At 34.3% G+C, this 72089-nt stretch overlaps 2 protein-coding genes across 3 annotated transcripts; one reads left to right on the forward strand and one right to left on the reverse strand.

The window, feature by feature from the left end:
- Nucleotides 1-3387: 3387 nt before the first annotated feature.
- Nucleotides 3388-29888, forward strand: LOC124371672 (the record flags this gene model as incomplete). Of its 2 annotated transcripts, none has more annotated exon segments than XM_046830009.1 (5): nt 3388-3556; nt 8477-8645; nt 13726-13867; nt 19406-19578; nt 25602-29888. In XM_046830009.1, coding segments are annotated over 5 exon segments (767 nt in total), but the record flags the coding sequence as incomplete, so codon positions are not given.
- A 2955-nt stretch (nt 29889-32843) lies between these two features.
- LOC124371674 (N(4)-(Beta-N-acetylglucosaminyl)-L-asparaginase-like) lies at nt 32844-59070 on the reverse strand. The gene is made up of 6 exons (XM_046830011.1): nt 58535-59070; nt 55083-55239; nt 51908-52133; nt 46632-46810; nt 42264-42371; nt 32844-33227 (listed from the first exon to the last, which is right to left on the reverse strand). The coding sequence occupies exons 1-6, from the start codon at nt 58713-58715 to the stop codon at nt 33002-33004; spliced, it is 1077 nt and encodes a 358-aa protein (XP_046685967.1). The 5' UTR covers nt 58716-59070; the 3' UTR covers nt 32844-33001.
- Nucleotides 59071-72089: the final 13019 nt, after the last annotated feature.

Raw genomic sequence — 72089 nt, forward strand, 5'->3', positions numbered from 1 at the left:
TGTGACGCGCCGATCGTTCCTCACGAATTCGTCTACTGACCTCAGCAGTTGATCTGTAATGACAGATGGTCTCCCTGAACGCTCATCGTCGTGTGTTCCCCCTCCCCAAGTTGAAATTACGACCACCAGCGCCGTACAGATGACTCTTCCATCACATTGTCTCCATAACACTTCCTTTAATTGGCGATGAATATCACAAGGTCGAACGTTTCTTGCGTTGATAATTTTTCAATTTTTTTTAAACATTATGAACTGCCACAGAAACAACACAGGCAATGCTAGCGTCACGGAACTTGTAACAGAGAAGGCAGACAAGCCACTGAAGCGATCTGACCTTGACTGGCGGCTACTCGCGTCGTCAGTGCCTCACGCGGCGGAAACGGGTACTACTTTCCGGATGGCCCTCGTATGTATACCTCTAAGTACAGTTTAAATTAATATAAAACTCTAGTAGATCTAGGCAATTATTTCACTACATTTCCAATTTTTATACAAGTTTCTATCTCAAGTTCTAAAATCTAAAAAATTAAAATAGTAAGGTATGACTTTCATATTACACCTATATTAGCTCTCTTAAAAAATTAAAATGTTTATATTTAAAGCTAGGCTCTAATTTTTATGGTTTAGAAACAGTACCAAAAATACTAATTTTCATCAAGTTTTTTTTGCATTACACTTTGAATTCCTTTATTTGCCAAAGTTCTTAGTGAATTAATTAAAAAGTGTTTACCTTCTTTGAAACATTTTCTTCGTCGGATGCTGTAATTTAAGTATTTATAATTCCTACAAATTATCTAGGTTCTAACTATTTCAGTCAACAATAATTATGTTATTTAATTAACCTTATTTACAGATGTTCGAACTGTTATCTATTGTTTTTCAAACAGAGTTCTACTCTGTTCACTGAAGTTTTCTACAACCCTTAAGACCTCTTCTCCATTTATTGATTGAGCAGCAGGCCTGATTCATTGAGTTTGAAAATGTTGCTTTGCCAATTCACGATCCTCCAGATTAATCATTATACGAAGGGCTTTGTTTCTGAATGTGAAGAATACTTTTGTAAATTTTGATCACTTGTTGCACCATACAACACAATACCAAAAGATATATGGGAGTGTATATGGGCAAAATAAAACCAATTTTAAAACATCCAACCTACAGAATTTTGAATATGCTCCTTAAAGCATACAAACCCAGAAGATGATTTATTTAGAACTGCATGTGTATGCTCATTCCAAGTTAAGTTTTTGTCTAAAACCATTCCTAAAAATTTAGTACTTTCTAATTGATTAAGTTTTTACTTGTCCAATTTTTGATCTTTGGACTGTCTACCCATTTATTTTGGCGAGTACTGAATTAGACAAAATTTGTCTTTTCAAGATTAAGTAACAAATCTTTGTTGGAGAAATAGTTTTTCTGACTGAGATCAAATCACTTTGTGCTTGATCTTCAATTACCTGCAAAGATTTGTTTGATATAATGAGATTGGAATCATCACCATACAAGCACATTTTAGTTCCCCAACTTTTTACAGTCTGCGGTAAGCCGTTAATCTGGAGCATCTGAGTGGGTAGTTGACTGGTCCACCTCTCCCACCATTTTTGAGGATATTCCTCATCCAGAGTTTGTTGCACTGCTTCAGAGAAGTGTGCTGGTGCTCCATCGTGCATAATCCATATTTCTTGGATAATTCGTTCAGGAATATTCAATAATAAATAAGGCAAGTAATCAATGAGTAAGTAGAACATATTTCTGTCCAATTGCCCTTCAAGAAAGAAAACAATTTGGTTACTAATAATACAACACCAAGTATTGAGGGTCCAGTACCTTTGGTTGTCTACCTCTTGCATCCAGTAGGGATTTTCAAAAGCCCAGAACCTCATGTTACGATTTACTTCTGCATTGCTCCAGAGGTTACTTCGTCTTCGTCACACCGTAAAACCTTGTGAATAAAATATTTATCTTCGTGCATTTCACCATGGACTCACAAACAAAAGTTCATTCTGAGGAGGTTCTCCATGCAGTTCTTCTTGATATAGTGAAATTTTGTATGGGTGCATTTTACTGTCCTTAAGGAGCCTGAGTAGCCTACTACTGATCATTGGCTAATTTCTGCATTGGTAGCCACTACTCTAGATGAGTCTCGTGGATTGAGCTGAACTGTAGCCAAAACATCTGGTGCCTTATCATCTCTTGCAGGTCCAGTGAGGCCCTTTGTTGTGATCCGGTTGTACATTTCTAGTTTCATGGAACACATGACTAGCAAGTCTTTGGAAAACCTTTCATGAATGATGTTCACGGTGCGAGTAATGTTAAGCGTACAGAGCAGCAGCAGGTGGCATTGATGTGTAGTTTGTTATCAAACAAATCCATCACAGTTCACTAATAGATAAATTCTAACCAATATTTAAATTTGATAGAAATTAGCACTTTTAGTATATGGTTACCCTTCTCATTATACAGGAAGTGTTTTCGTAAAGCAAGTGGTAGATACTTTTGAATGCCTTAAGGTAAAGGCAGGAGAACACAACGGTGTACTAAATGCAACAAAATGTCTTGCAAATTAGATATGTTTTGCGCCATATCTCAACCTTACCAAAATAAAGCCAAACTTAAAGTACAACAAGTTTTCGTTTTTAAGAGAGCTAAATTAATAGGTCTGAAGATAAGCATATCTTGTAATTTGAATTTTTTCAGTTTTACAATTTTGAAATATCCTAAACTTGAACAACTTAAAGAAATTGGAAATGTGGTGAAAAGTGACAAATGTCACATATTTTTAGAAAAAGTACTTCTTTGGATTAGAATCTAATACAAATTTAGATTTGGTAACAAGTTTTAACAAAGTAACAGTAAAAAGGCTGTAAAACATGACTTTTTGGACCAAATGATATACAAGAAGCAAAATAAATTTAAACTTTCAAATATTTTGTGAATTAGAGACCTTTAAAATGAGGTATGGCTTGACCTAAATTTAAATTTGAAAATTGTTTACTGGTGGCCACACATGAAATGCCAGGGCAATTTTATTTTTTGCCAGGAAATAATTGTTAAATTTCATATTATAGGTTATTTATAAACCTAATTATTGTGTACCTTTTTTATACTGTTCATAACAACCTATATTTTGACATGCAAACATTAAAATAACAACATGCAATAAACCTCAAATCAAAATATAAATATATAGTATTCTATGAATAAACCAATTACGGCATAAAATATTTTGTAAATTTTGTTATAAAAATAATTGGTCAAACGCTTTTATTTTTTTATGCTTAAACACTTTTTCTTTGTCTGTGATAAGGAAACCTCACTGATAAACTGTCCATAGAGTTTAACATTTGTGTGGCAAAATTCCTATAGAGTTTACTATTTGTGTGGCAGGGGTGCATAACACTGCTGTGGGTGCTGGTCTACAACAGCAGCTTACAGAGTGGATCAAGCGTGAGACCGCGCTGACAGAGGAGCGTGTGCGGCAGTACTCGGAGCAGCAGTACGAGGCGTTGGATCAGTTGCGCACACGAGTCCATAGGGATCATCACATTCTATCCAGGTGACACATTAGTTAATCTGTTGTAGGTGTAATGGTGATAAATATTTTAAACTAACATAAATGCTAAATATACATAAATCGAACAAAATAAATTACTATTGTTTTATATTTAAAAGCAGCTATAGTATCGAATACGTTGCAAATGATGTTTAGTAGGAACAGTTGATATCACAACAAGCAAGTTAAAACATATTGGATGTGAAGAATGAATATAGTTTTACTGTGGAATCAACATTTTTCAGTTTCTTACTTTATTTTCTGTAAGAGAACAAAATTTAATTTTTTTTTTTAATAAGGATAAAAACACAAATACACAATTGTCTGTATTGACATGACAACACTGTTGGAATGACGTGGCGTAAGCCGTTTGTGATAAAAAAGATGTAGATGACTTAGATCTCTAAACATGACCGCATAATATATTTGTAAGGCGGTCACAGGACTTGTGTTAGTGTACAGAATCATGTTTTTACAATGTTTCCTGACTCATAAAAATTAAAACAAGAGTGGCCTATAGATAGCCTACTCATCCTAAAAGAGTTAATAAATTACTGTAGTTTTACAAATATTATTTTGATTATAATTTGTATTTTCTATATATTATTCAGGACATTGTCACGAGTCTGCTGCTTCTATTCGTGGAGCACTAATTGGCAGATTGCAAATTACCGATTGCTAAAATGTGTTTTTACAGTTCTTAGTGTATAAAAAATATTAACTAGCATTAACAGAATATTATTATTTTTAAATATTATTTTACTTGAAGTTGGTATTTTCAATGTGTACATTCATCAACGTCAGCATGTCTGTTGGGTCTATGCATAGACGTTAGCTGCTCTGTGAATATTATGTATATAATTAAAAGTGTATCTTACATTGTTCTAATATAGAGGTTTTATTTTTTCAAATGTTGGTATTATAATTAATACAAATATATATTTATACATTTTTGTGTACAAGGGATGTATTCTGAAATCCCATTTTACGATCTACAATTTCTATCATTTATAAAGTAGAACATAGGGGATGTACGACTTGTATAGTACTCAAATCATATCCTTCGAACTGAACTTCTGCAAATTCAGTTCAAATAGCGAGGCATTCTTAAGTTTGTTTTCCCCCTAAAAAGATGAACAAAGTTCTAAGTTTATTTCAAATGAAAGTTTCTGGTTGTACCGAACTGATCTTGTGTATTGGCAAAATCGTGGTCTCGTACCAAAAACTCATGCACCTGAAACATCTAATCTGCAATGCTACACTGCAGTCCGTCCCATAGAAAGGCTCTGTGGCAATTTGTTTGTTTTCTCTATTTTTCTGAATTGGATTCATATATTTTCCAAACATCACAGAAATGTATTATGAATTATAAGTGATGTTATGTTGACAGGTTGAAAGACTCAGAGATATCAACAAAAAAGCTTAAAATAGGTGGTAGCACCGAATCGTCAAAGAATTTCTTGCATATACTGTTGAGAGAAAAAACTTTGCTAGGCAACCGCAGCTTCGCAGCATATCCTGCAAACACAGCTAGTGACGAATAACTGTCACCATGGAGTAAGGTTTAAATAGAGTATTACAGTTGTTTATAATTGGTTTGAGAATTGACAAGAGAATCAAAAACTTTCAGCCAGGTAAACAGGAAAAAACAGGGAATTAAAAAAAAAACATTTGAGTGCCAATCCTGAGTGAGTGTGCTTATTTACAATGTTGAGCAGTTACAATGCTTGACAAACTTGAATCTCATGGCCAAACTTGAATCTCATGGCATCCGAGGCGTGCCTCTCCAGTGGCTCAGATCATTTCTAAGCCACAGAACTCAAATTGTCCAGATCTCAAACAAATTATCTGAACCAATTCACCTGAGTTATGAGCGGCTCATAAGAAAAAACTTTACGACCTCAAGCTTAGATCATTGAGGCAGTCAGCCAGCGAGAAATTCATCTCTGAATCTGCAAACAAGAATAAAGCCATCTGGACAATAATAGATGCTGAAATAAAAACATTAAAAAACTTAACTGACTCAACATCTTCACTAAAAATAGCCAATGGAACTACTTGCAATTTACACACCATTTCTGAACATTTAAACAACTACTTCATCAATGTCGCCGAAGAAACCCTGATAAAAAATAATCCCCCAAAAAGGTATACACCTATTGATAATACTTTTACTGTTGACGATCATCTCAGGGTCTTCGCTCCAACTACGATGAACGAAATCCGGACAATCATCAGAGCAACTAAATCATCTTCTTCAGCTGGTGTGGATAATATGTCTTCAAGGCTCATGAAATCTTGCGGGGAGGAACTGCTGGTACCTTTGACTGACGTAATAAATAAGTCTCTGGCACAAGGTGTGTTTCCATCTAAAATGAAGACCTCAAAAGTATATCCCCTCCATAAAAAAGGGCGAAAAGATGAAATCAAGAATTACAGGCCTATCTCGTTGGTTTCCACCTTCTCAAAAGTCCTGGAGAGAGTTGTCTTAAGTAGACTCAGAGCTCATCTTCAGCGGAACAACATGAACCTTGAAGGACAGCATGGCTTCGTTCCGGGCCGCTCGACAGCAACAGCTCTTGGAGATATCATTGAATGTATGATTAACGATTTGGATGCTGGGAAAACAATTATTAGTACATCACTTGACTTAAGCAAGGCATTCGACTGCCTTGACCACAAGATGATTCTAGGCAAACTCGAACATCTTGGAGTTGTCGGAATAGCACACTCTTGGTTTAAAAGCTACCTAAGCAGTCGAATGCAGCTTGTGGAGCTGAAAGGAACCGCCAATGGTATTACAACTTTGATCAGATCAAAGCCACTGAATGTTAAGAGAGGAGTCCCCCAGGGCTCGGTCTTGGGTCCAGTGCTGTTTGCCTTGTTCACAGCCGATCTTCCACACCATGTCAGCCGGTATAGCAAGGCCATCATGTTTGCCGATGACACCATGCTCCTGACTAGCGACAAGGCGGCAGAAGCACTGGAAGTGAACAACTTCATTGCTGTGAGCTCAGCACAAGACTACTGCATCAACAACGATCTGGTCTTCAATGAAGAAAAAACTACACAGTTGATTATGGGAAAGCTCAAAAATAAGGTCACTGGTCCTCCTAACATTCAAACCCTAACTTCAACAAAACACTTAGGTATAGTTCTTGATGATGAGCTGTCTTGGAACTACCATGTTGACTCTCTTTGCATGAAGCTGAGCTCTTCAATTTTCGCCTTGAAGCGTATTCGAGCCATTAGCACGGCTGAAGCAACAAGAACATGCTATCATGCCCTCTTCGAGTCTCACCTCAGATATGGTATAATATTCTGGGGTGGGGCAAAGCAAGAAAACTTGAAACGAGTGCTGGTGCTCCAGAAACGAGCTCTTCGATCCATGGCGGGTCTTCAGCCAAGAGAAAGCTGCAGGAACTCCTTTCAAAGCCTTGGAATTTTAACTGCAGTCTCATTATACATCCTAGAGACAGTTGATTTCGCTCTAAAATCACCTCTTCCAAGAAACAGAAATTTTCACAACTACAACACAAGGCACAATAGCAACTTTAATCTTCCCATCCACAGAACTTCTATTTTCTCAAAGAAACCCTCATACGCTGGAGCAAAACTGTACAATATGCTTCCACAGTCAATAAAAGAAGGCACACCCTCCACGTTGAAGAAGAGGCTCCGGCAATGGCTTGCAGACATCCCACTATACAGCATGGAGGAGTTCATCGCTCGCGTAAGACCTGACGTCAGCAGTGCTACTTGACACTACACTACAAAAAATAAATAAATAAATTATAATTATAAAAATGTTGACACCATTCTGTGCTTGAAGCTCATGAATAAAGTTATCTGTATCTGTATCTGTATGGTGTCCCACAGGGCTCAATTCTCAGTCCAATTCTCTTCCTGATCTATGTCAATGATGTAGGTTCATCACTTCTGCACGGAAGACTAGTGCAGTATGGTGATGACACGACTCTCTGTTTCACTAGCAAGTCAAAATTGATTCTGGAACAGCAGAGTTTTGTTGAAATCAACAACTGCGTCCAAAATTTAACAGCCTCAATCTTAAAACAAATTTTGCAAAATCCAATTTTATAAATTTTGCTTTACGATCAGTAGATAGTCATGACGAGCCAGCTGTTATGTTGGCTGACACCATGCTGGAAGAAATATATTGTTCAAAATTCCTGGGAATATACCTAGTTCAACGGTTGACTTGGAACGATCACATCGACCACGTTTGCTCCAAATTGGCCTCAGGCATTTATGTTTTGAGGTCTCTAGCCAAATACTGCCCGAGTCAGGTTCTGATGATGGCGTATTATGGCTTGATTTACCCCCATCTCACTTATGGGCTGGCATTGTGGGGAGCTTGTGCAAACAATCAATTCCTGAGAGTGTTCAAGCTGCAAAAACAAGCAGCATTTATGAACGCTTGCCTTCACGGGCAGGTGTTCATTTCGTCAATAAGTTACCAGATTCAATTAAAAACACTCCAACGCTCAAAGTGTAATAAATTGTTTGAAACGCTTTTTAGTGTCACAAACATTTTATAATGTTGACGAGTTTTTTGCTTATGATTGGGAGACTACCAATTAAAAAGACTGACAAAATTCGTCGCTGGGAGTGGGAATAATTGGAAAATGAATGGATGTAGGTACGTTTGCAAAACTGTATGTTTAAATAAGATTTCTTGTGGTGTGTTTGACAAAAATTTTAACAAGTAAAAAGTAAAAAATTTGACATTTGCCATGCGTTGTATAATGTTTTGGCAATAAAACTCTGATTTGATTTGATTTAAGGGAGGTAGTGCTACATATCTTGTCTAAAGTAACTGTTCCATCTTCTATATGATGTATAGAATGTAAGTTCAAAACCATGATATTACAGGATTTTAAACAAACGCTTTGATACTTGCAGAATTGTAGCCATTAGCACAAAGAAGTCACAGGTAGAAGCTGCTGAAGCGTGGAAGAGAGCGCCACAGATCTCCAATGCCACCAGCCCCAAGCCGACATCCCCACTACAGAGCAAGCCTATACTGCCTGACCCTCCAAGTGCCATCGCCCAACCCAAGAAATCTGCACAGGTATGTTTATAATTTTAACAGTCATTAGCTCTCTGAGTCATGCGTGGATACCTCAAATCAAACAAAAGTGACACAGCCTTCTAGTAACCTCCAGTGTGAACCATTCATACCCTACTTGCCATTATCATTAGATACACTAAGAAACCTGTGAAGGCCAGTCTCTAGTTTTATTAGCCATTAGCACTTGAGTCAACTGTGGATGCTGCCAAATTATACAAGAGTAATACAGCCTTCCATTAACAAATCCAAGCATTCATCTCCAGTGTGGACCATTCATTCTCTACTTACTGCTCTCAGTGCTCCACTAAGAAATCTGTGCAGGTCCAGATCACAGACTAGGTATCTCTAGTTTTAATTAGCACCCAAAGTCAGCAATACTTGTGGCTGTCATTGCCATTGCTCCACTTAGAAATCTGTGCAGGTCAAACTCTAGTTTTATCAGCCATTAGAACTCATAGTCAGCAATATCTGTGGCTATCATTGCCATTGCTTCACTTAGAAATCTGTGCAGGTCAAACTCTAGTTTTACCAGCCATTAGAACTCAGTTAGAACTCAAGAGTCAGAAATACTTGTGGTTATCATTGCCATTGCTCCACTTAGAAATCTGTGCAGGTCATCTCTAGTTTTACCATCCATTTCCAGTCAGAGTCAGCAATGATGCATCCAAATCATACAATAGTGACTCAGCTTTCCAATATCACAAACTCCATGCATTCATCTCCAGTATGAACCATACATCATACCCTACATTTTGTTATTATTGCTATTGCTCCACTAAGAAATCTGTATGTGGTTGGTTTGTAAGGAAGATTGGAAGAATACTAAGGATGAATTATTGTAAACTCTTTATTTCTAAACTAGCATAGAGATCTAGAATTGGTGTAGTGATTTAGCTAAACTTGGTGATAGTTAGGACTCTGATGTTGCCGAAGCACCTTAGTGTACTTTGATCAGAAATCCTTATGGCAAAGAATTGTTACATTCGAACCTTAGGATAAAGATAAGCAAAGGTAATATAATGATCGGAAGCACACCAGTTTTAAATATTTATGGTCCTCTCAATCTTCTCAAAAATTAAATCCTCGTCAAAAGGCAACCCCAAACGTAACTCTTTGACGCTAATGACAGTAAGCCACGTATTTGTACGATTTGGACTTACAAATCCTGTCTTGATGCAGCTTCTGGTTCTGCTACCACTTACGAAGGTGTGCAACGGAGAATCAAAGTTCTTGTTGAGCTCATTGAGCAGTATATTTCATAACAGATTGTACGATGTAGTGGATGTGCTTTGTTATGTTAAGCCTGGTGCTAAGATGTGTAAAGTATTGCAAGGGGTGGTAGGGTAGTTGGTGAAATTGATTTAAGTGACTTTCTCATTAAATTTGCTGAAACTAACGATTTTAAGTTAAGTAACGATGGACTCCTTAACTGCATTGACAGTGTTTTGAGAATGGCAAAGGAAACTAATGCCATATTGGTTAGATTATTATACTGATACGATAATCCACCTTTAATAAATCGTTGAACTTCTTCCGTCCACAATCCAATCCAGAACCTTGTATCCTCGTCTATCCTGAATTATACCAAACTAGCTGTTGGTATCCCATGGCTTCGCAGGCATTTCGTAAGCTTTTGAATAAGCACTTATGGTTCAAGTGAATTATGTTTCCAACGCCAATGTAGAGTTTGTATTATTGCCACGATTAAGAAAATCTGTCAAAATTGTATGTTTATATCCATTGTAATTACAAAGTGGTCTAACACTTAAGCTTTTAAGTTCAACCAGAAATTTATTATAAAGAAAAATACATCATAACCTAGCACCTTCAAATATTGGCATCTATTTAATATACATAACTGTCTTGTAATTGCAGTTTATGATGTGTAGGCACTTTAAAAACTTTTATCTTTTGCAGCGCCACCTGGTGGCGAGTTATATCAATGGGCACAGCATATAAACCTTCTCTGTGGTAAAATACATATACAGGGTGTATATTATGTCTGGAAACACCCAAATATATCCTTTAATAATTTAAATATAAATTTGAAACCTCTTACAATCGTGATAGAGATTGGGCATCTACTTTTTGGAACAATGTTTTGTTATGTCACACCAACGGGGGACGTCCTGCCGAAGGTATCGTGAATATTCTTAATGGAAGCCTATACCTTGTGATACATAATTTTTAAAGGTAATAGCTTACTGAATTGAATGCCACAAACCGCATCTCAAAGGAATTATTCTAAGGAATTATTCTATCAGAAAATAGAGCATTTTTAGTATTGAAAATTTACTGATGTTCAACAATGTAATTTTAACATGGTTCTTGCCACAAAATGTGTTACACTAATTTTTTAGCATTTTTTTAAATGTTTAATTAAATAAAACAAAAATTTCATTTTAAGCTGGTTCTATTAGCACAAATTTGCCAGTTTTTTATTACAGTACAATTATGGAAATACTTATGTTATTGATTTCTTATTACAAATAAAAAATAATGTATGCTGTTAGAAAAGTCTTACAACAAACATTTTACCTGCATTTGGTGTCAAAGCAATTGTTCGAACTGTGTTCCTTCTACGGTTTTGACAATGAGCCAATCTTGTGTAAAATGATTCGACAGAGTTGCCTAACATTTCTTCAGTTATCAAAGCAATCTCCTCTATAATCCTGTTTCTTAGGTCTTCCAAATTATGAGGCTTTCTTCTATAAACATTGGATTTTAAATGACCCCATAGGAAATAATCGATTGGTGACAAATCCGGAGATCTTGGAGGCCATTCGATTTCTCCTCTTCGGCCAATCCATTTATGAGGAAACCTTTAAATCCAAATACTCTCTTACCTGTCTCTCATAATGGGGTGGAGCACCATCCTGCTGAAACCATACATTATCAAAGTATTCTCCTGATGCAATTTGAATAGCTGGGATTATTTCATTTTGGAGCATATTGTAGTAAAGTTCGGCATTTAAATTTCCATTGATGAAAAAGGGTCCAACAATTTTGTTACCTAAAATTCCACACCATACGTTCAGTTTTTGTGGTTGCTGTGAATGGGACTCAGTAATCCAATGTGGGTTTTCACTAGCCCAGTAACGGCAATTGTGCCTGTTAACATTGCCATTTAGGAAAAAGTTGCCTCATCAGAAAATAGTATGTTGGTCAGAAAATCTCTATTGTCATCACATTTGCGCATCACAAGTTCACAAAACTCAACTCTTCTGTCGTAATCATCCTCACTTAACTGTTGGACTAAATGAACTTTAAATGGTTTGTATTTATTAATTTTCAAAATCTTACTCACAGACATAGGTGCATATCATGTTGCTGTGCAGCTTTTCTGAGCGATGTATGTGGGTCTTCAATAAATGTTTGCAAAACATCTAGTGCATGTTCTTCATCTGTTGCAGATTGTATCCTACCCGACTTTGGCCGATTACGTACACTCCCTGTCATTTCAAAACGCTCAATAGTTTTTGATATTGTTGAAACACTTATGGGATTCCTTTCTGGGAAAGTGTCATTAAACAAATTACAAACTTCCCGATAAGATCTTTGACGATCGCCATATCCTCGCATCATCAACAGAGTAATTCGTTCTCTTTCAGACAATTCCATTAAAATGCCAAATAAAAACTGAACTACTGTAATTAGATAACTTGTTGACAGCAATGCTTCAGAGACACTGATTAACTCGACAGGAATGATATGACCTTTGTCCATTTGTAATTCCCAAGCTTAGACCTGTCTAGTGAAAGCTCCATGCTCAACAAACTGAAACCTGTAGACCAGATGATTAATAACACAATAATGTTTCTCATAGGCTTATTTCTCATTCGATTATTTCCTATGGGGTCATTTAAAATCCAATGTTTATAGAAGAAAGCCTCATAATTTGGAAGACCTAAGAAACAGGATTATAGAGGAGATTGCTTTGATAACTGAAGAAATGTTAGGCAACTCTGTCGAATCATTTTACACAAGATTGGCTCATTGTCAAACCGTAGAAGGAACACAGTTCGAACAATTGCTTTGACACCAAATGCAGGTAAAATGTTTGTTGTAAGACTTTTCTAACAACATACATTATTTTTTATTTGTAATAAGAAATCAATAACATAAGTATTTTCCATAATTGTACTGTAATAAAAACTGGCAAATTTGTGCTAATAGAACCAGCTTAAAATGAAATTGTTTGTTTTATTTTAATTGAACATTAAAAAAATGCTAAAAAATTAGTGTAACACATTTTGTGGCAAGAACCATGTTAAAATTACATTGTTGAACATCAGTAAATTTTCAATACTAAAAATGCTCTATTTTCTGATAGAATAATTCCTTTGAGATGCGGTTTGTGGCATTCAATTCAGTAAGCTATTACCTTTAAAATTATGTATCACAAGGTATAGGCTTCCATTAAGAATATTCACGATACCCTCGGCAGGACGTCCCCCGTTGGTGTGACATAACAAAACATTGTTCCAAAAAGTAGATGCCCAATCTCTATCACGATTGTAAGAGGTTTCAAATTTATATTTAAATTATTAAAGGATATATTTGGGTGTTTCCAGACATAATATACACCCTGTATATACCAATTTTCATAATGATCGGTCAAGTAGTTTCTGAGTCTATCAATGTCATATATACAAACACCCTCTTTTATGTATACAGTACATAGATTTGGTTGGCTTTCACTTCAATATGTTGCCAAAAGGATTGTCCAACTTCTTTTAGAATTTATACAACAAAACCTTATTCCTGTTCAGATGGCTTCTCAAGGTTCCTCAACTAATACTCTATCAAAATCTAACACTCGCTTGCCAAAACTAACTAGTCCTTACCTGTCAAAATTTTTTTAGAATACTGCTCCTCCAAAGGTAACTTTTCGCCTCTGTGTTTTTTCCCACGATCATACATAGCTAAATTTCTAAATATTCTTACTTTTTGTCTGTGAGTTCTAGAGAAAGAAGGCCATCCATCTTTGAGGTTTACTATGATTCACTGCCATAGAATATCTATCTATTTCTACTCCGTAGTAGAACAGTTTTTAATTGCAGACAATTTGTGTGTGTAGGTAGCCAACCGACCAAAGAACTTGCCACGGAAGCCATCAGTAGATGCTGAGGGACTATTTGACCTGGATGGAATGGACGGAATAGACGATAATACGACAGAGACCTTCCCGTCAGAAGATGAGGAACTCTCTGACACTGACGGTTAGTTGACATTCCAATCTGTTTTACTAATAAATTGTATAAAAATTTTAAGTCTTCTTGTGAGGTAGACATACTTGAACTGTCATGAGTAATAAATTTAAAACCTTTGCAAAATATTGTGGAATTCCAGACAAATATCAGTTGATTTATGAATCTTAACCCTTTGAGTGCCGCAGCGTCGCTAATTTTGATGTTTCGTATTTCAATAATATTTTAGATAGTACAAGGCTATTTTGGCCAAATAACCAAATAGCTGTATTCAATAAGTTCCAAACTATTGATAAATACAAGTTTTATGTTGATCTGTGAAACATACATGTGTTTGGGTACTTATCAGGAGGCCACTATTTATGGATGAGTTTTCCTTATCGGGGACAAAATAAATTACAGTATTAAAAGAACAGACTTTCTTTTTGAAATTAAAAAGTTATTACGACAATTAACCCTAGAACTGTTAATCGACATAATTATGTCGGTTAATGCCGCATTTGTGGTGTTAACCATCAAAAATTTTGTCGATCAAACATTCCCTCGTATAATTACTTTTTATAAATATACTCCGGTAACGTATATATATAATTCATGCACCATTGGATTCGGGAAGAAAAATGCTAAGGAACAGATGAGTTTTATTCCTCTTTGTATTATGGTTATGACGTAGCAAGCTTGTTATTTTGAACGTAAAAGAAAACGCGACGCCGTTTGTTGTGACCGCCATATTGCCGCTGCCGTTCTGTATCACTTTCGTGCCGAGCTGTGGATATTTCTAAGTTTTAATAGTTTTAACGCGTGTTTTAGTGTCGTATTTAATGTGTAGTGTGTTGTTTGATGTCGTAGTAGTGTAAACATATATATTTTAGAATAAATCAATTTCTATTTATTGAAATATGTTTGAGAAATTACCGGCTTTGTGTAGGCTATGGCAAAATGACTTGGCTAAAATTCATTTCACATAGTTTGTTATTGTTTTCACTTACTAAAACGTTATTTATAGCACTCTTTTAGCTTTGAATTAACTATTTATTTTTGGTAAATAGATAGTTTTCACAATAAAATATATATTTCCTGTAATTTCTTTGGTTATATATAATAACTGTTTGGGTTATTCTATATTTTTTCAATATCTTTAGTTATATTTATAGTTTTCTAACTACATAATATTTCCTATTACTTATAAACCATAAATTTATAAATTTTGATATAGTACAAGCTTTAGAAACTATTTTATATTTTGCTGAATGAAAATTTTTCGCAAAGTTTTTGAATAATGGCAAAATTTAACTTTTTTTACTTTTCAAAAAATAATTTATGGTAATTATTTCATTACTACTGTATATTCTATTTTATTCTAAGTAATAAAATATGCAAAATAACATGTATTCATAGATAAATGTATTAGCAAAACTTGTTTTAACCAAAGTCTTACGTGTACACCCGATTTTCAGAATTTATACGCATCGCTGCTTTTTGTTCTATAGCTTTATGATGCTTTCATAAATGTGTATAATGTTTATGTTTTTCTGAAACTAGATAAAATTTGACACAGAATGGCTATCTCACTTATAAATATTTCTCACTATAACTTCATTTGCTAGGTATGGTCCCCCCCAAATTTAAGAAATATTTTTCGTAAATTTTATATTTGATTAAAAAAAGTGTTTATTAGAAAATTTTTGATGGTTAATTTTACAATATAGTGCAATTCTACGTTTAATTCTGAACACAAAAATATATACTCTTATTTATATTGCTTTTATTTTATATTTTTAATAATTTTTTTAAAAAAACCTTGCGCGAAGCTCCAAAACAGCCCGACACTACAGGATGAAATGACCGCCAGTTCTAGGGTTAATGAAAACAAAAACTAAAGAACTACATTTTATTATTCAAAAGTGACAGGTGATTCGTAACGTCTAGGCCTACTTGAAGGGTCACTTGTATAGGCCTATTTGCAGGTGATTTGGTGATAGGAAGTATGATTTATCGAGTATTTTTTTATTCACTATGGAAGAAGGAATGTATAATGAAGCTTTATTTTGGTCCCCGATAAGGAAGACTCGTCCAAAAATAGTGGGCTGCAATAATACCAAAGTACCTATGCGATGGTTTTGTCTTCCAGTCAAGACGTAGCGGATGAGTACCGTGTTGCGTAACGGCCTTTCTTGTTGTATATGTGCCGATGACCAAGCATTTGAGTAAATACAATCTAAAATAGTAACTTATACAATATTTTACCGCATTTCTTTATAAAAGTAATGTGATTTGAGTTGTGTCCAAGCGAAAAACTAGACTTTTCAGTGTAATTATAACAGGGTTATTTTGGTTTTTACAAAATTGCTAACACCCTAAAAAAAAAGAAATGTAAACAAGTACTTGTCTCTACATTTACTAATCATATTTATTTGTGTCATCTTGATGTTTTATTTGTTGTATTGTGAAAACTACACTATTACTTTCTCATTTCTAAACTCTGACAGATGAAGTACAATTTGTAAAATGTTTGTAGCAAGCATCATTTTGTTTATACATATAATGCCATGTTTATTTTTATTGTAGAATCACATATTATGCATGGATTTTATTTAGAATTTTATGGCCTTTATCATGGTATAAAGAAATAAAATCTTAAAAATACCATATACACTGAAATTAGGTTCAAACTTAACTTCTTATAAAAAAAAGTAAAACACATTTGTAAAAACTGAAATGTTTGTATATTTTTATAAAACAAATTTAGTTTGTAACAATGTGTATCATATTGTCCATTTAATTATAAAAAAACAAAATTATGAAAATCTGTTGAATAGTTATTTTACAACAGCTTTTTTCCCAAAAGCTTACAGATATGCAAAATACAGCCCGGCACTTTATGCATATATGACTTTGGGAAAACGCCAACGGCACTCAAAGGGTTAATCCTTTGCACTCATAAAGCCTTACTAACCTCTTGCTCAGGTCAAATGATATCTCAGCTCACAATTGGCTAGTGGAACCATGTATGTCATTTTCACTTGTATTTCAATGGCAGTAGTTGACCTTTCAACTTTTAACCTTCTAACTGGCCGTTTAATAAATTCTGTACTGGCAAGCCCATTTTGGCCAATTGCAAGGATTCTTATAAACTGTTATAAAATGAACATTCTTTATGCAAAGGTAAAAATTATAATTTTTTTTTACCAAAATATGTAGAATTTTAATATGTAACTGGAAAAAGTATTAGAATTCATATAAAGAATTGTCTTGCAAAAACTACTATCTGAGCAATTTTAGCACAAAATGACAGATATCGAGTTTACTGGGCGTGTACCAACATTTTTTGGAAAAAACTAAATATATAAAAGACGCAGGACATCATACAGTAAAAAAATATGAAACGCTGTAAAAATATACTATGTACATGTTATATTAACATAAATAAAGAAAAGTAACAAATTGACCAAAAATGCAATTGATTTTTGATGTGTCAATATAAAATATTGCTTTACATACAAACACAACAAATGTTATATCTTACTAATAAAGTTTTATGTTCCATTAGGTAAATGCAAATTTGCAAGTTTCAGCAACATGGAAATTAAAAAAAGTAAACTCCACAAACGTATAAAAATTATGGTCATAATTTTTTTTATTTATGTTGGTCAAAAAACTACATTTATATAGAAAGAGCTGCTCCTTTCAGTGATGTAAATTTGATTTTCACAAAACAAAACTTCCCCTTTATGAAGCTTGGAAATATAGGTAGGCTCTTACCGTTTTGCAACTATGCTGTTGGAGCTAATGTCCAGAAAAGTTTTCTTCATGTACTAAGTAGTGTGTAATTTGAATATGATTTTATCTAATTTAAAAATATTTTTGTTTCCAACAAAAATACAATTACTCTCAAGTAGATCTGTAATACCGACAGAATGCAAACTTATTTCAAAATTTTGATGTTTATTATTGTTGACTTCAAGTTCAGGGCTGATGGTATGTTACAGTTGCAACTTGAAGTAAACTAACTTAATTCATAAAATGTGAATTACATTTTTCACCAACATATACAGTATTCTCAGCTTCTTTACCATTGATATCTAATGTGATTGTTTCCTGTTTCATTGTATTTCTACCCACTCCTGCTTTTATAATAGTCCAAGTGGCTTTATACAACTTGTAATTTGTTCTCCTATCTATAGTTAAAATTTTTTTCTTATATTAAAATAAAGCTTAAAATTCAAATCAGTACTAGTTTTTGTCAATGTAGGCTATGCATATCTTTTTCCTTCACCGGAAATTTGTATTCTTCTTGCTATACAATTTCTTATGGCTAATTACATCACACATCACAGATATTTTGAAAAAAATGTTGTTCATTTGTTCTTATAAATATTTGAAATATGTTGGAGTTTTCCTAATGATAGTATTAAAGATGGTTTCATTTCAAGGTTACGATGTGTGTGATTAACTAAGGTAGCATTAATTTGTAAAATTATATTTTAGAAATGACTTGCAATATTTTTTTAAATTGTTTACAGCATTAAAGAATTATTATTATTATTACTACCACTACAAACTTACTTATTACTTTAAACTTTAGGTAACCTCTTAAAAAGCGTACTCCTCATTACTGTACATAGCCACCTTTTAAATAATTACTACTGTAATGCAGTAAATAGTGCCAATCAAAATCAAATTTAAAAGAATACTTACAACACGTTGTAGCCTTGAAATGAAACCATCTTTAATACTATCATTAAGGAAGTAGTTGATAATTTTTATTATTAGCTAGAAAACAGCTGTTAATGATCCGAAGACCAACAAATAACAAACGATTAGGACTTGTACTTTAAAATATACTTTCAACATGTAAGAAAGCATAATCAATCACCAACTAAAATTAATGTAATTATTTTATTTCTCAACCAATTTTAACAAATTTGGTATTTTTATTTTTTTTGTTACATTTGCATTAAATAATTATTCTAGCAATTTATACGTGGGATTGACAGTTTTTGGGATATGCAATGTTTGAAAAATGTTAAATGTTTTGAAATGGAAAGTGATACTAGTTATTTAGTTTTTTTAAACGTTTCCTTTAATTAGCCTAATATAACTGCCAAGTTTTGTGTTATTTTCTCCAACAGCTTCTGAGATACGATATTTTAATAAAAAAAAAAAAACACATACAGACAGATAGACACTAAATGAAGCGAAATAGGACATGTGTTCATATAAACTTTTTTGCTTTTTTCGTCTACTATTATATCGTGAAATTGTGCCAACCACTTGTGAAACACCCTGTATATTTTGTTGTTATCTTAATATAATTAATTTGATGGCATTTCAACAGCAAATTTGTATTTTTACTTGACACTATTCTTGTACCTGATGTGCATTTCACGAATAAAGACTTTTTGAATCTTGAACAAATGTGGCCATATCATTCACTATTCATAGTATCTGGTTGTTTGAAAAGTTTCAATTTTGGCCTCACATAGAGTGAGATCACTACTTTGAATATGTAGCATCTATCTTCTCTTATTCCCATAGTATTGTTGGTAGATGAAGGAGGAGTTACAAGAACTGTGTGTGTGACAGATTCTGGGAGCCATGACGAAGGAATCCACATACCGCGCCATGTGACCACAGTGTATGCCAAGTCCCTGCCTGTCAATGTGCCTACATTCATGAACCAGCTCGGATCGGAAGACTCTCCAAACCAACAGGACTACGGGGTCAGTATACATCTCTGTCATGAAAATTATACCAAATAGGAAACAATTTTAAGTGTTATTTTGTATTTTTGTTTTTATTTTTTTGTTAAAATGGTTGTTTTTTGTTTTTTTGTAATCTCTATGTTGGAAAGTTCATAATTTTTTGTTCCTTTTACCATGGTTATGAAAGCCCTGCCTTACAACCTTACAAACATTTATAAATGTACTAGCAGTTACCCAGGGTTTCATACGCAATTTTCAAAGGCCATAGCTTTCTTACTGAAAGCATTTACGATGTAATATGATGGAGCCCTACAATTTTTTTAAACAAATAGATGTATCAGGTACATATTATTTCAGTATCCTTAGTTCAGAAGTTAAAATTGTAAATACAATTTTGACTGGTTCTATTTTAGGTTTTATTGTATGAATAAATACACACATATAAGTCTCGAAAACCTAATTTGGTCAAAAAGTGTCCGTCTGTTTACATTTAGTTTCTATCTAATGTATTCCATAGAAGACCTTGAAAGCAAAATACACAGTCTGTCACAAACTGTTGGCCTGGGTCATAAAACTTCCCTAACTCTAGCTCTAGAAATTGAATTATGAGATAACCGGGAGAGCCAGCAAAACTCTGTACAGTAGTACTGGCAACTTGCATCACATGAAGAGGTTTTACATGTGGTTTCTTCCCTAAAATCAACAACTTCTACTGGGATTGATGGTATCAGTTCTAATGGTAAAATGTTGCATTAATCTAAACTAAAAGCATCAAAACTGTATCCTCTCCATAAACAGGAAGTAAGCTGGAAAAAAAAAAACTACAGACCCATATCCTTAGTTCCGACTATTTCTAAATTAATGATTGAAAAACCAGAGTTGGTTAGGCTCAAATATAATTTAAACTTCAACATCTTACCTGCAAATCAACACGAGTTCTTATCTGGAAAATCAACCACAAGTGTACTTATAGATTTAATTGAACAGATAATTAACAACCTTGAAGAAAGAAAAACTGTTACAAGTAAGTGTCCTTCATGATCTCAGCAAAGCCTTTGACTCTTTGAATTGCAGTTTGATAAAGATCAAATCCCTGGGATTTGAGGAAAGTGCACTGTTGTGGTTTCAAAGCTATTTTACAGGGAGGAAGCAAATAGTTACAATAAAACAAATACAAAATGGGACTAAATAAAATAATTGTAAAATAAAAACCATAAATGGTCAGAAGAGGTGTCCCTCAAGGTACTGTATTGGGCCCAGTTTTGTTTGTACTATTCACTTGAGATCTTCAAAACTACATTGAAAATTGATCTTATCCTATCATGTATGCTGATGATACTGTCTTGTTAACTGCCACTAACTCCACTGAGCTCTTGGGCATTAACACCTACATCATAGTGAGCACTGTACAGTAGTATTATGATAATACTGATCTTGATTTTAATTCCTTCAAGATATAACTTTTAGCAAGAAGGCTAAAAGATTAAATTACTTAGCCTCCAGATCAAAAAAGCGTTGAAACAACCAAGCATCTGGGTGTAATATTGAATGAACGCTTGAAAGCTTTACATTGACAAGCTATGTTCTAAACTCTATTCTGTTATTCTTGTATTAAAAATAATACAAATTGTAAGCACACCAACAGCAACAAAAATAGCGTATATGCCCTCTTTCAATCTCATATTCGTTGTGGGATAACCGTCTGGGGAAGCTCTTCAATTGATAATCTCGATAGTGTCCTTGTTACACAAAAGCACACTGTGCGGGTCCTGTGTGGCCTTTAACTTTGAGGTGGCTGTAGAGAGGCTTTAAGAGGACTTTTCAACATACTTCCAGAAAACTAAAAATTATGACCAAAACCTTAAAAAGATGACTACCCATCTGGCTCGGAGATAAATCAGTCTACACCATTGAAGGTTGAAAATTGCAAGAAACACTTACATTTTAAAGAAAAAATGTCATGTATTTTAACTAAAATTGTTGATAAGTCAAAATATGTATTCTTCATATCTAGATTATCTTGTAATTATCTACATCTATTATTTCTTTGATGAAAATTAATTAAGATTTCTGATTTCTAATATACTATGACTGTCATCTACGTTTTCTGGTACACATTTCAAAGCTAAGTACTTGCCAATACAAGTGAAATCTTGACTGAACATGTTAAATTGGTTTTATAATCAATTAAGTATTTCCATGTATTCCTTATGGAAAATGTTGGAAAAATCTAATTCTGAACCCTCAAAAAATTAAGTATTTCAGAACAGAATTTTGTTCTGTTATGTGAATTCAAAACTGAAGTAATATCACGGTAGTGACAAAATATATTGACAATGGTTAGAATATTTTTTTCGTGGATTGATATGCTACTCGGTCAGAAACTCCTTCAATATCCATACAGACGCTGACTAGGGCTTCCTTTTCTTTGAAGGTGGCCCCACTGCTTTCCACCAAGCTGTGGAGATTGGTGGTAGTTGACTTACCTACATGTTGATATAGACTGAGTGGGTGAACTTGTAAGGTTTCATACATTATATGTCTATCAATGATTTTTTCCATAGTTTTTACCATGAAGAAGGTTAGGCCTATAGGTCTGTACAAGTTGGGTTGAGACGGATCCCTGTCCTTTTTCTGCACAAACACCACAAGTGCCATCCTCCAGTTCTTTGGAATAAATCCTAGGCCACAGCTGCTTCTAAACAGAATTAATAAAGTGTTCAGTAGAATATCCAGCCCTTCTTGGAAATGTTCTGTGTACATTCTATGTATTGTGTTCTCAATGTTTAGTGTTTAACTGTTTATAGTTGTTGAAGGTTTTTAGTTCTTCTGCTACCCATGGAACAAGACAATATGTGTACTTCAGAAGTAGACTTGGACAGTGATATTGAGGTATCAAAGATACTCAAAGACTGACACAAAAGTAAATTATAAAAAGTAAATGAATGCCCATTGTATGTAATGTAAATAGTTTATTTTAATTATAATTTTAATAATAAACAATTTAATGTAACAAACAGTTTTTTCTCATCTACCAGACAGATAATTCAGGAGCTTGTCATAAAATCATCAAAAGTGAAAAAATGTAAATGAATTTTGATTGTTTTGTTTTGCTTTATAATTAAGGAATCCAATAAAAACTGTTTTTCCTATGTAAAAAACCGTGTGTGCTGTTTTCAATAAAAAATAATTGTAACAGATAAATTAATAGAGTATCGACTGTTGCTTTTGATTTTTTTTTTCTTACTAAAACAATTATTGTAGATATATACTAAAAAAAATACAAAAATATTTGGAGAAAGCAAATAACACTATTGTAGAGTAACCAAATAGACTGTCTTGAAAAATGTACTAATTTATTTGTATCTAAACACATTCTATTAGTATTTTAAGACACGCAAGCATTTTTGCCAAAATCAGTTAAAACATTCAGTCCTAGGAGAGTCTAGGTTAATTGCTTCCTCAGTGGGGTTAAGTGGCTTGAAGGCTGTTATTGCCCATTTAATCCTTCCAAATGTAAAGATTCTTTTTGACTGTTGTCCTGAATTTGTCAACCTCCTGACCAGTTCTCTCCCCCGCTAGAGAATAAAGATCCTCATTTTTAGTCAAGAGACTGCCTTGAAAGTGCGTCTCCAACAACAGTTCTACAGTCTCCTTCTTGTTCACCATAAGACCTCCATTGACCTTTACTAAGGACCTTATTGGGTTAGAGTGATCAATTTGAAGAGTTTTATGAAGCCTGGCAGCCTCTGGTTAATGTTTTTTGCAAGTGTCTCCAGGTTCTTCTTTTATTTTTTCTACTTTTCTTATGTTCGTTTTAGGGTATATTGGTAAATGGATCCAGTCATCAGTCCTTTTTGCCCATTTTAGTAGTTTTTTGGGTTTTGTTTTTTAAGTGTTTCTAACATCATAGTCCACTAAGGCACATCTTTCTTTAGCTGCTTTTGTCTGAAGAGGTAGTTTTTCTCACAGGCCTTTCTGATGGCTTGCTGTACTAATTGAGCCAACCTTTCTATATTAATGTTTTTGAGTCCTTTAGATAAGGTTTATATTCAGAAACTTCTTTTATTACTCTAGTCGTAAAAAGTGGGACTAGACCCTCTATTTTCTAGAACAAATCTTTACTAAATTGCAGAAGTTCTTCACACCTCTTGGGTTAATATTGATGCTGCCCCAGTAGGTGTGGTGTGCGTTGCAGTCACAGCCGAGGATGAGGGCTACACCTCTTTCTCCGCAGTACTGCAGTAGCCTTTGTATTTCCACTGGTGTACAGTGTGTTGAAGGGTTTGGGAAGTGCTGAGGCTATAATTACCTCTTCATCCCCCTTGTTGTGAGGCTACATTTACTGCCACCACCACCAGATCTTTGCTAGTTAGATCTGTAACAGAAAAAGCTAATATGTCTTAAAAGTAACACACGTGCTCTTGGGTTTTCAATTAATCGATCATATATGATATTACCTACCTGAGTTGTTAGTCACATGATGTAATCTCTGTTGATTCAAGGTTCCTGGATTAGGGCAATATCTAGGCCTGTTGTGATAAACCTCCTACTCAAGATGTCTGGTGTGTACTTGGTATGGTGTATATTTAACTGAATGTGGCAAATACTTGCACCTTTTTATACTACCTTCCCCTGGTGGTCCAACCCTGGCCATCTTCTTGAAGTGGTTTGGGGACAGTGCCCCCCTTTTCTACCCCTGGCCGAAATCGATGGTCCTTCTTCAGGAAGAGAGAGCCAAGTTGATGTTTCCTTCTGCACTGCCCTCAGAGTAGACCTCTTTGTTAAGGTATTTGCAGAATCCTCTGATACTTGCGGTCTCTTCCACTTCCATCTCTTCAGCGGTGTTCTTTTCTTTTGGTGACGGTCCCAGTCTTTCCTGAGATCTCCCCTACCTTTTTGGGGTCCTCAGTGTTCTAAGTGTTTTGCTTAGTCTTAGCTGGATTTTTCCAATCTGGTAGCTGATCCATGACCCTTCCTTCTCAAGTTTGTTTGCTTAGACACAATTGACTGCCAGGGTAAGCAACACTGACTTACCCTAATCACTTCTACGCAGAATATTCCATTTATCCAATGATTAGGTCTTTATTTTGTGCTTTTAAGACCTTTATTATCTTATCTGTAGATTAATTTGTATTGTTTGAAAGTAGGCAGTTGCGATTCTTGCACAAGGAATATCTCCCTCTGGTACAATCCTCAGACTGGTTCCCTCCTGCGGCTTTAGGGTTTCTTGTTTTCCTTTCAACCATTCAGCTGTATTATTAGTTTCACATGTGAAAATCAGGACCCCTTGTTTCCTGTTGACCCCATAGAAGCTTGGAGAATTTAGACCTCCCCTGTTCTTCCACAATCACTTCCCGGATGAATTTCTGAATTGCTTCCATTTGTTCGGCAGAGAGTAGGTTTTTCCGGAAAGTCGGAATGTAGTATTCCCACCCTTATACCCTCTGCGGCTTGTTTATATGACAATTGTGGTTAAGTGAACTATTTGCACATCAAAGATCAGGATGGCTGTGTGGTCTAAGGCACTACTGTTGGATGCGGGAGTTGGCCTTGGAGTCGTGGGTTTGATTACCGCACCTGATATTAGGGATTTTGTGGTCTGATGTACACTTATGAGAATCTATGATCTGTGGTGCTTGCTGGAGGACATACCTTAAATTAACGGTTTGGGTAGAAGTAGATGGGATCAGTATATTCTTGTATAAATGTAACAGATCCAAAACACCTGTTTTGCGTTTTTTATTACAATAAAAAAAACTACTCAATTTGTGTTATTTTATGCTTTTTAAGAAATTTATTATTAAATAACAATAATAATAATAGCTTTTAAGAGTAAAATACCATTTAAATCTTCTTGACGTTTTAGGAAAATTGACCAGCATTAAAAATCCTCTAGGTTAAGTTGTTACTGTCCTTAAAATTCCTGATATCCTTGGTAAATGTATCTTATCTTTTGTATATTTAAAACGTGAGTTTGTATTTACCGAATTATGTAAACACTGATTCCAAGTTGTGTAATGAATATGATGTCTGTTCAGGACTCTGAGGATCCCATGGACATAGCTGCTAGCATCAAAGCCCTTGCGAAAAGTGTACACGGAGACGCAGTGTTCGGAGATCTGCCACGGCCCAGATTCAGCTCCCAGATCTGACGTACCATTGCTCAACTTTCCTCATACTTTGTTTTTTTATTTTTTCTATAAGTGATAACACAGAAAGACAGTAGTAGCAAGCCTTAGTGTTCAGAGCTTCTATTTTACTTGAGGTCGCTATTTTCTTACTGTAAGACGAGTGAAGGGAGTTGTTTGGTCCGACGGTTGTCAGTGTTAAATGTGGTCGGAAGGTTGGCGCTGCTCAGGTGCCGAAATGGGTTAAAGGTGAATTCTTGCCTTTGTCTATAACACGTTTATATTGCACTGGATCTTTGTCTTTATAATAATTGTGTACAAGTGTAGGCTTAAATGGAATGTTAGCAGCCGGCAATAACGGTCTAACGTAATACTTGTGCTTTTCTTGACTAAGTAATCTCACAAGTACCATGTAAAAGAGTATATTTTCTGGTATTATGACGGAATCAATTGTTTTTTTACTGTTTGCATTATATCCTTGTTTTTACTGTCATTGTAGTCCAGGAGCAGAGATCTGTATTTTTTAATGACACATGCTTTCTTTTCTTTGGAAAAATCTATACAACCAGTTTCCCTGAGGAAGAAATCAATCATCAGCCGCGCTAGTTTTGGTGAAGGTCAAAATGGGAGAGCATCTAAAGGGTTTAAAATATAAAACTTTTTTCAGACCATATTTTTATTAACAACACACGTCCGCCAAAAATGTAATTAAATCTAGTTACGTGATGGTGACATTATTTATTTATTTGTCTAATGGTTGTTTTAAGTGTGTGAAGCTAAGAAAAATGTGATTTAAGAAAATATTATCATTTATATTTTTTAACCCTTTTAATACCCTCATATATAAACATTCGCCAAAACTAGTGTGGCTGGTAATCAACACTCTCCGGTTGTGTGTTTATAAATACAAATTGGCTCTCAGCTCTGAGATTATTGTCTTGTGGATAACTAATTGCTTGTCAATTTGTTATTGCACTACAGAACAAATATACAAGTTTTCATTTGGTGGCCATTTTACTCAAGAATATTCATTCAAACTAGTGCAAAATGACTAGCAGCAAGTTAATATGTAGATTTTTAAATTTATAAGACATAAGACAGTATAATATGTTGTGATAAAATAAATCATTCAGAGCTTTTAACATATACGTTATTATTTCATCCGATAACATAACTTTCTACAGCACTTGAGTTACATATTCTTCTGTCAAATAACGCAAATTTTAATTAATTGTAAATTTCAATTAATCAACTTTAATTTTTAAATTTTGGTATACCATGTAATTTTTTTGTGTAACAAACTATTTTTATATGTTAGATACAAATTGTACTAATTGATTAAATACAGTCAACTTCCGACTGTCCAGGAAAGTCAAGGACAAGTGAAGAGCACATTTGACCCAAGGTACAGACTTAAGATAATTTCTCTTAAGGCAAGACTAGAAAAACCATTTAAGCCACTCTATAAGGATTAAAAGGATTATAAAGTAGCAATAGTTTTGTTACCTTGCCCAAAACAGGTTGAAGGATATGAATTTTTACAGTATTTATTATTATATATGAGAATATGTTTTTAAGGACTTAACCCTTAGTGTAGGCTGGTGTACTATTTTACATTTTTGCCTGCAACTCCCTTACTTTTTGGTTAAAAATAATAATTATAAAAATATTTAACAGGAATAAATTCTGTAACAGTATAAAAAGCATCTTTTTGTAAAACAAAAATAAAAATTAAGAGTAATAATAAAAGATGTACTTAACAAAAATAAAATAATTCTTCTTTGAATAGGAAGAACGTTCTTTAAAAATATCTAGGCGTAAAATGTTTCATTTCAATAGTTACAAATAAATTTACAATTTGTATAACAATTTTAAAAGAATTTGTGCGTGTTTGATTTGTACACTTTTTAAATTTGATAATTTGTAGTGTATTTACAATCAGAAAAAGTAAGTGGCAACCCTTATTTCAAAGGTATAGTACATAGTTATAACAGATATATACAGAAGATACAATTAGTTTAATTCAAAAGTAAAAAATAGAAATAAAAAATTCAGAACGTCCTGGTATACGAACACTAGTATTTCTAGACAGTTACAGCCACGTCCATATAAAAGGACAGCAGTATTTCTAGATAGTTACAGCTACGTCTGTATAACAGGTCAGCAGTATTTCTAGATAGTTACAGCTACGTCTGTATAACAGGACAGCAGTATTTCTAGATAGTTACAGCCATGTCCGTATACAGGACAGCAGTATTTCTAGATAGTTACAGCTAAGTCCGTATAACAGGACAGCAGTATTTCTAGATAGTTACAGCTACGTCCGTATAACAGGACAGCAGTATTTCTAGATAGTTACAGCTAAGTCCGTATAACAGGACAGCAGTATTTCTAGATAGTTACAGCTACGTCCGTATAACAGGACAGCAGTATTTCTAGATAGTTACAGCTAAGTCCGTATAACAGGACAGCAGTATTTCTAGATAGTTACAGCTAAGTCCGTATAACAGGACAGCAGTATTTCTAGATAGGTACAGCTAAGTCCGTATAACAGGACAGCAGTATTTCTAGATAGGTACAGCTAAGTCCGTATAACAGGACAGCAGTATTTCTAGATAGTTACAGCCATGACCATATAACAAGACAGCAATATTTCTCTGTATTTCTTCACAGAGATTTCCGGATGTTGGGAGATGAATTGTTTTTAATGAAATATGATTTGAGACAATGTCAGGTTTTAAGAGCAATATATATATACTGTAAAAATCATATCCTTATCTTCCTCAGTTATTAATGAACAATCTCTTTTGTATTTTTTTGGTTAATGATGACACAGAATTTGTTGCTCTTTGTCTTCGCCTTTATCAGATGCTTATTTCACTTGAGTAATACAGAAACATGAAACTGAATTGGCCAAAACATATTATCACAATATAAAACATTTGTATTAGTAAGTTGTATAAGCGGAAATTTTATGATCTAAATCAATTAAATACTGCATGTCTACTTAAGCAACTATTCTTATTATATGATTGATTAGTTTAGAATGCCTAAACATGGCAACAAAATAGTATCCTTGAAATGCTACCAAGGCAGAGGAGATCCAAATGTTGGTGTTGGACAGTTTCGAGGTGTAAGACTTTTCTCGTATACATTTTTGTCCATAAATTTAAGGACCCCTTGAATGTATAAAATGTGGTATCCAAAGTTTAAATTCTAGTTTGGGTGATTTTGGGAGGAGAGGGGTTTAGCAAATTCTCTGATTAAAAAGGGAGAAATTCTAGGTGCAAAATAAAAAAGTCAGATTCATATTTTAAATATCTAATCATGTATATATGATTTATCACAATAACTCTGTATTTTTTATTTAAACTTTTTATGGCATTTCATGAGAGCTTAACACATTATATACTTGCACGAATCTACATCCATAAAGGTTTTATGTCTAGGATTTCAACTGGAATTTATACAGACCCTGGCAAGAATTAAAAGCATAAATTTTAAATAGGTTCAGAATCCTTCCTTTCTGTCTTGAAACATGTTTTATATAAATGTTCTTGGCTATGCCTTACCTCTCAGATGGGTTGCTCTGCACAAAGCCGAAGGAGCAGTGTTGCTATATTTTGACATTTTGTAGTTTGAGACAACTTGTCATGGATCTATGAAGAGCCATGTCTGACTCTGTATGCTATCTAAACTTGAATTAAAGTACAAATAGCTTTATTTTAGGCTTTTTAGCGTGTATAAATCCTCTCTCTAACTTGCTTGTGTATCCTTTTCTTATTTGTATGAAGCAACAAATAGATTTAACGATCTTATGAATTGATATGATTTTGATAACTAATATTGTATAAGAATAATACAATAAGTGATAGGTGATTGTTATTTCCTTGAATCAGAAGTAACATTTTTTTGATTTGCTGTATCCCCATGTTACGGTTTTGTTTGTTAGTTTTTGTTTGTTACATATCATTCTCTTGTGTTGTCATTGGATCTGTTATATTACATTTATGTTGAATGCCAGAATGTAAAAACGAAATTGAGTAGTACAAGCTGCAGGAGGGGATGGGAAAAGTCGTACATTGTCAACAGACTGACCAATAGAAAACTTTGTCAAATTTTAAATATTGTTAGTCTAGTTATGTTCACAAATTTATCTGTCTGTTAGTTATTTTTAATAAAAATTATTTGTTAAAATTTTTTTGTGTTGTTGTATACCTTTGCATATACAAACCGCCCAATGCACCACTGAGAAACAAGGAAACAACAACAAAAAGTCAAAGACAGTAATGAAGGATGTCTCACAAAATGAAGTAATTCCAAAAAGTAAAATACGAGGGCAATCTAGAAAGTAGATTACGTTACGCTCTGTAGTCGCTAGGGGCGGGACTACGGCCATTTTGATGTCAGGGCATTTCTCTATTCAGTGGCTATCCAGCTTTGCTAGTGAGGTTACTGTCGTTCCTTGTTGTTTTCAATAGCAGTTTAAAATGTGTGACGAAATTGAAAATCCCGCAAGTTGTGAAATGCGGTTGGTAATAAGCTTTTTATTGGCTAAGCACAATAAACCAATTGAGATTAATCGCAACTCTGTTAATTTTATGGGAATAAAGTGATTACTGAAGGTGGAGTGTGTCAGTGGTGCATTAGGTTTAAAAATGGCCTTCTTTTGATGATTTTAGTAGTTTTGGGAGCACTTTCCAGAGCTGCACTTAAAATTACATCAGTTATATTGATGACAGCGGAGTCTTATGTCCACGGATGATGAAGCATTTGGCACCTGTATAGCTTGCTTAAATTTGCCCTTATCTGCCTTATCAAGTGCCCATCTAGATCTTCTGGCCACATTTTCTTGAGTATCCAGAACTAAATTATAACCGGTGCATGGTCACTACCGTAAAGGTCAGAGGAGACTGTCCAATCAAAGCGGTAAGAGATTTGTGATGTGCACACGGTTAGGACTAATCAAATCAAATCATTTTTATTGTAAAGACAATACTTTACAATTGCATAGCAAATGTCAATTTATTATATTCTAAAATTTTACACATTCAAACCACATCCATTCTCATATGGTATTACGAACACACTTCTTTTATTTCTTGCTAATGTAACCCACTCTGTAAACAGGGAGTCTGTGGCAGTGTTCATAAACTACCGTTTTTTGTCGTCCCATACAGTAGTTATCTCTGCCTCGTGCATGTGTATGTCTTGGCCTCTGGATAAAGCGCATTTAAACATACAAAACAAAGTTGTTTCCAAAATGTAGAGGCAGGGCAGAGTGAACAGCTGTAATTCCTTCAAAGCTAGCAGCAAGACTCTAAAATTGGTTTTTGCTTTGGAGTTTGAAAATTCTCTGAAACTGATAGTTTGCACAGGCTCACCGAGTGCCAAACCGTAGGACAGATGTGGATAAATCAAGCCGTTATCAGTACCAGACTGTGGCAGTATTTTGCTAAAGACCTCAAAACAAAGATTCCTGAGGAAATTTTGGCGCAAACATGATCAATATGCTCATTCCAAGTCAACCCTTGATCAAGGTGTATTCCAAGGAAGTTTGAATGAAGAGCAGACTTCTTCTAGTGTAGAGTCCACTAAAAATACAGCAGGCCCACACTGGTTTTCCTCAGCATTGAGAAAAATTCAAAACATTGGACTTTGACGTGAGATTGAGGCTGTTAAAGTATTGGACACAGTTAATGGTATCAACAAAAGCCTCCAAAACTTAGCTTGATTTTTTGCTGAAATAGAGTTGTATAGTCAGCGTACTGCACAAGTTTCCCGTGCAGAAGTGATGATCATGTCATTGACATAAAGCAGGAAAAGCACAGGACTGATTATCGATCCCTAAGGGACACTATAATTCAGTTTTACTGGTTTGAACAATTGATTTGAAATTTGGACAACTCGGAATCTGTGGCTAAAAATGAGCCCCAAAAACGATGGTGGGTATAGAAATCGGCCACAAGTACGAAAGGGTGAGGCAACTGATTAACAAGGTTCCAGATTTCTTGAAAGAACTTCTGGCGGTGGGGAATGTAAACACAACAGACATGTAATTTAAACTATATCTAGCTTCGCACATACTGCTGTACTTCCACTGTATTCAGAGAAGGATTTGCAAGAACCATAATTCCTCCACAGGCATGTCCGTCATTAGGGTTGGCATGGTGGAAGATATCCCACCCCCTGATGGAAAAGTGAAGCTCGATCTCCTGAATACACATATTGAAATTTCCCATTGTTGTTTTCCAAGGTTGTCATCAAACAAGTCCTCCTCCACTAGGCTGAATTTTGACGACTGGTATGATGGTGGGGTCCTGTTCGGCACCCCCTTGATCGGTCGGCTACTTGAGAGGCAATTTTAAAGCTTAACCCACAAACCAGTTTCTGCCGTTCTTCCAGAGACAAATTCTTCTTTCCTGATGTGCTGGAACTTCCAGCATTAGGGGTTTTTTTTAAATGAGCAGCAACCTGCACTTCCGTAGGCTTTTGCTTAATTAAAGGGGTCCGTCACTTGGTTTGGGCAGGAGTAAAAGATTTGATAGGCACAGAAGGTGCAAGTGCAGGTCTTTGCACTAATTTGTTGTACTAAGGCAGCAACCTGCTGGGTTAGTTCTCTAACCATGCCCTCCAGAACAGAGGAGGAACAGTGTTTTGGTGGCAGCCTGAGAATAGGATACGTCCTTCTTCGGGGTGCCCAAGACGTCTCCTATACTTCTTATAAGCATCACCGAATGACAGTTTCTCACTTGTAACCATTATAAGAACTTACTTTCCTTCCAAATATGCTTTACAGCTGCGAGAGCTTGAAGGATGCTTGCCCTTGCAGTTGACGCAATGTTCTTCACTACCAGGGTGATTGCAAGTTTTACTTGAATGTCCAAAAAGTTGACATCTGTAAAAACTCTGAGGATTTCTAAAATATGGACAGACTTGCAGGAATAGATATCCTGCTCTGATAGTGGATGGTGAGTGAGGAAGGGCGAAAGTCAAAATATGACCTGGTGTTTACAGAGCTTTAAATTTTAAAAATATATAAATATAAAGTTATTAAGCCGCTTTAAAACTTTTTATAAACATGTTGTATAAAAATTTGAAGAGAATGCCACGGTGGTGATATGGGATGAAAAAATGAAATAGTTCTAAACATTTTACTTATGAAAAATTTAATTTTATGAGTCCCTTAAGAGACATGTGATTATCAGTCCATACATATTGCTCTCTTATACCTATCTCAAATCTATATTGAGTTCAACTAGGGTATACAGAAGAAATATCACAGATACAATAGGAACATACACGACAGCTCAGATGCAAGAAGCCCTCAATACAACTCCTGAGGGATATTGGGGACTGTGAACAGAGTAGGGGAAACTGTCGAGTCCATGGCAGCTTGCGGCGTAGTCACCTTGGATGTTAACCGTGATGATTGCACCACTGAATGTTGGGTAATATTTGGCGATACGAGAGATGGCAGTCTTCGCAGCCTCCTCAGGTGACGACCCGTGACGCATCTCTTCCACAGCCAGAAAACTGCACAGTTTCAAGTCATTATCCTTTTCTTAACATAACATTAGTTATTATACAATCTGTTGTACTAAAACATTAGCTTAATTAGTTGTCAAAGTTACTAATAAGTAACTAAGATCACAGTCATATTCCGATCACTCTGGAAAACATAGTAATAAAGTAACGGTAGTACAAATAATTTTTCCATGTATGCTAAACCTTATGACTTACCAATGAATTGGAGAGATTCCAATCCTCGAAAAATAGTCAAGTGTTCTTTTTTTTAACATTAACAATTGTAAATGTCCGAAAACATTTTATCCTTTCAAATCACCCATTGTCATTGAACTTTAAACAAAGAATTACCATTAGTCAATCAGTCTAGGGTAACTGTATACTAAGTCAGCTAAAGTCCCTCATTAATAATTAAGTAACGTTTTACAGCTTCTTTCTTGTACAATCATGGCAACAAAATAAATAGTACTCAACTATTGAACGAAAATGGTGACCTACACCTACATAAACATAAAGAAAAGGACATTTAAGATAAGGTAGTCAGTGAGCATTTTGGAGCCAAGGCTATCTATGGAACATCAGAGCAAAAATACTTTCATTTACAGCATGTCTGGATGTACAAAAACTGAAATGTTGCCGACAAATAGTTATTCAGATTCCTCTGATCCTACAAGCAAAATTATTTGTGTGCTTGACCAAAATAAGAAATCCATATTTTTACTAACCAGTTACTTTAATGAGAATAATGAGAATAATGATTTATTCCATAATAACTAAACAATTAAATAAACATTACAAAACCTCGGAATTACACTGCCACGATTTCCAGTTATGTGGCAGCGCAACTAAAAATATAATATAATATAATAAATAAACAAACAGAGTCCAGTCCATCACTTTAACTGCCATCTTCTGTGTAGCTTTAACTAAATATAAAATACACCTTTAAAGATATAAGTCACCAAAACAAGAACAAAAAAGTTTTCCTTTTAAATATTGGAAAATCTTTCTACATACATACATAAACATATCCCTGTACATAAATATATACAAATCTATAAATAAAAAACGTAATAATTTTGCTATTTACAAACCAAAAATAATTTGTTTTTTTTTTTATTAATGGTGTTTTTACATTATTATAGGTTTAGGCTATATACAAAAGAAAAATTACAAACAAAAAGATACTAAATTAATATACTGTTTTAAGAAATTAGTATCCTCCAACGAGAACAACCACCATTTAACAGATTATCAAAACTATTAAATGAGTTACATAATTTTATTTCAAGCGGTAATTTGTTAAAGTACTTTGGGACCAAGATAATTAAAGGATTGCCTAAATGAAGATCTGTTGACTTTAGGTACTCGAAAAAGAAGTTCTGAAAATTACGTCTAGCACTATAAACTAATTTCAAAAGTTTCCAAGTATTACCACTTCTGATATAAAATACTCTTAGTACCTTATATACAAAAAGGTGCTGTATAGGGAGAATTTTCAAATGACAATAAAGAGGATAGGAACTTTTCTCTAATAGATTTTCCTAATATGATTCGAATAAAAATGAATTTTGTACAACACTCGCAATTTTTTCTACGTTGGTATTTAAAAGTCCCGCCCTCCCGCCCCAACATTGAATTGCGTATTGCAACCTGGATTGTATTAAGGCGTAATATAAGATTCTTAATAACTTTTCGTCACAACAATTTTTTAAAAAATAAAATTTTCTGATACAAGATTTTAATTTATTTTGTAAAAACAATATATGCTTATCCAAGATAACTTTTCATCGAAAAAAACACCCAGATACTTAAATTGATCCACCTTTCCAATAGTCAAACAATTACAAAAATTTCCAGTACAGTTTTGCTCGTGATATTTTACCAATTCGTTAAAACTAAAAAACCAACAAAATCAAAATTCATAAATTTTGTTTTATTTACATTAATTTCCATTTTGTTTTCATCACACCACTTTCTCAAAAACTCGTATATCGTCCATCATGTTGTTCCAAATTTGTTGAGGGTTCTTTTCAGAATAAAACATGGCAAAATCGTCAGCAAAAACGCTTGGCTTTCCGTGAAACTCCTCCTCTAACAAATCGTTAATAAAAATTATGAAAGGGTAGCAGACAAAACGGAAACCCTGGGGGACCCCTGCTGAGACAGTCAGGGGAAAAACTCAGAGCACCACATACTTTTACTCTTTGCTTACGATTTGTGAGAAAACTTCGAAACCAGTCTTGTGCTACTCCTCTTATACCAACTGCATGTAATTTATCTAAAAGTATTTCATGATTTGACTAGGTCAAATTGCCCTTTTAAAAATCAATAAAAAGACCAGATGTTTTATTTTTTACTGTTGAAACTTTTATAAATCAGATTTGAGCTATTTAACAAAGCGTCTTCGGTAGATCTTCCTTTCCTAAATCCATATTGGTTATCACTAAAAAAATTCAATCTATCTAAAAAACTGTATTATGCGTAATTTCATGAGTTTTTCAATAATTTTTGAGAATATTGATAGAAGGCTTATTGGTCTTAGATTATCAAATTTAACTGATAACCCTTTTTTAAAAATTGGCACGATTATATTTGACTTCAATTTTTCAGGAAAAATTCCGTTTGTAAAACTTAAATTAATTATGTACAGTCAAAACGGAAGAAATTTCATTTGCTATAGTTTTTATTAAAACAACATTGAAGCCATCAAAACCAGAAGATTTTTTTATTTTTCAAACCATTAATAATGGAAATAAACTTCATCTTCAGTTTGTTGGATGAATGAAAAACGAAACTGGCCTTTTGCGGTAATGATACGGTAGAAAACCGGGGCCTTTATCGCAAGAACCCGATTGTGCCGCGATTAGGTAATTGTTTATTGTTTCTGCTACACTTAATGGTTCCGTTTTAATTTCCCCATTATCTAATTCCAGCTTATCAAAACAGTTCTTCACTTCTCCACCACTTATCCTATTTATTACTCTCCATTGAAGAGAAATATCTCCTTGACAATTTTCAATTAATTTAGAAAAAATATTGATTTTTTGCTGAGTCAATTTCATTTGATACATTTTCCGAGTATTTTTTATAGTAGTCTAAGTACTTGTTGTCATAAGGTCTCTGTTTGGAAATTTTATAAAGCTTTTTTTCTCCTTTTAAATTTGTTTAACAGTTTTGCAGTAATCCAAGGATTACGAGAAATCGAAAATCCTGAAATCGTGAAATCTATCAAAACAGATGTTAACATCGCTCGATTCAATACAAACTGCTCCCAATCAAGAGCTTGTAAACTTAGTTTTTTAGTAAAACATAATTAATTTTTGAAAAATGTGGTTCCTGAATACTACTATTTTAATTGGTTTTATTTCTCGATTAGTTAAAAATTCTATTCTTAAACCTAAAACGCAGTGATCTGTGAGGTTAATATCAAAACCTCGCTCTTAAATTGGTTTACGAATTTGTGTCTGATAAAGATATGGTCTATGCACGTTCGCGAGTCTTCTGTAATACGCGTTGGTTTGTATACAAACCTGAGTAAAACCATAGCTGTGCAAAAGAGTTAAATAAATTTTGTGGGTTTTGTTTTATCAGAGAGTATGTTAATATTTAAGTCACCTATGATGACTGTATTGTGGTATAATTGAGGTAATTTCACAGAAAGCTCGTTAATAAAGTCATGTTCCTGAAAACTTTGTAATCTATATAAACAGAGGAGGTTAAAAAACGAATTTTTGAAAAATCAGTTTAATTAATAATGAATCTGCTGTTTGGGAATTCTAATTTTAATTGAACTGTGTTTATCTCTTCTGCAACATAAACACAATTACACCGCCTGCTCTGTATAGTTTCATTACAATAATGAAACACTTTATATCCCGGTATTACTATATATAAATTTACCTCCTCACTTTTTATCCATATTTCGCTGAAAACAATAAAGCTGATTTTACTACCTATTTGATGGAATTCTAAAGAAATGAATTAAATTTTTTCTCAAGCTCCTGATGTTGGCATAAAATTAAGTTTAAGCTACTCCCATTATTTACATTGTTGAAAAAATATTCCAAATTATTTACATTATTTTCTACATTAAAACCTGACATATTTGTTGAATAAATAAAATCTAATGTAGGCCTATTTATTTTGAAGTTTACTGCGATAAAAAAAAAAAAAAAACAAAGAAATTAAAAAACCTGTAAAAAAGTCTATAATGTATGACAACGAAATGATTAACAATTAAGGTAAATGCCATTTGTACCATATTTAGAAATTATAGTTAGAACTAAGTAATAAAAATCTTGACGTGTAAAATAAAAATAATAAAAGAGCCATTTCAGTTGCATATTACATTTTTTCTTGTACTTAATAGGTTTAAAAAGAATACAGAAAAATTATTAGACAAAAATAATACGCATTAATACGCTATCGTAACTTAAGCTATTCAAAACTGTTAATTTTGGATCGAATCATACAAATCTTTAGTAAAAAAAAATACATAGTTCGTTATAAGTAAATAAGGAATAATTGCATAATGTGACATATCCACAGCTAGGAAATGCTCATAATACATAAAAATTCGATTAATTGGTGTCATAAGTTCAGATTGACATTTTTACCTTACTGTACGTTGTTACTTTTAGTTGTTCTATGTCTCTGTAAATTGACGATTCGCTTTACAGGTTCGCCTTCTCTGCTCTCCTAGCAAAAAATTTGCCATCACGACCACCAGGAGAACTGATAGCCAAGTTCCCGACATTTTTGCTTCAGGGTTCCTGAGGAAGAGTTTATTTTTCTGGCGTCAGGTGGTCATTGACGTACACAGGAGAACACTGGGAAGCAGTTCTTCACCCGTTGAGCTGTCAGCGGCTTCTCTTCTCCCTAAACTTCGAGATCCAGAGTTCCTTCATGTCTCCTTCTTTGAAACTGGATGATGAGGGATGGCTGACGCTCCTTCTTAAAGGCGGGTACTCGGTGTGTGGCCGCGACATCACTGTCCTGCACCTCTACTCCCAGGGCTGCGCCTATATCCTTTACTATGTCCACCACTACTCGCCCGGTGTTACCGGGACACCACTCACTTCTACATTATTCTTTCTGGAATAATTGTTCCATGCTCCTCATTCTGTCCCTCAGCTCACTTACTTCACTCTTCAAGGTACTGTTTTCCCGCTTTAAAATTTCATTCTCTTTCTTCAAGGTAGCAAACTGCTCACTTATTTGGTTCATTAAGGTGTTTGAAGCATCCAGCTTGTCTGAGACAAACTGTACCGACTTAGCGAGATCTAACATCTCATTTTTTAAACGATTTCAGCTCTCCGAAAACTTCAGTTTTGAAACCTTCCATTACCTTAACAATAAAATCCTTGGTAACAGCGTTTGATGCAGAGGCTGACGAAGTCCCGCTACCATGTACAGAAGGATTCTTGCACTCCTTGCACTTCCAGTCCTTTGCGGAACGAAGTAATTTCCTCCATCGCCTTCAGGTTTTATGCACTTTAAATGTGTTAATGCCTCACACCCTCCAGAAACACTTAACATCACTTACTTCATCGCACAAGGTTTTTACAAGCACACAGGACGACATTTCAACGGAAAAAAATAATTAACACTAGAAAAATTCAGGTTTATACAACGTATTCTACACAACGAGTACAACACGTGTCTTCCGACCTTGAACCTCAAACACAGCGATAAGCGATAGGTCTTATCAGCTCGACTGCCGGAGCTGGATCTGAACATGTTCTAATGGAGCTGGAGCTGGACTAATGCCCGTGTTCTAAACATTTTTTGAGAGGATGGTGTATGACAAATTTCTTAATAATCCATTGGAATGTTGTTTCCTTATCAATATGGTTTTCGACCAGGTTGTAATACTTCAGATACTTTAAGGAGAATCCTTACTTCAATTGGCTGGTGAACAAACCATGGGTCTCTTTTGTGACATAAGCAGGCCTTCAATACAGTTGATCATTTCATACTTTTAGAAAAAACTTGAGAGGCACTATTTTTAGGGAATTTATTAACCCTGGAAGTGTCTTATCAGAATTTCTGAAATCTCGGCACTTTTCATGCAATTTGCAGGCTCTCACGGTAAAATTCATAAAAAAATGTTTTTTTTATTTAAGTATAAAGTGTTATGCAAAGTCAATGTTTTTGTTATAAAACAGAGAATAAAACTAGATAAGTTTTAATAGGAAATTTTAAAAAATTATGCCATGTATCGTGACTATAATTTTAACTTAAGTATGAAAAAAATTATGTTACATTAAACTATCCTTATCTTACAAAAATTTTAAGATGAACAGAACATGTAGGATAGCCAAATTGTAGCAAATTTAGTTATAAACATACAAATATATAGTTTTATTGGTTAAAAAATAAAAAAAAGTGATAACAATTATGTTTATACAGAAAAGTGCAAATTTGCCACTTTTTCAGTTGCTAGGCAACACAATGAAATAAGTACTATCAAACAAATATTCAATATGTTTCTTACCTTTTTTTATGTTTGATGATATAGAGCAGTATATACTTAAAACAGTTTTTAACATTTTAGAATTGAAGAAAAAAAAACAAAATATATTTACACTAGGTTTTTGGTTTTCTCACTCTGAGTCACTTCAGATTCAACGTAATCACTCACATCATATTCCATGAGAATATTATAAATATCACTAGATCCACATGGATCAGCCATTACTAGTTTTAAAATGAAACTAATTATATTAAAACTGGACACAAATCATGTAGACGCATTCCCGAACAAAAAAGAAATGATTTGTTTACAACCGGCAATCTCCGCTACACAGATACGATCGAGCACAGCACAATGACAGCTTATAAAGTTAAGCTGGTTGCCATCTAGATACAGCACAAAAGATAATAAAGACCACTAAACATTAAAAGCAACTCATAAGCAATAGATTGATATATAATTTAAAGGTCTGTGACCAGTAATAAGCATTTTATCGGTATATTACGAATCGACCCCGTTAGTGTCGATTGCACTTTAGAAGTGACCTCATCAACACCAAATGGGTCGACCGACACTTCCAGGGTTAAAGTGGTTTTAATTGGTTTTAAGTGGTTATATTCTGTGTGTTCAAGTCCATCAAGAAGGGAAATCTTCATCTCCGATTACTTGTTTTCCCAAACAGGAGTACCTCAGACTCCATCCTTGGACCCTTGTTGTTTCTGTTGTATATAAATGATCTGCCTTTGGATGTCTCGTCTCCTTGTAAGAATAGTTCGGTAGCTATGCTATTCTTATGTTTTATCACAAAGATACCAATTCTCTTATCAATTACAACATCTCAATGACCTTCCGGGTGGTTTGTTACAAATAAACGGTATCTTCATTTCAACAAGACCCACACCACTCAGTTTGTCACAAACACCATGTAACTTACCTCACTTATTTTTACTTGACAACATTGTTATTAAAACCAGTCTCATTTTTGGGAAGAGAGAAAAGTCACAAGGGCCTAAATCTGGTGAATAGGCAGGATATGGAGCGGTAACCTTGTTTTTTTTTTTCATGGGAATGTGAGCTAGAGCGTTGTCGTGGTGCAACAGCCAGTTTTAGTCTTTCCACAAATCAGGCTTTTTCCCTCAAACGCCTTAAAACGTCACAAAAAAAATCAGAGATCATTGTAACACTAGGTAGCACGAATCCCTAAATGAACATTGCCTTTAATTTAAAAAAAAAAAAAACCACAAACATTGTTTTTATTGCACTTCCCACTTGTCTTGTTGTTTTCGATCTTGGTGATTGTGGGCTTTTCCACAGATGACTGCTGTTTTCTTTCTGGATCATAACCATAAAATCAACTTTCATCACCAGTTTATGATCCTGGATATGAATGTGGGGTCACTTTCAGATGTCTCTTTGAGTTCACTGCACACATCAACATGTTGCTGTGTCTGTTCAACAGTCAAAAGCCAAAGCACAAATTTTGTGACAACTCGATGCATACCTAGACTTTCAGTTCAAATATTTTGACAGCTTCTGTACCTAATACCAACACTATTACATAAGTCAATTATTGTCTGATGACGGTCTTCATGAATGAAGTGTCGAATGTTTCCAACAAATTTATCTGTTTTGCTCGTGGAAGGTCGTCCTGAACGATGATCATTTTCAATTGGTGTCATCATTTTCAATTTACCAGCCTTGAAATAAGTGTACCATTCAAAAACCTGTGTTTTGCTCAGTGAATGTTCTTCAAAAGCTTCTTGAAGCATTGCAAAAGTTTCTGCTGGTGATTTCTTAAGTTGAAAGTTGATTCAAGCCCCTTGTTCGAATTTATCAGCCATCACAAAAATCGCTATGTAATTATAACACAACAACAAAGCACAACTTGAAGATATAACCTAACCACTCACAATAACAAAACTCAGCAGCTATTGCGGTAGAGGCTGGTGAAGCACCGGTTTGTACAGTCGGGTAAAAAGTATACTTTTATGTTCTTTCACTTTCACATTTGATGGTCTTTTCGCCTCAGCTATGTATACCCAATCAAAAGCACATATCATAATGTAACACAGTACCTAGAATCTTGAGTAGTATCTTTTGGATTAGCTTTGTAAAACTTTCCCTAAGTATGTTCCGAGTTAAAACAGTTTTAATGTTTTCAAATTTAATTTATTTCAGTTTTCAGACTCAGGATGTTTCCCATTATTTCTTTTGCACTAATGACAGATTGAGTTGATCTAATTAAACTTATTTTGATTTCCCAAAATTTCTATTTCCACAAACATAGTATTCTAAATTCGTAATATAAAACCATTCTAACATTTAAAATTTTGTTATCATGTCTAATCTTATTGAAAACCAACGATTAAATTTAACCATTTGTTAACTTTTTGGGATTTTTTTCCAAATGTGGTGAAAGAAACTAGTCCTAAACTTAATCAAGTTTCTTTTACCTACATATTTCGCAAATACGATGATATTTACTAAAATGTTAAATGCAATTGATATTATTTAACGTTATAGTATTTAAAATGGAATTAGCAAACACTTTACTTGAGTTTATATACCTTGGAAGGAAGCGCATCATTACATCACCATCTCCAGTGCATGCAGCTGCACCAACTGTCCCATCTGCATAGCCACCAGCACCCACGAGTGGTGCATCTCCCACTCGACTATAACATCAAACAAACTTGTTACAGTCTATCATCTCTATGGTGCATGGTACCGCACCAACTGTTCCATCTGCATAGCCACCAACACCCACAAGTGGTGCATCTCCCACTCGACTGTAACATCAAACAAAATTGTTACAGTTTATCATCTCTATGGTGCATGGTACCGCACCAACTGTCCCATCTGCATAGCCACCAGCACCCACGAGTGGTGCATCTCCCACTCGACTGTAACATCAAACAAACTTGTTACAGTCTATCATCTTTATGGTGCATGGTACCGCACCAACTGTCCCATCTGCATAGCCACCAGCACCCACAAGTGGTGCATCTCCCACTCGACTGTAACATCAAACAAACTTGTTACAGTCTATCATCTCTATGGTGCATGGTACTGCACCAACTGTCCCATCTGCATAGCCACCAGCACCCACAAGTGGTGCATCTCCCACTCGACTGTAACATCAAACAAACTTGTTACAGTTTATCATCTCTATGGTGCATGGTACCGCACCAACTGTCCCATCTGCATAGCCACCAGCACCCACGAGTGGTGCATCTCCCACTCGACTGTAACATCAAACAAACTTGTTTACAGTCTATCATCTTTATGGTGCATGCTACCGCACCAACTGTCCCATCTGCATAGCCACCAGCACCCACAAGTGGTGCATCTCCCACTCGACTGTAACATCAAACAAACTTGTTACAGTCTATCATCTCTATGGTGCATGGTACCGCACCAACTGTTCCATCTGCATAGCCACCAGAACCCAAGAGTGGTGCATCTCCCACTCGACTGTAACATCAAACAAACTTACTTACATTAAAACATTAAACCAATATTTAACACTTTTATTATTTTGTGAGGCCTTTCGATATCAAAGATATCTTCTTCAGACACATCACAAAAGAAGATATCTTTGATATCGAAAGGCCTCACAAAATAATAAAAGTGTTAACCCTTTTAGCCCCGGCGTCCGATATATCGGACAGAGGTGGTCTAGCTAAAATGCCCAACGTCCGATATACCGGACGTCTCGAGAATTTAATGTAGCTGTCTAATAATATGTCCAAATGCCATCAGTTTCGGTATAGTAGTCGGTGAAGAAACGGGCTACATGCAAAAACAATAAAACCTTCCAATTGGCATCGTATTTCGTCGTCGTTGAGCGTAGTTTATTTGTCGATGTCAGCTGTCAGACGACTTCAGTTGCATTGTTGTTGTATGCTGACTTATAACCTCAATTAGTTTGCGTGATTGAAAAAGGTTGTTTTTCGTGTGATTTATTGTATTATTAGTAAAAAAACATGAGTAAACGTCGTAGAGAAAAGTTACCAGTGAGTGAAAACACTTTGATAAACACTATTATTAGTGGTGAATGTGCTATTTTTGGAGACAATGAATTGAGTTGTTTATATAAAATGTATATATTGTAAATATTATTTCTTTTACTTTTTCGAAAAATTAAACAAGTTTTAGTCTTACAAACCATTACAATTAGTTTGTGTTATTTTACAATTGTTATTATTTCAAAAGTGCAAAAACAAGTATACATATCTGTATACTTCTACTGACGTGTATGTGGAAATATATGAAGAAGTGCTTATGCAGCAATACAATTAATTGGATATATCTCCTGCATTTATCAAGGAAAGTTCTTTCAAATTTTGTGTGTGTAGTAAGAAATATATGTACAACAAAATTGCTTCATTTTTCAGGGGCTACAATTTTTTTTTCTACCCTTTATGTATGTCCAAACTATAAAAAATAATAAAAATAAAAATTTTTTTATGTGTATATACGCCTAAAAAACATATCATTCTGTAAAAGTACTTTTTAACTATTACATCTAAGAGTACACTTATTTGTGAACAATTTAAAACAAAAACCTAAAAATTATCTTCCAAAATAAGAAAACTAGATGTATTTTCCCTCAATTCTGCACTACGGTCCCATATCGCCATGGGCTTTCTGGCAAGTCCATGGAAAAATGGCTGGGGTTAAAAGGGTTAAATATTGGTTTAATTTTTTAATGTAAGTAAGTTATCAGTACCAATATAAGCTCCATCTACAACATCAAACAAACTTGTTACAGTCTATCATCTCTATGGTGCATGGTACCGCACCAACTGTTCCATCTGCATAGCCACCAGCACCCACGAGTGGTGCATCTCCCACTCGACTGTAACATGAAACAAACTTGTTACATTTTATTATAAAATTAAGTATGTTAAAAGTTTACATCAGTCTTCAATTATTGTTAATTTACTGGATATGATACGAGGTTCAGTGATAGAGAGGGCTGACAGCCCTAACTCCACCTATTTAATAAAGATATTTTTCATTTTATTTCTTTTTTTTAATCTAATTTGCAAAGAAATAAATTTTAAATTGATCAGTTTTAATAAAATTTGGAAATTAGTTCCAACATCAAAGAAACACAAGGATATGTTTTTTAGTTTTTCTGTTGGAAGTTCTCAAATAAAGATAAAGTTCACCACTTCTTGTCTGTTTGTATAAACGTTAATAGTCTATTTATCACTCTTTGTTGTCCTTAATTTTAGTAAATTAATTTTTTGATACGGAAAATACTTATGAAAATGTACTTTACCATATTAGGAAAACTAGAGTTTTAGTAACTACAAGAGGACCTTCTTCAATTTTGTTTCAATAGGGAATAAGAACTTTAATATTTGTTTAAATTGTGGACATATTACATGCTATTTTAGTATTAATTATGTCAAACTAACTCATACTTTTTCTACAGATTTGTCAAATATTATCCTAAAAAGTATTTTGTAGGCAGTGTGATGAAGTAATTATTTTCAAGTCCCTGTACCATAGAGATAGGATACCAAAACTTGTCAATAGGTGAGCAGCACAATAAACAATGAATATCAGCACAAGGGTAAAATATTAAAACTCCCTCCCACGTGCAGAAAGAAAAACAATTGGACAATTATCACAGGCCATGAAACTACAATGAAATGGAGCGAACAAAGATAGTTACAGTCATAAAACTGATTATTGATTCTGTTCTAGTTCATGTATGCACACACAATATACTTTAAAGTGCCATAAAAACTCATGTAACAATAACTGCCATATCATTTTACAGGTGTCAAAGTAATTTTCCTGGTGATTCTTTTGTTGAAATCTCGTTCTACAAATACTGAAATTTTTGTACACCATTCAAAATTTACAACCATACACTATCCATATATGAAGAATAATGATCTACAATTCTAATTTCAAGTATTCTATTTTAAAGTGAATTCACTGCACTGGTTTTCTGAGGCCATTTCTAGGCGGAGAGGCATTTTGTTCCCCATTTCTCAATAAACTTAAAGTTAAATAACACATTTACGAGTATGTCAGCGTCTACATCATCAGTGTCAAAAGTCTGCTCAACTTACCTAATATCAGAGGTACATGTTTGGCAGGTTGCACCTTTTAACCCTGGAACTCATTTTTTTCCACTATTGCAAACATTTTTCAAAAATTCATAAAAAATATAAGCTATTTCATATATAAACAGTTTAGCATCGGTTTCTTTCATCTAAAGACATAAATTCTAATAGCATTTTCCTCAACAAAAAAGTGTGAAGTATAATTTAATTTTTTATTCAAAATATTTTATCAAAGTTTTGGTTACTCAAGGGAATAAAAAATCTAAAAATAAAAATCTAAGATAGCCAAAATATATTAAATACTATACACTTTTTAATTAGCTTTTTTACACAACTGAGTAAATATTTGTCACAGTACATTGCTTGGCAACAAAGATGAGATTTAGGCACACTTGTAAATAGTGCAAAAAATAAAAGCTGTAATTTTTAATTCACTTAATTTTGGGTTCTAAAATGTATACACATGTATACATTTACAATAACAATAAGACAATGTACGTAATATTTGGCTCATTTCAGCATTTAAAACCACAAAGTGCAGTCTGAACAATCGACCACATGGCATCACAGGTGATCAAATACAGAACTCGCAAACACAAAACATGGGTCATAGACATCGGAATAAAAACTTAAATATATGTAGGCTGTAAACTCGAGTTTCATCTAGCTCACATACTTATTCTCAAATAGCACTAGTTATAAGCAGTTAACGTTAACCTTATGTCTCTGCCTCGGAAAAATGTTGAGAATCCATGAAGAACAGCATGTGAACATCAAATTCCTTTTCAAACTTAGAAAATCTGCAAATGAAACATTAATAGAAGAAAGGTTAATAGTTGAACTTACCCCGGTATTTTGTGGTTGGCACCATTGGAGCTCGTGCCTACAGCTACTCTTCCCTGTCTGTCCAGAGCTACCATGGAGATGGTATCGTGACTGTATGTGACTTGATCGTTTGTAATGGTCTTGCCTGAAGGCAAGGGATGGTAGGGGCCACATTGCTGGCTTGGATCTGGCTCAACATCCTGTAACAACAAGTGGTCAAGTCAACCAGGTAAATGAAATCTATAGCCACTCTCTATTGTAACAGACCAGAGCTATCATGAAAGATACAGACACTGAAAGGAGCCACATTGCTGTCTTAAATCTGGCTCAACATCCTGTAGTAACCAGTGGTCAAGGTAACTAGGTAAATGGAACCTATAGCCACTCTCTATCGTGACTGTCCAGAGTTACCATGAAAGATACAGACACTGAAAGGAGCCAAATTGCTGTCTTAAATCTTCTCAACATCCTGTAGTAAACAGTGGTCAAGGTAACTAGGTAAATGGAACCTATTGCCACTCTCTATCGTGACTGTCCAGAGTTACCATGAAAGATACAGACACTGAAAGGAGCCAAATTGCTGTCTTGAATCTGGCTCAACATCCTGTAGCAACCATTTGTCAAGGTAACTAATGAAATGGAACCTATTATAGCCACTCTCTACGGTGACTGTCCAGAGCTACCATGAAAGATACAGACACTGAAAGGAGCCAAATTGCTGTCTTAAATCTGGCTCAACATCCTGTAGCAACCAGTTGTCAAGGTAACTAGGTAAATGGAACCTATAGCCACTCTCTATGGTGACTGTCCAGAGCTACCATGAAAGATACAGACACTGAAAGGAGCCACATTGCTGTCTTGAATCTGGCTCAACATCCTGTAGCAACCAGTTGTCAAGGTAACTATTTAAATGGAACCTATAGCCACTCTCTATGGTGACTGTCCAGAGCTACCATGAAAGATACAGACACTGAAAGGAGCCAAATTGCTGTCTTAAATCTGGCTCAACATCCTGTAGTAACCAGTGGGCAAGGTAACTAGGTAAATGGAACCTATAGCCACTCTCTATGGTGACTGTCCAGAGCTACCATGAAAGATACAGACACTGAAAGGAGCCAAATTGCTGTCTTAAATCTGGCTCAACATCCTGTAGCAACCAGTTGTCAAGGTAACTAGGTAAATGGAACCTATAGCCACTCTCTATGGTGACTGTCCAGAGCTACCATGAAAGATACAGACACTGAAAGGAGCCAAATTGTTGCCTTAAATCTGGCTTAACATCATACAGCAACCAGTTGTCATGGAAATAATGGTCTTAACATAGTTCCTTGTACTGGATGGTTCTCATATGAGTGATGTTTATTTGGTGACAGTTTGTATTGTGTCACTCCTTACGACAATTTTATTTAATTGGAAAACTAGCTCTTATACGTAATTTGCTCAGATACATTTTAAATAATTTCTCTCTGAAATAAGTTAGTGATTTGTATAATAAGTGTATTACAAAGTTATGTACAACTATGTTAATAGGTTATATAGATTAACAGTAAGTGTGTTTTGTTTGTCTTAACGGATTGAGAACACAGTGATAAGCACCAGTCCAGACTTACACATGGCTGATTATCTTATCTTAAACAAATGTCTACTCAAAGGTTGAGTTTCATCCATATTATTTAATATTCAATGTTAAATGTTGTAATATCCTACTACTATTATTACTTTAAATAAATGGTTAAACTTAATTTGTATTCTGATTATAGTTAGAAATAACAAATAACTCAGTATGATATAAATGTGAACTTTAATGATGATAAATTAATTGACATACAAGTTTGAATTTTGAAACAAGATGGAGGATACAATAATGGTAAATTTTTTAAATACAATTCTTAATTTTTAGGGCAGGGTGGTTGTGCTGGCTTAATGAAATAGAAATATTGGGTATTTTTTTTTTATAAAAGATATTGTAATTTTGAAAAATAATAGTTGTAAAATTTTAATTATATTAATTTTGAATTATTAGCCAAATCGAATGTTCCTGGGTTTTATGTTCTTCCAATGAATCACTATTAAACTTAAAAGGAATTTTCTCACCCAATGTCTGTCTTCTGCTTCTTTGTACTTCAGTGATAATAAGAATTTAATAAAGTAACCTTTCAAATACTGCTGAATAAATGTAACCAGTTTCTTTATAATAATAATCTTGCTTCACTTCTTCCAGATCCCTCTCTCTTCTCCACCTTTCAAATATCTGCTCTCTTCACTCTTCAACAATCATCCCTGCACACTGTATCACTGACTTTAGTTCACTTTATAACTTTTGAATTTTTATATGTATTAAGGTGAATTTTGATTAATTTTGATATATTTAATTTTGTATTTATTATTGTTTGTATTAAAACTTGAGACAATTTATAAATAATTATTCCTTAATTATTATTACTAACAAATTTCTAAATTAAATTAGGCCTAAGTATTGAAATGAATGTGAGATGGGCGTATGTATTATAATTAAAATAAGCAGTTACCCATGGCTTTGTACTCTTGTATTCTTCTTGGCTTTGTGAACTGTATACACTAACAAGTTCTACATTTAATAACTGGTGTTTCGATACAGACATAAACAAATTTGATAGTAAGGTGTTAAAAATGACAACAATAAGCAATGAGTCTTGTTTGCTGAAAACAGCAATGAGGGATTGTGCTCAATAAAACTTTTACTGTTTGATTATTATTTTTCATAGCTAAATAAAAGCACCAAGCTAGCAATTGCGATCCTTCCTGTTCACTGAAAAACTTTTGAGGTCTTCATAACGAGACTTTTGGATACCTATGAAATTATGGGTACTAAACAATTTGGATTAAAAAAAATTAGGTCAACAATTGATGCAGTAACTAACCTTGTAGATGTAGTAGGCGATGGGTTTGAGAGGTGAAAACAGGTGCTTTACATTTTCCTTGACCTCTCAAAGGCTTTTGACTGTGTGCATCATGAGACTATTTCTTATTTACGTTAATAATTTGAACTCATCGATCCATTATGGAGAGATGATTCAATACGCTGATAGACACAACTCTCTGTATTTCAGATAAAACAATTCAAGATTTAGAAATAAAATTGTCGATCTAAGTTCTTGAATATAACACTTTTCTGAAATAAACTTAAACTCAAATCACTCAAATTCATTAAATTTAATTTTAGACAACATGAACAAGAATTGATACCAATTGTGTCTATGGATGGTGTACTCTTACAGGAAACAGAATCCACCAAGTTTTTGGGAATACAAATTGATTGTGGAGCTAGCCCGAAACGACAACATTAATTCCGTCTGTGCTAGAGTTGTCAAATCAAATATTTATTTGTTGTAAACATGTTCACATGTATAACAAAGTCAACTTAAAAGGTTACTTAACCTAACTTAAAGAGTTAACAACTTCGTAAAATTCTGTTACCTCATGCCTTGCATAATTTGGTAAAGTATTACTCCTTTGATATCTTAAAATTGTCTATTTTGGTCTGGTTTGCACATATCCGTCATATGGTGTGAGTTTATGGGGAGGTTGTGCCAACTACAGATTGTAAAGGGTTTTTAAATTACAAAATGAGGAAATTCGCATCATGCTCAAACTTAATTTTAAAGAGTTGTACAGGGATGTGTTCAAGGAGATAAAAATGCTTACTTTACCCTGCCTCTATGTGCTGGAGGTGGTTATGTCCTAGTGGACCAAGTGTACATTCGTACAAGGCCAATACATCCATCAGTATGGAACAAGAGATAGAAAGAACTTGCAAGTATAACAGCCCAGGACAACAGTATTTGCGCATTTGCTGTCTCAAATTGGTGTTAGGCTAATTATTAAACTTCCTGAATGCATCAAACAAACAGATAATCTAAATCACATTCGAGCTTGATTGAAGCGCCATCTGGTGGCAAAAGCATTTTACTTGGTTGATGAGTTCATGGAGAGTCGCTGGGATAACTAATTGGTATTGGCCTAAAATAAGCCAAAATTTTGGATCTGGTGTACCTAATTGAATGAGTATGCGTATGTGTGATGATTGTAAGTATGAATAGATGAAACTATTAGATTAGAATTTTAACTTTTAAAACAAACGTTGCAAAACAATGTGTTATTGTCAAAATGCAAAATAAAATGAAATTAAATTGATACAAAAATGTTCATATTAACATAACCAACATTTCACAATAATTAGACATTTTTATAAATATTCTATTTCTGAGTTATTAAAGTTTGAAATTTTTGTATGGTAGCCATTTGAAATCTGATATGATATTTTTCTGAAACATTTTTTCAAATCAAGTCTTAATTAAACTAAATATTTTGCATTTTGCAACTAAATATATAAGTTTGATCTCTATATCTTTATACCATTTCAAGATATATAACAGTTTTCCTTAAATAACACAAACAGACAGATGGTAAACTAAGCAATATAGGACTATATATTATATCACATTTCTTACTTATTTTGACCTAAAACATCAAATGGTGGTGTTTGAAAGAGTAACTTATATGTACACCATGTGCATCACAAAAGTGTCTAGTTCCAGGCATTACCGTTACTACCAGAGCTTTGGTTGAGTTTGATTTGTTGCCTCTATCAAAGAAATATATAATTTAATACATTATTATTAATAATATAAATAAACTTTATATAAAAAATCTCGTGTTACAGTGTTTGTTTACGCTAATATCCAAAACCACTGAACCAATTTCAATAAAATTTTATAAATATGTATTGTTTGCTCAAACTTAAAAGATAGGACAGTTTTTACCTCGATTAATAAACAAATTGTTAATTTAAGGTTTTTTTATAGATAAAAGGGTTGAACTCACTTCTAGAGCCTGCGTCATTTCATATCAAATCAACACGGTATAAACATGACCACTTCAGAATTTGATGAAATTTGGTATAAAGGTAGTCCTCTCAAAATTTGAATTTGATATAAAAAAACCTTTTATGACAAGGTATAATGTGTTGTATATCAAAAGAAAGAGCATTTAAAACTGAGTACTATGACACCAGACACCAATACCATCTGTCTAGCTCAATTAGGAGAAAAGCTATAATGATTTCAAAACATGTTGGTTCCAGTTTTTTGTGGATTTTGAGAAACTTTACATAGCCATAACTTTGAAAACCGATTGAAATATTTGGAGAAAAATTGGCAATTTATTGGTGACCAATATAAAGATAAGATATTTAATCATTTTACATTTTCAGTAAAGTAATTTCTCTATTTGTAATACTGAACATATCTGTGACTCACCAACCAGAAGTTAGGCTGACAACTGTTGCTTTGCCAGTTGCTCCACACTTGTTGGGATTGTTTCGTTGTCAAGTTCTCCTTGCGGAAACCCATTTCCAATGCAAACTGTGTGGCCAGCTCTCCCACCAGGATGGAGTGTCGTGTGTGTTCCAATACATGGCGTGCTACCGAAATGGCAGACTTTATCTCTCGCAGAGCACCAACCGCACCGATGTTCATTGTTACTCTACAGACAAATCCTTGAAATAATATGACCGAATTCTCTGAAAAATATCTTGGAAATTAAAGAGCCATACGAAAGTTCCGAGAATACTCTATACCGAACTGCAGTATTCAATATTACTATTCGAATACAGCAGGGGGAACTAACTAGAAAAAATTTACATACAATGTATTTTATTTGAACGTTTGGAAAAGATGCAAGCTATCGTGTAGGACTATGCTGGCAATCTACATATGATACGAATAGGCCGTTGAGCGACCAAGTACTACACTACACCAATTCTCTTCTCTTGTTAGCTTTAGTGATTATACTGGGGGTCCACAAAATACTCCATTTGTTAGATAAAAATAAGTAAGAAATATCATATAAAGTACAGTCCTATCTTGCTTGGTTCACCGTCAGCCTGTCTAAGTTTTAGGAAAAAATTATATATTAAAACTGAATAATGGTATAAAGTTCAAACTTTGCAAAATTAGTCAAAGTAAGACGTGTCAGAAAAATAGCATGTCAGGTTTTAAAATGGCGGCCATACACAATTTTCAAGCGGTAATAACATCATGAAAATTAGTATTTCATCATCTCTAAACCATCCTAGATAATGCCAAACTTTGAATGTAAAAAAATTAGTTTTTAAAAGAGCTATAAATAGGTGTAATAAAAGTCATATAATTTAAATTTTTTAGATTTTACGAGTTTAAAATATCCTAAATTTGAACTATTTAAAAAAATTTAAATATGCTAAAAAAGTGATAACCGTAACATATGTTTAGAAAGAGTACTTCTTCAGTAACCTTGGATAAAAATTTAGATTTGCTTAAATATTTTAATGAGGTAACAGTACAAAAACTGAAACCATACAACTTTAGACCACCCTCTATACAAGAAGTGAAATAAATTAAATTTTTGTATGAATAGAGAGACTTTTTAAATGACGCACGACTCAACTTAGCTTTATACTTGAACATTTTTTATGTATCTATATATATAAAAATGAAACTGTTCGTGTGTAACAGCATCACTCACAAACGGCTGGACGGATTCGCCTAATTTTTTTTTAAATTTGTTTGTCTTGATCTGTAGAAGGTTATAGGATACTTTTTATCCCTTTCCCGATTCAGGATTCCGCCCCACTGGTTACAGAAATACCCGTAAGAAATGCATTGCAGCAAACATATGTTATTAAGTGAAAGAGTCTTTTCAAATTTTTAATCAGCTGTTCTTTGTAAACATATATAATGCGACAAAAAATATATTTATATATAAATTTCTTTACACTTATAGTTTTAAAGCATAGAGTAAGCTTAAGAGAAACGACAAATTTTGTTTAAACTGTTTCTGCAATCATAATATATAAAAATGAATGTTTGTGTGTTTGTCCTTTATAGACTCAGAAACTATTGGACCGATCACTATGAAAATTTGTATTTTTCTATGTAGAAGGTTTATACGCAATGCCCATTGATGTAACTAACCACCAGGCTGTACTGCAAGATATAAAAGTTATCAAAGCGCCTGCACATTATAAACTGCAATTACAACACAGTAGTTACGTATATTAAAATATCCAAACACTATTTGAAGGCAAAGAAATATACGGGCAAAGCTTAAGAGACGCGTGCGAAGCCGCGGGAAACAGCTAGTAATGATATATTATTAGTTGGTCCTTTGAGGGTTAAACACTTGTAGTCATCAGATCATGCAAGCATGCATGTGCGTGCGTGGCTAAACCAGCTACTACACCATCTAATCTTAACCCTTTGAGGTCGGCCGGGACAGCGTCTGTCCCACTTGTGATGAGTGGCCGAGTAGCGCGTGGGACAGCATCTGACCCGGCATACTTGGGTGGCTGAGTAGTGAACAGGACAACTGCTGTACCGCACGCTGTATTGCTTTGTTCTTTATTTTTTATCTCCTAAACGAACTAACCTTTTCATGCCAAATGTTTTTTTGTTTGTTTCTTAAAAGGTTGTATTTTTCACAAAAAAACAAATCGAAATTGTTCACTTTGTTTTGAAACGTTTACTTGCAAAGAAACTATTCTTTCATTTTTTGGATACCACTGTATTGAACAGCTGTATTCTCTACAAACCTGAAAATGGAATAAAGAAGCCTCTTAGTGACTTTCGACTAAAGCTTGTCCAAGGACTTATTCTTCGTTTTGGTCCCATTGAGCGAATTGTTCAGAGTCCCACCATACGAGAAACCACCAGGCTTTCTGCTAGAAATAGTAATCACTGGCCAAAACAATCCAACACTCAACGACGCAGTGTAGTGTACCGCAAAGCCGGAAGAGAGAAGAGATCCACTATCTACTGCAGTGGTTGTGACGTAGGATTGTGTTTGGATCCTTGCTTTCTAAGGTATCACATCATCCAACATTATTAAAAGGACTTGAAAATCATACTCCAAACTATTTCAATCTGTGTAAATAACTTTAATTTACTGAACTCTACTCAATACAATTTGTAACTATAAAAATATATTGATGTATTCTTATCCCAAAGAAAATGTTTCTTTTCTAATTAAAATCTAACATAAGCTGTATACTGATATTAAAACTAATTTTAATGATAAGTATTAGAAAAGAGCTTCATTCTAGGGTTTTTTTTACCACCGAACACGCTTAAAATGTAATGAAACACAAGTTTTCAAACTTAATTAATGTAAAACACATATATTAATTGTCAGAAAATTCGTAAGATTAACTCATAATAAAGGTAATTTAGTTTTACAAAATAAAAACTTTACTTTGAACCAACTGAATAAAAAATAAGAAAGTTAGAGGAAAATAACTAGAAGGATGCACGGGATGTGAGATTTGAGTGAAATCCCGCTGCCCAGCGAGGGCAGGCAGGGCCCACGCGCACTGCCACTCAGGCACAGTGTACATCAGATAGCGCCGGCGTCAAAGGGTTAGTGGACTAATCTCTAATGTGATTATATTAAACCTACCCGTCCATGATGAAAGCGTCAAGTGTGGTTTCTCCATTTTCATCAGGGCTACCACCAAAACCAACTGTAAAATCACATTGCTCTCTTTCACAGACCGAGCAGCCAAGCTCTACGGCATCAATGGCAGACAGGTTGCGTCTGTACACAGCATCCCATGCTGAAAAATAATACTCAGCATAAGTTTTAGATAAAATGAGAATACATAGTTAAACAACACAAGATAGGTTAAAAATGTGTGTATGACATTACATCAGCTATTTCAAGGAATATTAGGTTGGTACTCTGCATCCCATAGTGGAACATACCACTTGGATCTTTACAGCTGGTATAACTTATTTTACATGATTCTGATTTTCCATTTAAGTAAGAAATGGTCTTTCAAATAATCTTACAATAGTGTCAATTAATTTTAAAACAAACACTAACAAAAACAATATAACTTTATTTGTGTGAGGCCTTTCATATGAAAATATCATCAGATGTTAAATTTTATTTCAGTTATGTGTGTCTGATGATGTTTTCATTCAAAATAAAATAGCCCACACAAACATACACAAATAAAATTGAATTATTAATGGATTGGGTTTGTTTTAAAATTAATTCTACCTTAATTAACCCTGGAACTGTATGATTAAATAAAATATGGTACTATACCTTATGAAAACAGTTCCAAATGTTGTAGGTTTCCAATACATATTTCGGAACAAAAGTTCCGTTACCGGTTGGTAAAAAAAAGGTGAAAGTGCTCCACATGGGGTTGTTAAAGTTAAAGTAAAACATGTATAATAAAACATACACATGGGGATATAACAAAATAAATAAGGACAAACAATAAACAAACATTAAGATGGTTGCCCTACCACACATACACACACGATCACGACCGGACAGACAATAGACAGATTGAAGTGTGTAGCAAGTACGTAACTCCTATTCTTGGTGTGTACTTGTCTGTTGGTTTACAAGCTCATGATAAAATTTCTTGTTCAAGTATATTGTTAAAAATAAAATACATTAGTACATTTTGAATCTTTGCGTTTGAAGTGACATAAATTTCATCTTCAAGAGTTTACAATATTTCCTGTAAAAAAAAAAATGAATAATTTCTAAACTGTAATCAATTTCTCCCATGTTGTCACTGTTATCAATAAGAAGCTGGGCAAAAGACGATTTTTGACTATATTTATCGGCGGGTTAGAAAAGTGTCCCTTAAATCTAGATTTGAAAGTTACACAGTCCAAAACAACTGAGAAATAGAAAAGAAAAACATTTTTTGAAGTCTATTTAACATATTAACGAAAGATGTTAATGAGCTGATACGTCACAGCCTACTTTTGTTTTTCTAGTCTATCACTCTTAGGTATATCAATTTTGTAAATTTACACAAATATACTTTTAATGATTCTTAACCTATACTTTGGTATAAATTTTAGATTTTACGGTAAAACAAAACTATGTAGTAAAAACAATTGGCCAGTGGCTAAACGCTTGAATCAAGCATAGTGGACTGTGGCAGTAAAAAGATCAAGATAAGATACTTGTATCTTCTTTCCATACGATGTTGAGAACAGAGGCTCCAGTATAATAATAGGCCAGCACTACAATCAAATCATCATTATCGATATTCATGAGTACCGAATCCTCAATATTCATTACTAGGCCTATCTAAAAATACTGAAAGCAAAATGTTGAACCAAATTACGTAATAGGTATTTCAAATAACAATATAGTTCTACTGGTTTTAAATTTAAAAAATTAGTATAATAAAGATAAATAAAAACTATCTATAGTTATAAAATGTTACAAACAAAACAATGTAACGTTTATTTACTTTTTACTATTTTCAAGGATAAACGTGTCTGACTCTTTGTGACACAAATAAAACATGTACTCATCATTGAAATTTAGTCAAATTAATATTAAACACATGATTTTACTTTGAATTAATTTGGAGCAATAATGTCAAACTGAATTACGTTTCAGGCTTTTAAAACTGTAATATAGTGAATCTAAACTTTTATACATGAAAGAAACGTATTTGTTTCAGATTATATAGAATAACTAAACTTTATTTAAACAATGTTTGATCAGCATAGTACTTATCAAATCAAAAATTCTTTATTTGTAATTTCATGGAGAAATACAATGGCGTCATGGTAGTAAAGTCATATTTTATATAAATGTTATGATTACTCTAACCAATCTGACATGGTATTTCTGCAAGTACTGATGCCGCCAAAACTACATTCATTAATTAAAAAGTTATAATTAGTTTTATTCCAACTAAATTAGTACATGATCTTCAATATATTCATAATACCAAATTTAGAATGTTCAAAAAGTATTCTCAAGGTTATTTTTTGCAACAATGTGTTCTGACTTTTCTTTGCAGTAAAACGTTACTAGATTTCTACCTTAAATTCTTTTCATCTCCTCACTAAAAACTGGACAATTCGGATTTAAAAGAGCAAGGTGATTCATTATCTTGTAACCACTTAAAACATTGTTCAATGTTTAAAAATACATTTCGAGCCAATAATTTATGTTCATCACCATTGTTCTAGCTGACTACACTAGCCTACTCAGTACGTAAATGAAATAAAATCAGCGGGCAATGATAATTATGAATATAAGTCAAATGTTGTATTTAATAATTTTGATATTTCTAATTGATAATCATGATAAGTGGTGGCCACTTATTATACTGAAGCTAGAACAGAAAACGTCTTTGATACAACAGAAAATACTGTGGAGACAGTAGGCAGACAATGCTTTCGGAGATAAATTTGCAGCTAAAGTATTAAGCTTATAAGCGGCCAGTACCTTCAAAAATACTATATCCGATTGGCTAAAGTAATCGTAGGTACTACGCTGCTCAAAAAGCATATATATATATAAAGTTTTGTTGATTTATGTAATCTGAAACAAATACACTTCTTTTACATAAAAAGTATAGCTTCTCTATATTACCATTTTAAAGTCTAAAACGTCGTAATTCAGCTCAACATCATTACGTTAAAAATGTATTCAATGTTAAAACGTGTACAGAAATAAATGAAAAATGTAAATCATTTTTCATTATTGAGTAATGGCGGCAGGAACAGTGACGTACATGTCTGTTTCGCAAGCATTCACATTTATCCTTGAAAATACATAAGATAAGTAAATTTTATTGTTTTGTTGTAATTATGTATTAATTTGTAAATGATATTAATATTTATACATTAATTTCTAAGATTAAAAACTAGCCAAAGTTCTTTGAAATATCTATTACGGTATTTGGTCTGACAGTTTGCTTTCAGTCCTTTGGATGGTCATGAATATCGATGATTCCATATCATTCGATAATCGTCATCCGATAACGTTGGTGGCTGCTTATTATACTGAAGCCAAATCTGCAGAGTGAACGTATTTATACTACAAGTAGCATATCTGCAATTTTGAAAACTTACCAGTGGCGGTAGCATTGGTAAATGGCCAGGTATTGATGGCGAGTGGTAATCCTCTTTTAGTATATACATCAGTTAGTAATGTCTCAAATATGAAAATGTTAACAACAGCAATACATAATAATCCCAAACCTACAAGAGAAAGAAAATAACAAATACAGTTGCAAGAAGCTGAATTTCGCATTATAATAAAGCTTGTAAGGAGTAACTTACTAAACTTTTTCAGGTTAGATCAATTGTTAACCTCGAATTTCCTTATTTTCACAAGAGGCCAATTGTAGTATTATAACTGATCTAAAATAGAAACATACGATAGGTAAGCTAGGATACTGAATAATACTGTTAATATTCTGTAAACAAGTAGAAACGTTTGAACTACACTGCCTGTATTTTTATATAAGTAAAAAAACACCGTTTTACATTATAATCAGAACCACGTCTACACTCAGTCTACAATATTATGATTGACAACATCGGCCTAATGCCTTTATCGGCTTATAACACTTATCAGTATTACCCAAATAATGTTATCTTCAATAAAAACAGTACATACAACTTTTTTTCTCTTCCTATAGGGAAAAAATATTTACATGGCAGGCTTTAGATATTTACCAGGAAGAAAAGCATATTCACCTTACTGTGTCACTGTTCTCTATGTTGTTATTGTAATAGATTCTTTTCAGTTAATTGTATCGATAAGAGAATGTAAGGTACATTACTTCTGAATTTAAATACTATGTTTAGATATGTTAGTACTGTGATATTCAGGTTTTTGTTTTTGAGTCAGTAACTGATTAGATTATTTTGTTGTAGGAATCAGGTTCTGCATTATCTTCTTAAATGGGCGCTTCTACCTGGTTTGTTTCAATTAATCAAGTAGGAGGGCTATTAATTTAACCGTCAACTCGACTAATATGGACGTGAAAGAATGCTCAGACGATGATCGTCCAAATATAGGAAGAATTGGATTTTAATAATTAGTTTTAAAATTACAATTGTTGATGTCTTAATAATTCTTGATTAAACCTTCAAAATCTGTTTATATACTTCATACCGGTCTTGGTGTATGTTTTTCGGTCGTCACCACAACTACGGGTCAAATTAAGGTGAATATTGTGGCTTATGTTTTGTGGGCGATTGTCACTATTACTGTTATGCTGCTTTATTTACTTGTATTTTATTAATATATATAATGTAATATATCTGTGGGTAGAAGCCATAACTTGATATGTCGACTTTTTTGTGAAATAGAGTTATGAGCACCACCAGATTCTGCTCATTGAGATCTACAATATGGTAGAACCCGATATGTCAAATTCCCATAAATACGAGAGTTATGGGCCGTGCCCAAACCTGATATGTCAAATGTTGTCATTATTGATGTTGCCACAACTGATATGAAGGTGATATCAACTCTTAAGGGCAGTCCGACCTCCATAAGAACATAATGTTAACTTGGGAACCTATATCTCTGTAATGGTTATAGATAGAGTCCTGATTTTTTATTTTACTTATTAAAATAGCTTATAATCTAGTCTTATCATGAGGTTTTTAAATTTGAAAAAAAAATTAAAAAGTTATAATTTTTTTTATAATTTATTGTTTTTAACTAACTTTTTTATAAGTAAAAATGTTTACTGTGCCTCATTGACAAGAGATATTTATAAATTCCCATGAGGGGAACTAGGCAATAGTAAGTAGAATACTGTATAAAAATTTGACTGGGGTAGGCCTAGTAGTTTTTGAGTTTATAGGGCCCCAAAGTTAAAAAAATAACAAGTTTCGGCAAATCAAGAAAAAGCAAGAAGGTAGCATATTTTGGACTCATACCTTGGTTTAAATGATGGCCTGCACTGTAGGAAGGGTTGTCTGGATCCTCTGCTTCTTGATACAGATCCTCCAGCTTCCTTTTGGCTAAAGTCCTTGATTGCCTGATTTTTTTTTCAATGTCGTAAGCCGCTTTATCTGCTTTGCGAATCCGCTGGGTGTCGAGACGTTTTAAAGCTAACCGCATATTCAGTCCTGGTTCTAGCCCAATGTGCTCTAAAACTTTCACTTTGGAGCTGTACCCATCATTGAATGATAGGACTGCCTCATAGACACCTAGCCTAAGAGCACCTAGTGTAACAAAGGTGCGTTTAGGGAGCCGAGCCCAAATGACATTATTCATAGACTCATTAGGATTTTGAGATTTTCCTTTGAGACATTTTCTGAGTAGTTCTAGGCTGCACAAAGATTTAAAAATAGGTTTGATTGCTTTCATTAGAACAGGTGAGAGGTGAAAAATGCTGGCTGTGGTCATATTTAGTTTTTTCTTTGGCGGCTTTGTTATACTTACACACCATGTGTCTTCGGTGTCCTGGGCATAAAATATGTAAAGGCGTATCGTTAGTAGACTGAAAACATGACAGTACAACGCCCAAACTGCTCGCCTCATGGCTTCCACGCTGTGTGTATTCCTACGGATGGCTAGTCCATAGTATATTTGGATTTGTTGGATCGCCTTCCCTGTTAGCCTACCTTTCCCGAAAAGAGATTTTCCGTCAGAAAGCTTCAAGCCTTTATTTTTCATGATAAAGTCCCTTATTCTTGTCCCCATCCTCTTCTGGACGTGTCCTACACATTCCAACTTCTGAATGGACACATCTGGGCCATATGGTGCTTCTGCCACAACTGCTGCATAGCCATTGGAGTCACCATCTCCAAGGTACTCCACATAGCGAACACCGTATTTAGTCTCGGATCTTTTGAACATTTGCAGTCGCACCTTCAGCTTCCATACCTCCACTGCTACCTACATAATTGCCTTGCATATTTCTAAGTGTTGGTTTTGCTTGTTCTCTGAGGGCAGTTACAGTATTTTGACATTGAATAAATATCTATTACTTTACCCGTATCTGCTGCTGAAGTAATTGTGACAACGCCATTTTAGCGAGGTGTGGCCTCGCTTTTGCCAGCTTCCGTCAACCGCAACACATAAGTCATTAGAATTTCCATTTCAATAACTGCTTCTGTCACTGCTCTCTTCATAGAGTTTTCACACACACACTTTCTACATGGCTGGACAAAAACTGTTCATGTTGATTGAAACTTGCTGGGGCGGAGCGGGTAAATTCATCATGCCGCAAAGAGTTTGGGCAGCAGTATAGCCCTTTCCTATTACACGCAAGCCGTATACTAACCTTAGGTTCAAGTCATAGTAGCATTGTGAACTTTTGCTTGGTGCCTCAATAGGCCTAGGCCTAATATCTGTTGCTTTGGGACAGTTTGTCAAAAGCTTTTGTCATGCCACAGCTACAGGAGACGGAAATTTGTACTGCGAGCCCTGCTAATGGTTTTCGACTAAATGATAGGTTGCCATGACAAACCCTACACACTGCAACATCTTTCAAAACTGATTCTAGCTGTACAATGTTTACTATGTCATACTGTAAGGTATCAGTTGAATTATCATAGCAGGCTAGGTTAGGGGCTCAATTTCTCATTGGATGTGGGAAACAACTTTGGGTGTTCTAGGCCTATCCTCTTCATTACCTGAAGTTACTACTGTTTTCTTGCTACGAACAACAGTCTTCTTCTTGTAACATAGTTTCTTAGTTCCTACTCTCTTCTTATTACCCATTTTAATCTACATTCAATTACAATAAACTCCTTTACAAATAAAAACAACAGGGAAACTTGCAAATCACAAAACACCAGTATTTCAAAACTTCACAATAACCTCCAACATAAAATAATAACAACAGATGACATCTGTCATATTGCTGACAGTGTGTGATATCAGCTAAAACCAGACTAAAAGCAAAACAGTACCAACATAACAAAACCAATTAATATCTATTTTATAGATTGTTGTTTTACTATAAGGGAGTGTGTGCTCAACGCCAAACAACAGTTGCAAGCCTTTATATATATATTTTTTATATAAGGTTAATATTATAGGTAATAAGGTATATTATATACCATTTTAAAGAGAAAATTCTAAAGAATATTAATAAATAAAAAACCAAAATTCCCCAAAAAAAAATTTTTTTTCATGTCAGACTGCCCTTAATCCTGCTTTGTTTTTAAAATTTACTAACTCATAAGATGCCAAAACATGATATATTAGTTTACCCACTTTTAACATCTTTGAAAATACAATTTTAGCCTGAAATCTAACAGATTGCTACCTTGGTTTGACAAGGTTCTATCTGGTCCAACCAAAATTTTAGAGGAAACGAGTTTGAAAATTCAAAATGCTAGAATTTTGTTCATTATGAATATAATTTAACAAAATTTTACTCAGTGTCTAATATAGTTATAGTGCAGTTTGTTTTTATGAAAAAATTTTTTACTGTTGATTTTATATAAAATATGCCTAAATGCAGTTAGAACCTTGTCATAGACGAAATGAGCAAAAATTAAAGTGACAAGGGTGTAAGTGCAGATACAACTTTTTCAAACTAACATGTTTATTTTTCTAAAATTACAAACATCAAACAAGGTTGTAACTTAATTAACTATGAGATATTTACAAAACAATAAACAGTAGTATTTTTAAAGTGTTGAGGTATCACAACTTGAATGTTTTGGTTCATGATTGTGTATAAAACAAGTTAAATTAGAAAAATTGTAAATAATTAGGCATACTTAGCCATATTATTGTTCTACACAAAATGTTCTTCTCTTAATAACACTAATTTTAGAGATCAAGTTTAGTATCACTTAGATACTCCTTATTAAACATCTTTTTGCATTCTACAACAATGCACGTTTAACTAGATTTTTAAAACGGCAGTGTAGTCTTGCAATGGCATAAACTGAAAAGCAGCCTTTATGTCTTTTTTCTTTGCTTCTGAAATATCTATACACTGTTTTTGGATTTTCGGTTTTACTGCGAGAACATTAACTTCACTAGAAGAGCTTGAGGGTTGCTTGCTGGCTGATAAAGTCTGTTTCTTACACTTTCTCTGGGGTAGTTCGCTAAACTTGATGTATTTGCAGTTTTCAGGCTCAAGTGGATCATGTGATGACTTTATGAAAATAGTATGGAGAGTTCTTGTAAACCTCAACCTTGAAACACTTGTAAACGGAACTTCTTTGTAATTCAGAAGCTTCGAAGTTTCTGTAAAATTCTTGAAGTCAGCAGGCTGCATTTGAATAATTCGGTACGGTTGGTGGCGACTTACTTGTTTTAATATTCTGACAAGTCCAATGGGAGAATAAAATTCGAGTTTTTTCATCTCTCTCTCTATGCAGCTGTGTGAAATGTCGACTTCCTGTACACAATATGAATGGCCAGGCAATGAATACTGCATTGTAACTGAGCTAACACTCGGGTTATCCCTTAAAAAGTCCAACACTGCATTTGACATAATGCTATTTCTATTTTGGGGCACACATGAGTCAGACCAAGTTGTTAAATCACTGATATCATTTTCGTCTACCACTACATCGAGGATTCTTCTAACAGCAGAAGCAATGTCGTTTCCCGCACGACCTGACATAGTTTCAGGCCAAATGGCGCAGTACACTTGCTTCGTAACGGTATAGTAGGCTGTCAAGTTGAAGACGTTAAGCTTTCTTAAGTAAAATAACGAACTTATATCAGCGTGGGGGACTGTAATGACGTTCTCAAGATCAAACAATAAAACTGGTGTGTCATTATCATTTTCTTTCTTCCTCACCTTATTTTCGCAAACTATATTACATATTCTTTCTGCAACGTTTCAGTAAGAGTTTCAGTTTTTCTTGCCACAATAAACTTTTTATAACGCATGTATCGCACCTGTCACTCTTTGGACAGTGAAATCCCAGATTGAACTCTGTGGTAAAGATTTTGTAATATAACGATTTTCTGACTGGAATAATATTTTCTGATGCACATTTTTGTACATAAAGATCGTACATTTTTGCAATCGAGAGGTGAGCTCCTAAGTATTTCCTGTTTGTCTTAGCCCTGCAGTAGTGGGACTCAACTATGTGGAAAGATTAAATATGATCCCTTACTAAAGAAGGATCGCCTCTAGGTAGCCTACGGCTGTTTTCTGACCTTCCTCTTTTGTCCAAAGTCGGTGTATTTGTAACGACATTTTCGCGCTGTGTGGTTTTGTGAGCGGTATAGATAGGTTTCTGGGAGATTGCTAGAGTTCCGAGGAAAAACAATTTACACACCTGAAATTTTTCCCCATTCACAGTACAAAACAACATTTTGTAACAGAGAACAAAATTCTAGCATTTTGAATTTTCAAACCGTTTCCTCTAAAATCTTGGTTGGACCAGATAGAACCTTGTCAAACCAAGGTAGTGAATTGTCTTCCATCATTTCCATGATTATTTCAAAAGTACTACCATAAATAGGTTAATATAACAAAACACTAATACAACAAAGTAGTAACAACAACAACATGTGGTCAGGAACAACATAACCTCTCATAGCAGCCTAGCAGTCACGTGGTAGTTAGCAGCCCAGCTGATTGCCACAGAGTATCAGTGCGAGATACAACCTTCTCAAACTGCACTGAGTAAACCAAACTCCTTCAGTTAGAACCTTGTCAAATTAGCAGTCTGGTTATTTATTAACATATAAGAGTAAGAGTCAGTTCTTCATGTACATAAGAAAGAGGGGAATCAAAAGCAATTTTCGCAAAAAATGTCAGTTACAACCTTGTCAAACCAAGGTAGCGAGATGTCAAAACTTGATATGTCGGCATATCAAAATTATGTTAACCTAAATTCAAATTATTTGAACATTTGCAATGTTGGCAAAACTGGATAAGTTGACATATCAAGTTCTGTCTTCTGTAATTTATTTTGCAGGCTTCCTAATTCATAAGATGGCAAAACATGATACATTGGTTTACCCACTTTTGACATCTTTGAAAAATATGTTATATTATAAGTTGGCAGATGTTAAAACTTGTTATGTTAACATATCAAGTTTTTTCTTCTGTAAAATACTAGGTATGCAATTGATTTATGCTTAGTATTGACAAGGTTGATATGGTCACATATCATGTTTTTGCTTTTGGACAAACATATGGTTTCAAAAAAGCTATACTTTCAGAACAGGTGTTAAGTGGCTGTAAACAATCAGCATCATTAATCTATGTCAGTTTTTATCATTTTATTATAATGCCGTGGAATTGTAGTAAATGTGGTGAGACGCCGTAAAATCGTCAAGGACAGTGATTGTAAAATTGCTGATGATTCAGATGACTCTGATTTTCCGGAAGAACTAGCTGTTGAACAGGCCGGTTTAAGTGAGTTTGCAGTTGGAGACAAAACTACAGGGACACCTGAACCAGGTAATAAAGAAGCTAATGTTAACAGCAGTTGTGCCTCGTCTAAAAAAAGAAAGAAAGGTGTTAGAGGTCGAGAAGTAGAAAAATCAAAAAAAGATCAAGGTTTAAGCTACACAACTCGTACAGGAAAAATAAAACATCCACCGACATTTCACACTGTTCACGCGTGTTGCAAGAAAAATAAATGTTATAATGTAGTAAAGTCTGAAATCCAAAAATAAATATTTAATAATTTCTATTCCAGTAAGTGTTCGTGACCAAACATTATGTGAAAGAATGGCTATATTAGATACAAAAACAAGTTACCCAGGCAGACTGAGGTAAAAGTTGTGCTACTCATAACAGGCTTATTACTGTCTCATACTCTGTAATCGTTGATGGTAAAAAAGAAAATGTGTGCAAAACTATGTTTATGGGTGTTTATGAAGTAACAAGAGGAAAAGTAGATATTCTTGCAGAAAAGATTAGGGCTTCTTCTTACGGCATTATTGAAACTGACATGAGGGGTCGCCACCAGCCACCAAACAAAACTAGTGATGATGAAATTAGTGGCATTCATCAGTTCATTGATATTTACCCAAGGCACGAAAGTCATTATGCAAGACGAGATAGTTCATCAGAAAAATTTTTCTTACCGAGTCATTTAAGTGTAAGAAAAATGTATAGTGAGTATCTGAAAATGCGAGTTGAGAATGGCAATGTAAAGTCTGTCTGTTATGACATTTTTCGGAAAGTTTTTAACACCAAAGGGTATAAGTTTAAACAACCTTACATTGATACCTGTAAAACTTGCGATGCTCTCAATGTGAGTAAAAGACATGCTTCAAATAAGTTAGAACGTGACTCAATAGATGACAGCCATAAATTACATGTCTTTGCAGCACAGGAAGGTTACGACAAAAAGAGAGAAGACAAAGCTAATGCTAAAGAAAGCGAAAATCAACTAGTCTAAGTATTTGATTTACAACAGGTACTTCCTGTGCCTTACCTTACTACAAATATTGCATATTACAAGAGGTTATTGGCAATGTATAATCTTACAATCCGCGAATGCTCTCTTAATGAATCATCTGAGTGTTATATGTGGAGAGAACTAACGGGTGGTAGAGGATCTGAGCAAATCGCATCCTGCATTTTTAAAAAGATCATAGATCTACCTGATAGTGTTAAGCAAATAGTTACTTACTCAGACACATTTGGCGGCCAAAACCGCAACATAAACATAGCAGTTATGTTTATGTATGCTGTGGCTAAGAAAGATACCCTCAAGGTAGTTGATCAAAAGTTTCTTTTACCTGGTCACACACGACTTGAATGTGACAGAGACCATGCACGAATTGAAAGGTCAAAAAAGTGTCTGGCATCGTCTGGGACAAAAATTAACTCAGAAGAAAAGTTGAGAATTATGGTACCCCGAGACTGGTGTCAGTTTGTTAGATCCCTTCCTGGTAAAAAAGTTTTAAAGTGGTTAAAATGAATCGTGATGATTTCAAAGCATTCTCTGCACTTTTGAAGAATAATGTCTTGGTTCATCGAACCACAGACACAGAAAAAAATCCTGTAAACTGGCATAGAATTAAGTGGTTGAGATACACAAAAGAATTTGGTATTGTGTACTTCAAGTACGACCTAAACCCTTTTTCTCCGTTTCGGAAACTGAACCTAATTAGGGACCGAAAAGGCAGGAAGGTTACCGGTATTGAAGCAGCAGGTCTAACAATACCAAACTGTTATTCAAAAACACTGGGTATAAACCTGAAGAAAAAGAAAGATCTACTGTCTATATTGGACCTAATAGACAAAGAATGTCAACCCTTTTACAGGAATTTACCGACTAATTCACAAGCACGTGAGTTTGACGAGTTTGATGATGAAGACTCTAAAGTGAATTCGACATTAGCGACCAATAAAGGGTGAAGGCTGACTGACCTAGTTCTTTAGGTCAACTAGGAAAGGTTTACTTTAACTGGTTATAGTGTTGTTTTTCATACATTTTTAAATTGACTAATCCGTGAACTTTTAATTTTGAAAATTATATTTAGTAATAGCGAAAAGTTTTTCCTTCTTCAGATAAACGACTGATCCATGAGTACTTATTACTCAAATAAGATATTTTTATACTCTTATTACATGTAGGCTAACTTACAAAAAAGATCCCATAAAAATATTATAAAAACATTTTGTTTGTAGCTTATAATACTAATTTTGTTCCTTGAAGTAAGTGTTAAGACTAATTCACTACGACCTTATATACAAAACAATAAAAAATGGTATTTTATTTGAATAAACATGCTTTTTATAATTTTGAATTGAGTGTTTTTATTGATATTCCTGATTTGCCACTAGTATTAATGTTTATTTTTACAGTTGGCAAAACCTGTTATGTAAACCTTTTTAATATAAACCGTAATTATCTCAGATTATTTTGCATATTTCAGTTAAATTTTGATAACATTAAAAGTGCAACGTGTAAGATACCAAAAAACCAGTAAATTTATAAATTTGGGCCAATTTCAGATTTGATTCAGTTATCCAAACTTGAAATGACTCTCCTGTAAAGTTTAATAAAGTCGACATATCAAGTTATGGCTTCTACCCACATATATATTATTGCAGGGCTGGATTTACATATGGGCTGAATGGGCTATAGCCCAGGGCGATAGAATTCAGGAGGCGGCAAATTTTGGTAAAAAGTAAATTATTCCAAAAACTAAAAATATGTGAAAAAATTACTTGTAATAAAATTATAAACATAACAATTTGTAAATTGGAATTGTTTAAACAATCATTCACTTAATATAATCCATTTATTTCGTAATCCTAACATTAACCCCTTAAACCGAAATAGGACACTTTTGACTCGCCAGGGAAATAGCGGTATGTCAGACCGCCCGATGTTTTCGCCAGAGAAATACCGGTCTGTCAGACCGCTAGTATTTGTTTTTTTTTTTACATTGGAAAAGCCTTTAAAGTTAAATCTTATCATTAAAATGCAAAGCTTAGATAATTAAAGAATGTTATACTTATTATCATCAAGGGTATTTTTGTTGGATTTGAACAAAGGAATAATGAAAAATGACACTTTTTCACATTAAGTTTGGTTTATTGAACATGGTATACGTAATAAAAAGTAGCTTAAATAAGAGTAATCAGCACGAAAACTTAATATTCCTGGATGAATGATGAACACATCATATTCTACCTTGCACAATTTAGGCACACTTTGCGGGAGCATTCCAAACAAATGGCGTTCTCACATTCAATGCATTTGTATTGGGTTTTTCTCTTCTTTCATAAGGGCATATGCTGCAGGTTTTCCTCTTTTGTAGGCGATCGTCACGCACTTCTCCTCGCTCCTGTTCTTGTCCAAGAACAGAAAGAATGGTCTTTTTCAGGTCTGCTCTCAAGTTAGGCATTTCTAGTCGTCTTCTAATATGAGGCTCTACTAGTTTCAAAAGCCAGCTGCTTTATAAACTGAAATCTTGTCAAACTGGACTTCCCCGATAGCAAAGAAACAATATGAACGCGTTAACACTGGCAATATTAATTATGGCATAAAATACTGCCATTGGCCAACGACGAGTCTTTCGATTACTCCCATAGATAGATGTCTTCATATCTAGGGTATCAACGCCACCCTTAGTCTTATTGTAGTATCCTACAATTTCAGGCTTATTTATTTCAGAATTTGTCTCAATATCGTGTGCATCGAGGAAATAAGAAGTACGCGGCCTTATTTTTTCTTCGGCACAACAGAAAGTAACGTTGTGTTATTGTGGAAAGCATACAGCGAAGATCCCACACGTCTTTGCCTGTGAGGTAAAAATTCTGGAGGAATCTCTTTTTTGTTTTTTTTTAATAGTGCCAACAAATGTTAATCCCCTTAGTTTTCAATTGGTCAACTAGCTCGATGGAAGTGAACCAATTGTCAGCAGTAACATTACGATTGGTTTTCTTTCTATATGCTTTTGTTAATTTTATGACAGTCTGCGTACTCTTCAGTAGTTGTTGTTCATCTCTGGTGAGACCAACACTGTAAACAGTTTTTACCAGTGTAAATAAAAAAGCATTACAGAGATACGAACTACCTGAATCGGCCATACAAAAGATTTTTATGCCATATTTTGCTGGTTTTTTGGGCATATACTGTTTGAAACGGCATTTGCCCCTAAAAGGCACAAGCATCTCATCCACAGTTACATTTGCTTTTGGACAAAACAACCCCCTGCCATTTGAGATTAGTTGATTGAATAAATCAGATATTGCTGCTGCCTTATCTTCTGCCTTGCGCTGTTCTCTTGTCGTGGAGTCGTCAAATCGTAAGACAAGATATTAAAATCTCAAACCTTTTACACGACATTGTAGCTAAAAAATATTGGTCGCCCAGTAGGATCTTTGTTGAACAGAGATCTCATATCTTCATGTCCAGATTTAAATATTGAGGTATAAAGAAACAACCCTAAAAGAGCTCTTACCTCTACTTGATCACACGGATTGTAATTATACTTTGATGTGTGGTCACTTATTCTTCCTCTAAGCTCCGTCAGCTTTCTATTGGTTTCCTTCACTATAGTATCTATCATACTATCTTGTGAAGATCAATTTCCAAACGTCCTTTTTTGGTTGGATTTTCGCCCACAGCTTTAGCCTCAGCAGTAAGACCAGACAGCCCCCTAATAATATTGTGAGCTGGCGTTCGCCGATTTCTTGGAGGCTCAACAGTGCTCCCACTCATATCCGTTTTTTTCCATGTAAAACTTGTGGCTGCGAATCTAGGTAGTTATCTACAGTGACAACACCTACCGCATCCTCCAGCATTATATCTTCATCATCACTGGAGTCATTGTAGTCACAATTGGAGCTGTCGCTGTCTGATGGAACATAGTTGGGATCTTGATCCGAATCGTCAGCTTCTGAAACTAACATCAGAAAGGTTATCATCATCGTTCAAGAGTCTCTGGATCCTGGTATCGAAGTCCACATCACTTGCTAAAATCCTTTGGTCACAACTTGATGAAGGTTGTTGATCCATAGTGAATGAACCAGACCTTTTTCCACTACTTTCCACTATTTCACTATTTCCACACCCACTATACAAGTCAATTTACAAGTATTTACAAATGTTCACTCTATTAATACATGTCAAGTAAAGATAAACAAAGAAATAAGAAAAGTTCAAAATGTATTTTGAGCTCATTCCAGAAATATCAGTATGTAAGACCGCTAAAACGGGCAGCGCGTAAGAGAAATACCGGTATAAGAGACCGCCAGACTTTTAAAAGACACAACTAACTGGCTTCACAACTGGACTGGAACTGAGCGGGGAAGAGTGTTGATCGACCGAAAAAAGAGTGGGGGAAGGTACACAGGCGCGTACGCCTCAAGGTCAAGTAGTACTACCAACATTCACAAGTCAAAATACCCTAGCGGTCTCCAAGACCGGTATTTCGATTTAAGGGTTAATAAAATATGGTATGTTCCGGGACGCGACAGTATTTTCCCGCAAGTAGTCAGCAGATAGCCCTGGGCCTCTGGGACTTGAAGGTATCGTTTGAAGTTGCCGAGCCCGCCGGCGCCGTCAGGCCAGGTTGCCGCCCCTTCCCCCACTATATACCAACCATCATGCGTCATACGCCGCCGTTGTTCCGAAATCAGTCAGTTCAGTTCGAGTTGGGGTTTATTCTGATGTTATAGGTGTCAAGCCTGTGTATAGTTTTCTCAATAGCTTTTAATTGAAGATAAGATAGGTAAGTCAAAGAGTTTTGTGTACATTCATTTTACTTTATCGTTGATTTATTTTATTTAACCCTGCCGCCAACATCGCGTCGGCCAACAGGGGCGGCAAATCTTCAATTCCGCCTCTACTTGTATGACTGTTTATTTTTATTCCACTGTGGAAAAAAACTCTCATGAACATGATCATGATTACATTTTCTCATTTAGGAAGAACCCTAACAAATTTGATTTTTTAAACCACATTTTGTTTATTTACAATCTGTCCAACTTGAGAAGAACAATACGTAAATATTATATACAGAAATAATATTAACACGTTAGCTGCCATGGAGGTCAGATCTGACCGGCAGTAAACTAGCCCTAAATGCCACGCTCATATTACTGCCCAACCCCGAAATTGCCAAGTTTCTAAAATTATTTTATTCATTAACTCGAATTGTTTTGTTAGTTAAAATTCATTTTCTGTCAAAACTGCATTGAAATCTCTTGAATATAATGCAATTTGAGCGTCGGCCATATCTGGCCGGCACAACATT

Source organism: Homalodisca vitripennis, unplaced genomic scaffold, assembly GCF_021130785.1.
Source record: "Homalodisca vitripennis isolate AUS2020 unplaced genomic scaffold, UT_GWSS_2.1 ScUCBcl_1796;HRSCAF=5867, whole genome shotgun sequence".
In the NCBI taxonomy this organism is placed as follows: domain Eukaryota; kingdom Metazoa; phylum Arthropoda; class Insecta; order Hemiptera; family Cicadellidae; genus Homalodisca; species Homalodisca vitripennis.

What these genes read in the sequence shown, in the direction of transcription:
- LOC124371674 (XM_046830011.1), bottom strand. Translation starts at nt 58,715, where the DNA reads ATGCGAAATTCAGCTTCTTGCAACTGTATTTGTTATTTTCTTTCTCTT. An exon ending in GACGCTTTCATCATGGACGG is followed by an intron (nt 52,134 to 55,082) that starts GTAGGTTTAATA and finishes ATTTGTCTGTAG; the next exon opens with AGTAACAATGAACATCGGTG. An exon ending in GTCAGCCTAACTTCTGGTTG is followed by an intron (nt 46,811 to 51,907) that starts GTGAGTCACAGA and finishes TTGTTGTTACAG; the next exon opens with GATGTTGAGCCAGATCCAAG.